Raw genomic sequence first — 72,089 nt, forward strand, 5'->3', positions numbered from 1 at the left:
CTCCCCCGCGCTCTATGTCCCCATCTCTCTCTCCCCCTCTATCTGTCCTGCCTCTCTCTGTCCCCCCTTTCTGTCCGTCTGTCTCTGTCCCCCTTTCTCTGTCCCCGTCTCTCTCTGTCGCCCCTCTCTCTCTCTCCCCTCCCTGTGCTCCCTCTCTCTCTGATCCCTCGTCCCCTCTCTCTCTGTACCCCTCTCTCTGTTCACTCTCTCTCTGTCCCCCTCTCTGTCCCCCACTCTCTTTCCCGTTTCTCTCCCCCTCTGTCTGTCCTGCCTCTCTCTGTCCCCCCTTTCTGTCTGCTCTCTCTGTCCCCCTCTGTCTGTCCCCTCTCTCTCCCCCTCTCACTGTCCCCCTCCCTGTACTCCCTCTCTCTCTAATTCCCCCGTCCCCACTCTCTCTCTGAAGCACTCTCTCTGTTCTTTCTCTCTCTGTCCCCTCTCTCTGTACCCGTCTCTCTTTTCCTCCCCCCTGTCCATCCCTTTCTCCGACCCTCCTTTCTCTGTCCCCCTCTTCCTGTCCCCTGTCTCTCTCTGTCGCCCCTCTCTCTGCACTCCGCCCTCCTCTCTGTCGGCCACTCTGTCCCTCTTTCTGTCCCCATCTCTCTGCCCCCCTCTCTTTCTCCCCTCTCTCTGTTCTCCTCTCTCTGTTCCCCTGTCTCTGTCACCCTTCTCGCTGTGTCCCCCTCTCTCTGTCGCCCAACTCTTTGTCGCCTGTCTCTCTGACCACCCTCTCTCTGTCCCCTCACTCCCTGACCTCTTCTATCTCCCCCCTCTCTGTTCCACTCTCTCTTTCCCCCGCGCTCTTCCCCCCGTTCCCCTCTCTCTGCCCCCTCTCTCTGTGCCCCCCTCTCTGTCCACACCTCTCTGTCCCCCTCTCTGCCCTGCCTCTCTCTCTCCCCCTCTCTCTGCCCCCCTTCCTGTCTCCCTCACTCTGTCTCCCTCTGTCTGTCCCCCTCTCTCTCCCCCTCTCTCTGCCCCCCTCCCTGTACTCCCTCTCTCTCTGATCCTCCGTCCCCTCTCTCTCTCTGTACCCCTCTCTCTGTTCACTCTCTCTGTCCCCTTCTCTGTCCCCACTCTCTTTCCCGTCTCTCTCCCCCTCTATCTGTCCTGCCTCTCTCTGTCCCCCCTTTCTATCCGCGCTCTCTGTCCCCCTCTGTCTGTCCCCCCTCTCTCTCCCCCTCTCACTGTCCCCCTCCCTGTACTCCCTCTGTCTCTAATCCCCCGTCCCCACTCTCTCTCTGTACCCCTCTCTCTGTTCTTTCTCTCTCTGTCCCCTCTCTCTGTCCCCCCCTCTCTGTTTCCCCGTCCACCCCTTTCTCTGTCCTTCCTTTCTCTGTCCACCTCTCTCTGTCCCCTATCTCTCTCTGTCGCCCCTCTTCCTCTTCCCCCCGCCCTCCTCTCTTTCGCCCCCTCTGTCCCTCTTTCTGTCCCCATCTCTCTGTCCCACCCTCTCTCCCCCTCTCTATGTTCACCTCTCTCTCTGTTCTCCTGTCTCTGTCGCCCTTCTCGCTGTGTCCCCCTCTCTCTGTCGCCCGTCTCTCTGAACCCCCCTCTCTCTGTCCCCCCACTCCATGACCTCTTCTATCTCCCCCCTCTCTGTTCCACTCTCTTTCCCCCGCTCTCTCCCCCCCTCTGTTCCCCTCTCTCTGCCCCCTCTCTCTGTGCCCCCTTTCTGTGCACACCTCTCTGTCCCCCTCTCTGCCCTGCCTCTCTCTCCCCCTCTTTCTGCTCACCTCTCCCTATCCCCCTCACTCTGTCTCCCTCTGTCTGTCTCCCTCTCTCTGTCTTCTCTTACTATCCCCCGCTCCCTATCCCCCTATCTCTGTCCTCCACTCTCTGTCCCCAATCTTTCCCCCTCTATCTCTGTCACCCCCTCTCTGTCCCTTGCTTCTCCGTTCCCCCGTTCCCCTCTCTCTCTGCCACCCTCTCTATCCTGCCTCTCTCTGACGCCTCGCTCTCTGATCCCCTCTCTGTCACCCCCCTCTGTCGCCCTCTCTTTATCCCGCCCCTCTGTCCCCCTCTCTGTCCCCTCTCTGTCTGCCCCTCTCTCGGTCCCCTACTCTCTTTCCCCCTCTCTCTGTTCCTCTCTCTCTTCCCCCTCTATCTCCGTTGCCCCTCTCTCTGTTGCCCCTCTCTCTGTTCCCCTCTCTTTGTCCTCCTCTCTCTGTCCCCTACTCTCTGTCCCCTCTCTCTGTCCCCCGCTCTCTGTTCCTCTCTCTCTGTCCCCCACTCTGTCCCCCTCTCTCTGACCCCTCTCTCATTATGTCCTCCCCTATTTCCCTCTCTCTCCCTCCCTCACGTTATCTCTGCGTTGCCTCTCTCTCTCCGTCTCTCTCTCTCACTCTCGCCCTGCTCTTTCACTCTCTCTCCACCTTCTCTCACTCTCGATCCCCCACCTCAGTCTCTCTTTCTCCCCACCTCGCTCTGTTTCTCTCAGACCAAATCTCTGTCCCTCCTGCCCGTCCCTCTCTCTCTGACACATTTTGTCTCTCTGACGTCTCCCTCTTCCTCTAATCCAGATGGGGGTGGGGGATGGTGGGGAAGATTGGTGCTTTGGCTGCATGTGGTTCGAGGGGTGCTTGTGAGATGATAGAGAGATATGGGAGGTGGGAGGAGGGGGGAAATGGAGTAGAGACAGAATTGTGGGAGGGAGGCAGATGGCTGGAGAGAGTGAGTGCTGGGTTGTGGGAGAGGAAAGAGTGGAGGCAGGTGGAGAAATCAGGGTTAGGGATGTGTGTGTGAGACAGAGGGTGGACGAGGGAGAGTGAAAGGGAGAGGTGGTGAGAAAGAGAGAGTGTGCAGTGAGAGAGAGGGAGAGAAATGAGGAGAAAGAGTAGGGGAGAGGAAATGGGGAGGTCAGGTTGGAGTGGGGGGGACAGAGGGAGTTAAACACAGCTCTTGAGCTCAGGGCGCAGTGCCGTCCCCTTCCCTGAGGACCAGGACTTGGGGCTGAGTCTGTCTCTCTCCAGCTCAGCTTCTCCAACACAAAGACACACAACAACTTCGGCCACTCTGCTGCTTGGCACGCTTTAATCAACATTTTTATTGTTTACAAATGGAAGTGATGGATACAATCAGTGGGATGGTGCCTTTTCTCACTGGCCCCTGAGTTGTGAGAAACATTGAAATGTTTCCCTGTAACCCCCTTGTGGGATAAGGATGGACAACCCAGCGCTAGCCTCAGTCTGTTACCATAGCGACAGGCTGCTCCATCGCTGAAACACTGAACTGAAATGAGAAAATCCCGGATGGATTGATTAACGAGGGAATTTGATGGATGGATGGATTTGGGTGAAGGGATATTTCAGCACATTCTTCAGCTGCTGCCTGAACTTAGTATGGGTCACGGCATAAATCGCGTTGTTTGTGCAGCAACTGAGGAGCTGCAGCTTGAAGCCCAATTCCAGCACAAAGCCATCGAGATACACAGAGTCATACCCAATCCAATACATCCGGCTCCATATAGAATACAGCATTAACATTGACCATAACAGGATGAAATTGGCCGAGATCACAAACAGTAAAATGATGGATTTTTTTCGGTTTCGCATTTCAGTGTCAGACTGAGCGTCCCCATTGGTGTGAGCGCGGAGTCTCCTGCGGGCTCTGCTGGTCACTTAAATGTGTCTGATGGTGATAAAATTGAGCAGCAGAATCAGGAGAAATGGGACACACGGGGTTAGAATGTTGTGGAGGAACTCGATTGTGACCCAGATACTGGAGGATAAAGCAGCGTCTGTTACCTCACAAAACCAGGGGAGGTTCCACAGCCGATACCGAGCCTTGAGCATAAAATACCAGGAAATGTTCTTTAAACAGCTCAGCACAGTCACTGCTCCCAGAACCACAGCCGCCGTTTTCTCACTGCAATATTTACTTTTCAGCTTCTGGCAACAAATGGCCACAAACCGATCAAAGGTGAAAGTGACGGTGAACCAGACAGAGCAGTCAGTGGCTGCATAAAGCAGGACGGCGTGGATATTACACACGGGGACGGAGTCCATCAGGAAATAAAACTGTTCCAGATAAACAATGGGAATGTGTCTCAGGATCAGGTCGAGGATAATGACCAGGAGATCCGCCGCTGCCATGGCCCCCAGGTAACATCTCACACATGGAGACAATCCACAATCTTTATAAAGCAGGACGTAGATGGTCACTACGTTAACTGTGAGGAAGGAAAACAAACCCATTATCCATCAGTCTGGAGGCAAAGGGACCCGTTTGATCGGGGACCCAGTGAGATTTTCAAATGTGTCCCTGTATTCAGGGATTTATTAAAATAATTGGAGCTAGAATAACAACTGGGAAGTTCGGAATTACTGACAAAAATGTCAGTTTTGGAATGTTGGGGGCAGAACGTTCCGGGATCTCCTTCAACTGTCCATCACCTTTCCCCTCTACCCACCCCACCAGCATGATGTACTGTGCACAGGGTACATATCTGTCCAACACGGGGAGCTGCACTGACCACATCATTGCATTATCGATAAACCTCAACCAGATAGTCTATTCAGCACAGCGACCTGTGCAGTGATCATCCGTGAATTAATCTGTAAACCAGGAGCAGTTACCCTCCCAGCATGTAGGAAAGTGTACACCACCCCAGTGCATTGATCTCTAAACCAGGAGCAGTTACCCTCCCGGCATGTAGAGCTCTGTACACCACCCCAGTGCATTGATCTGTAAACCAGGAGCAGTTCCCCTCCCGGCATGTAGAACTCTGTTCACCAACCCACTGCATTCCTCAGTAACACTGTGTTAGATCCCTGCGCAGTATGGGGCAACTTGCAGCCCATGCTGGAAGTGACAGGATGTACAACTCCCACGCATTTACAGCTCCATCTCTCCATTGTACCATGACAAGTGGGTGCTGTGGGTGTGAACATCACTGCCAGAAAGAGATGGCGGGGGAATCTGTTAATTATCACCACATGGGAGGGGTTTGGGAAATAGACAGAGAGGGGGAGACTGAGATATAGTGACATGGAAGGATGTGTTCCCAGGTTTCAGAATGCTGAAATGTAGACACTTCGATAGCATCCTGTAACATGAACCTGTCTTCCCAGGAAAGATGGGATAAAAGGATATTTGTGTGATGCCAGATGAGCATTTGTTCGGCATCTTTGTTACTGGAATTGCTTTCAACCAAATCTATGACTCATTGGGCAGATTCTAACAATAATTTATCTTTGTTTGATTTTCCTTGAGTGTGACAGACGGATCGTCCGCAGGAGGCTGAGCTATTTCCTGGTGCTATCGTATCGGACTCATCTCATTAACTACCCAGCCCACCCCATGATGTCTCTCTCATTCAATACCAGCCTGATCCTCCCACCCATCATGGCGGGTGGTACTCACCATCGCCCGGATGCCCCTGGATATTTCGTGATCCCTGTCATTTGTGCCATCTTCAAAAGGCCAATGGACACACGGTTGTGCTTTCTAAGTTCGGAGCGGCCCTGCACAGTTTACCTCGAGCATGGCAGATCATGGGCAATTACACCCCGGTTTGTCGACAGGAGCACGGAGGTGCTGGTGGATGAGCTAGTATAGAATGAGACCATTCTCTTTCCAGAGGAGGCCACACCACCAGACCCACCGAGCATGGTCTGAGCTCTCCACCTACCTCAGTGCAGTATCTGCGGTCTGAAGAAATGCCCAGCAATACAGGACAAGCTTCAATAACCTTCCCCGCTCTTTTAGGATAAGGGTCACCGTATTCTCTCTGCTCTCTCACACTCACTGTATGTCTGTTATAGCGCCGACATCCGAACAAGGCTCAAGCTCCACCACTCTCACTGCTGCATGCACCACCTTCGCCACGCCCCCCCCCTTCCTTCCACTTTACCCCGCTCCCCTACACTAATAATGCTGCATGCATACAACACTGTGGACTGACTCCCTCCAGACACCTCAGCATGACACCGTCTCCCCACCTACACCGACACTAACAGCAGGGCCACCCGCTCCCACACTCCCTCCCTCCCTTTCTCCCATTCCAGGAGAAACAGCCTGGAATAGGACAGAAAGGGCCAAGCCGGGTGGTGGAGTTCCCGATATCCATTCCCTCACCCCCTCCCCCGCCATGTGGGGAGGACCCTGGTAGGAGCCAGAGAGAACCGGGATGCCTTGTGTGGAGATTCTGAAACACCCACCTCCTACCGACCGAGTAAGGAGCAATGTTCAGTGAAGGGCAATTCTCACTTTAAACCCACTGGCAGCTCCGTTTCCCCCCGGCACAACGTAGAAGCTGTGGCCCTGACACCATCTCCCTTTTGGGTCGAGCTGGTACAAATGGAATCCCCACGGTCTCGGTGGGCAGGAGGGTGGGCTCACAACACATCGTCACCACCACCTCCCAGGAAGGGAGCACGGAGGCTCCCTCCTACACCTTCCCCTCTAAACAGCTCAGATACTGAAACTAATTTGTGATAGTTACTGCTATCCCCACTTGTCCTGATATCTTCAACAACCTGTGCTCATATACACCCAGGACTCTCTGCTCCTGCACCCCCTAATTAAACGGTACGGCCTGTTTTATATTGTCTTTCATTGTCTTTCCTACCAAAGTGCCTCACCTCACACTGCTCTGCATTGATCCCCAGCTGCCATACACCTGAACACTACACCAACGTGTGATTGCACTGTTAGAGTTCCACACTGTCCTCCATGGACTTCAGAGTTTTTCCAGGTTTGGTGCCATCTACAAACATTGAGATTGTTATAGCGTCACAGTTCCCATGCAACAACTGAAATTCTGCTACACTCACTAGTGTGAGCAAATGAAATACCGCTTTATTCCCACGGACAGAGTCGAATAATGACATGCTGTCAATGGAGCAACAAAAGTCCTGATACAAACCAGATGGAGTGAATGAAATATTGATAAACCATAGAGAAGAGAATTCCAGATTGGCTCCAAGTTTCTGTATTGACATCAGGGTATTAATGTCATGATGTCGAAAGTGTGTATGCACCTTTAAGAGAGAGGGAAAGCTGTTCTGAACTGAGAGCTTCCAAGCACCTGTGATATGAGAGTATGGCAGACCCAGAGTGTGAAGGACAACTGAAAATATGTCACATTTGGGTGTGAAGTAGATCCCTAAGATGGTTGCTCCTTGGACAACAATTCGAATTTTACCAATCAGTTTAAATTATGCCACAGGATAAAACCAAATCAAGTGTGAATGTATTGGTTTTCGGAAGTGCATATTAAAAATGCAGGCATTTAGAAAATTGCAGACAGAGTAAATGCCATTAACACAGATCCAAGAGATTAGGAAACACTCTCTATCAAAGGTACCGTTTCATATGGAACATATTCGCAGTAAAAAGACAGAAGATGACCCAGGGAGATCGATGGCCACAAGAAGACACACAAACAACAGCTGCTGTGTGATTTTGAAATTAAATGAGTGCAATTTTAATAAGCGTCTTATTGAAACAGTATATCATTATAGAGTTGGAGTGGGGTAATAAACAGTTAAGAGAAAGAGGGTCTCAGAATTCAGAATGCTTGATGTAAAATGTTCACTTTCAGAGTTAAAAAATAAATTGATGTTATTATATAAACAGTGGAATTTGGGAGTTCTCTGTCACTCATATTTATCAGTTTACAAGGCAAATTGAGCATTTCTTTATGTTTAGTTTAAGTGACCAGATGAGATTCACGCCACGCCCTGACAATTCCTGTGTGTGTGTGTATTTGTGTGTCTCTGTGTGGGGCAGGTCTGGCAGTCTCTGTGGTGCTTAAAGTAATGAAATGCCACCCCCTGCTGGCCTCTCCACGCCATTGCAACGGCATTGGCAGAGGGTGAAAACCAACAGAGATTCATTCAGAGAGGGTGAGGGAGAGGGCAGCTGCTCACAGCACCATCCAAACTGATGTCTTATCCATGTACTGATCTAAATGTCTTTCAAACATTGTAACTGTCCCTGCTCTCACCACTTGCTCTGGGAGTTCATTCCACACATAAGCCAGATTCTGACTAAAATAATTACCTCTCATGACTTCTGTAAATCTTTTTCCTCACACCTTAAAATATCCCTCAGTTTTGAATCACCAACTCTAGGGAAAAGGCATCAGCCCTTCAGCTTATACGCACCTCTCTGTAAAGTTACCCCTTAATCTCATACTCTCCATTGAAAATAGTCTCAGTATACCCAGCCTCTCCCTCCATTCCCAACAACATCCAGGTTAATGTCTGCTCAATCCTCTCCAGCTTAATAATATCAAGGTCAGTAATATTAAAGTGAATAATCAAGGTATTTACTATGGGTGGGGAGACCAAAACTAGACGGTACAGGTTTAAGGTGAGAGGGGAACATTTAAAAGTGACCTAAGGGGCAGCTTTTTCACCCAGAGGGTGGTGTGCCTATGGAATGAGCGGGCATGATGACCAGACTGGACACAGTATTCCAGAAGAGGCCTCACCAATGTCCTGTACAACCACAACATGACATCCCAATTCCAATACTCAAAGGTCTGACCAATGAAGACACCTCCTTAACCATACTATCTACCTGAGATACACGTTTTAAAGAATTATAACTGACGGCCTAGGTCTCTGTTCTCTAACACTGCCAAAGGCCCTGCTTTTAATTGTATAGGTCCTGCTCTTGTTTAATTTACCAAACCCAATACCTCGCATTAATCCAAACTAAACTCCATCTGCTACGCCTCAGCCCAGTGATTGATATTACCACCTCTTCACTCTCCTCCTTTAAATTATCCTCCCCGTCTCCAGGAGGCCTGCACACTCCGGCCTTGATTTTCACAAAGACCCTGAGCTTGGTTTGCCTTGTGTGGTTTGGGGGAGGAGGGACAGATTGCACACACAGTCAGTGGGGAGGAGAGGCTGGACAGTAATCAGCGGCCGAGTGTCATTTCATTGTTTTAGGAAGCGGGCAGTCGCGAGTTAGAGGTGGGTAATAGTGATCGGTGTTTTGGGACCAGAAATTATGCTTTTTCGTTGTCTGTGGTGTTCAGTGATAAAAATCTATTCGAGACCCTTCATTGGGCAGACTGTGACTGGAGGCTTTCTTTCGTTAATATTGTAGATTACAGATAATAGCGATTGAAGACGTTCATAGTTAATTTCGATGGCACAGCACGTGCACTCAATATCCGACAGTTGAGACAAATATCTTGCATTTGTTTAACAATACAACGTGTTTTGTGTAGCACAGTGATGGTAACCTGATTATAATAAATCCACACCGAGCTGAAAGCTGGCACTTAAAATATGACCCAAGTCTGGGTATGGTAGTGTAGTAGGTAGTGTCCCTGGCTCTGAACCAGAACTCTGGATTTGATTTTAATTCCTGAACTTGTGTGGTAGTGTTCCTATCTCTGGACTAATAGGACTGGATTCAAGTCCTGCCTGTTGCAGAGGTATGTCACAGCATGTCAGAACAGGCTGATGAACAAACACACAGGAGAAGAATGTTACAGCTTTATGGGTATTGCTCAGTGATGCTAGTGTCCCTACCTCCGGGCACAAAGGTATCGGTGTCAATCCCAACGGAGTGTCTCATGATACATCTGATCAAACTGATTAAACTGGTTGTAGAATTGTGACCTGATGGAGAAAGAAGTGTCAGAATTGAATTTCAGAATTTCGGCCCAGAATGATTGAAAGCAAAGCTATTCGTGTTGATTGGAGTCACATCTTGCAGCAGTAGAGGTTTATAAAATCAGAATGGTCATGGATAGGGTGAGTAGTTAGGGTTTCCCCCAGGTTAGGGGCGTTCAAAACTAGAGGGCATTGATTGAAAGTGAGAGGGGAAAGGTTTTGAAGAGGCCTAAGAGGAACCTTTTCACGCAGAGGATGATTTGCATATGGAATGAGCTGCCAGAGGAAGTGGTGGAGGCTGGTACAACTGCAGCATGTAAAAGACATCTGGGTACTGACAGGCCTGCCGAGCATTACCAGCAATTTATGTGTTTCTTGAAAAAATGCATTCATTTTAACACAGGTATTCTAAATACATTAAACATTTTATTTTTTTTAATGACGCAGGGGCATATAAACATATTTTCAAATTGACCAAGACCATTTTCTGCTAAGGGTATAGCTCTGTGCGAGATGGCAACAATGATGCATCGACATGGAACAGGGAATGTGATGGAGACATTGTTTGGACATTATACAAGGTGACCTCACATGATCCATTTTGGGAGAGGATGACGTTACTGTGTGATTCAACTCAGAGAGGGAGACAATGTAATCTTCCTGAGAAGGAGTGGCCTATTACACACTCTCTCTCTCCCTCATTATTCCTCATCAAAGCAATGTGTGTGAGCTAAAAAAAACAACACCTATACGGTCATCATTACCATTCTCATTGTTAAAGAATTCATGAAGTGTGGAAACACGCCCTTCGGCCCAACAAGTCCATATCAAACTTCCAAACATTAACCTTGCCAGGCCCGTTCCCTGAGATTTACTTCTGACTAATGCACCTAACCTAGAAATCCCTGAATACGACAGGCAACTTAGCATGGCCAATCCACCTAATGTACACAGTTCGAGCTGTGGGAGGGAACTGGAGCACCTATTAGAAGCTCACGCAGTCAAACGGAAAATGTACAAACCCCACACAGATAGTCGCCCGAGGCTGTATTAGAACCCCTGTTCCTAGTGCTGTGAGATAGCAGTGCTAACCACTGAGCCACTGTGCTACCCTTTGGGTGATTACTGACCAGAATTCATTGGAATCTTCTCACTGCCTAATGGAAAGGGAATTCAGCCAAATCCAACTGTCCCAGGATGAAATCCCATTGCTAGCAGCTTGTGTGAGTAAAACATCTTCAGAAGCAGAAGCACATTTTGGACAATCTCTCAATTTTTTCTTTTGTCATAAGTTACACTAATATTTGGACAATGTTCTTTCAACTTCAAATTGCAGAGATTGTGTGTGTGTGTGTGTCTCAGCATTTTAAACAGGGAAATATCGATTATATATTTGCAATACCCAAACAGTTTGCCATTCATCTTTCCATCATAGTTTGAGTAACGTTGCTCTGGATCATAAACGTGCTATTTGAGCATATTAAAGAAACTAGCCTGACTTGTTCCTAAAACTGACCCTGACCCAATCTGAGACCAATATCATCGGCCATATCAGCAACCTGGTTACATTTAACATTTGTTGTGAGCAATGGAGGAGTGGGACTAGGAAAGGAAAGAGTGACCCAAAAAGTCGGGGAACTATTGACGGGTGAGCCTTATGTCCGTGGTGGGTAAGTTGTTGGAGGGGATTCTAAGGGAAAGTATTTTCATACATTTGGAAAGACAAGGACTGATTGGGGTAGACAACGTGTCTTTCTGCATGGGAAATCATGTCTCATTAATTTGGTTGAGTTTTATGAAGAGGTAAAAAAGAAGATTAATGAAGGCAATTTGATAGACATTGTATATATGGACTTCAGCAAAGTGTTCATAACATTCCAATTGGTAGACAGATTAAAGGATCGGTCACATGGGACACAGAAGAAGCTAGTCACGATTGCCTTGAAGGAAGGGGGATATTTTTCAGACTGGAGGCTTGTGACCAGCGGTGTGCTGCAAGAATCAGTGCTCAGTTCGCTGCATTTCATCATTTATGTAATGAACTTAGGTGTGGATATCGGGACCATACTTAATAAGTTTACAGATGACATCAGAAATGTGGTGTAGTAGATTATCTCAGTGTACAACGAGACCACAATTACATGGGACAAAGGGGCAAGGTGTGACAGATGATGTTTATTTAGATAAATATAAGGTTTTGCATTTTAGGAAGAAGTTATACACATAATGGCAAGTCGTGGGGAGTGTAATGGAACAAAGGGACCTCGGGCTTCAGGTACATTGTTACTTGAAAGTGGAGTCGCAGGTAGACAGAGTGGTGCTGAACATATTTGGCACATTTGCCTTCATCAGTGAGAGCATTGAGTATAGGGTTTGTGGTGGCATGTTGCATCTGTACACCGTGTTGGGAAGGCCACTGTAGGAAAACTGCAGACAAGGTGGTTGTCTGCAGAAAAGATTTACACAGATGTCCCAGGGAGAGTTTGATGAGGTTGAGGTGTTTCTCCCTGGAGTGTCAGAGGCTGAAGGGTGACATTATTGATGTTTATAAAATCATCAGGGGAATGGATATTCTGAACAGCCACGTTCTGCTCTTCAGGGTAGGGGAGACCAGATTCAGAGGCATAGGTTGAAGGGGAGAGGGCGAATGATTTAGAAGGGACCTGAAGGTAAATGTTTCACACAGAGAGTGGTGTGTGTACAGAAAGTGCTGTCAGAGGAAGTGCTGAAGGTGGTTACAATCGCACATTTAAAAAGTATCTGAAAGAGGAGGGATATTGGACAAATGCTGGAACATGGGACTGGATCAGATTTGATATCCGATCGGAGTGAACATGTTGGACTAACGGGTCTGTTTCTGTTCTGCATGACTCTCTGATTGTATAAGAAGGATGACGAAAAATTCTAAAATGACCTTTCAAATGGGAATTCTCTTCACTGGAAGTTTATCGTGCCTCTATGTTCACATTGATTGAAATCTGCATTACTAAATTTTTGACAGGGAATTAAGTCACGGATATTAGGATACAGACAGGAAAGTGGGGCTGAGTCCACACCTGATCATCCACAATCGTAGTTCCTGGTGGAGAAGGCTTAAAGTGTCTAATGACCCACTCCTGCTCCTCAGTCCCATGTTTCTGTGTTCCATTCAGCCCCTCATACCTGCTAGACAGGGACAGTTGGAGGCCACTTACTCCTATAATGTGGTGCACAGAAACAGAGGAGACCATTCAGCCTCTCAAGACTGTCACACACGCTTTGAAATGATTTGGGAAATGTAATTGGAAAATCCAGGCACAGGTAGGAAAGAGGCCCCTCATCTCTCTTCATAGAGCTTCCCCTCTCTGCAACTTGTGCTTCATTTGTTGGTCATGCTGTAGACGCAGATTGACTCTGAATACAGCCCATATACTCACCAGAGATGGCTCACAAAATCATCTGTTCTCCCTGACTGCAATATTCAGTAATTGCACATTTATGACAATAACACCCATTAAACTCTCCAATAACAGAATGTGAGAACATCAGAAGCTGGGACAGGTCGTTCACTCCCCAAGCCTGCCTTGACCTTCACTAAGATCAAGACTGATCTGCTCTTAGTCTCAAATCCTCTTTCGTACCCAATTCTTCATCGTCCTCAACTCTCTGTCAGGTCAATATCCACCGACCTCTTCTTCAAATACTTTCAGTCGTCATGCTCCCTAACATTATTGAGAAGAGAAACCCTGACATTCAATACCATTTGTTTGAAGAAAACACATGTTCCTATACCATGGCCTATTGATATGAACAAAAGAGGTTGATAAAGGATTCAGGTAAAAATGACTGGCCCTGATATCAAGGCAGTGGTTGGCTTTTGTTGACATCAAGGAGCTGAACAAAACTGGACTTAATGGGAATCAGACTAAACTGTCCAGTGTTTGGAGTCACACCAGGCACAAAGGAAGATGTTCACCATCTCAGTCCTGGGTCACCTCTGTGGGAGATCCTCAGGGTAGCTTCCTCTTCACAAACAGCTTCAGCTGCTTCATCAAAGTCTTCCCGCCCCCACCCTCCCCACCATAACATCAGAAGAGGGGATGGTCACTGAATATTCCACAATGTTCAGAACATTTGTCGCCCATCAGTTCCTGAACCAGTCTGTGTCCATGTGCAGCAAGACCCAGACACCAGTCAGGTTTGTGCTGTTAAATGGTCTGTAACATTCATGTAACAGCACTGCCTGGCAATGCACATTGCCACAGTAAAATAGAGTTCATTCAGCAGCTCACGCTGCTTTCACAGGAATATGAGGAAGTCATTCAGCCCATTGACACTATTAGAGTAGAACAGGGACAGCCTATTCGGTGCCTCCAGCCTATTACTCAGGAAGAGAAGGAGTCTAGTGTGATGGACCACACCAGAGCCCCTCGAAAATATTTGAAGGCGGTAGCCTTGACACTAACGTTTTCGTAATTTAAAGGAAATGCAAAGTGTCTGTTCCAGATGCAATTTGACTGGTCAAACTACTCGGTGTGAAGCAAACACCATTTATTTAAACACGGAAGATAAAATGAAACCAAACAAACAGGAATTTCGAATAACATAATTCTATTAGACAAGTTAACAGAATAATAGATCATGGAACGATTACTAATAAACTGTTCCAATCCAGGGAAATCCCATAAACACAGCCCTTGACAAAAAGGAACATTCAGACACAGATAGTCACAAATATTTCTCCAACCCAGGAATTAAAAACAGCATCAAGAGAAAATTCAGACAGAGTAGCAGCCAAGAGACATTCACTGAATCTTCCAACTCTGTGTAGACCCCAATAGTTTCTGATGTTACTAAGAAACCAAACCCAGAGATCCTAATCTGTGAGAGCTGGCCACACCCATTCAAGCTGCATTAAAATAAACCCAAGGCCTCCCTCGCTGTTTACCCAGTGGTCTTAACTAGCCAGCTGGTTCAATCTCTCTCTTAAAAGAAACCAGGACAAAATAACCTCTTAAAGTTGCAGCATCATCACACTTGTCAGCACATCGAGCTGTCAAACAGGAACCAGGGGTAACCCAATCCGGCCCTTGGCCCTGTCCAATTGGACAAGGAAGAAGTCATTCAGTCCTTTGAGTCAATTACACAGAAACAGAATGAGGCCATTCAGCCCGTTGAGCCACTTATATAGGAACAGTAGGAGGCCATTCCCACCTCAATGCACTTACACAGGGGCAGAATAGGGTAATTGGTGCTGATCCTGATGAATGGCTTATGCCCAAAACATCGGCTCTCCGGCTGTGTTTTTCCAGCAAACCACTGTTTACTCTGATCTCCAGCATGGGCAGTCCTCACTGTCATCCTAATTGATGCTCTAACATGATGACCAATTGGAGCAGAGGCTGCACAGACAGATTACTCCACGTTGTACCTCGTGGCGCCACCGCTCATGATGCACACGTGGGACTTTAACGTGGTTTACTCGCGCTGAGGAGGGAAGCCTTGTGTGAAGTCTCAAGAAGGCATGTTCCATCTCCGAGGTGACAGCCTGGTGTTCTCTATGTAGGGCGGAAGTTGGTAGGAATGGCTACCTGTTTCAGATGGAAGGTATTGTGGCTGTTGTTGGGAATTGTGAACAACACAACGGGTTCACACGCCGATTAGATTAGATTATTTACAGTGTGGAAACAGGCCCTTCAGCGCAACAACTTCATAGCGACTCGCCTAAGCTCAACCCACACAGACCCATTCACCTATACCTATCATTCACCTAACCTGCACATTTTTGGAGTGTGGGAGGAAAGAGGAGCACCCGGAGGAAACCCACGCAGACACGGGGCGAATGTGCAAACTCCACACAGAGAGTCGCCTGAGGCGGGAATTGAACCCGGTTCTCTGGCGCTGTGAGGCAGCAGTGCTAACCACTGTGCCACCGTGCCGACTTCGCATTCATGTGGGGAGAGTTAATTAAGGCATATAAACTATTAGGAAAGTCACGTTAGACTGATGAATGGACTCTCTAAGTTCAAATAATGCTGATCTTATTCATGTTGATCTTGTCTAGTGCACGTCCTGTTCAGTGTATCCTGTATGCTTTACTCTGTCCAAGCCTATTTCCACTCTATGATCTGTCTGGCCATGCTTACTATGATCTTCCTCCACTGCTCATAAATACAGTGTTTCCCTGTACTAAGGTACAGCTGACAATAAATCAAACCAATCAATCCTGAGTAAAGTATGGAATTTGTCACCCTAACAATGTCTCTTTTGGAATTAAGTGATTGCTGCCACTCCTCATGTTTCAGCATCGCCATTTCTTCGTCTCTCACATCTCTACCGATTAAGCGCTCTGCCAATGTGCCAAAAGCCTTTTGCACTGCCCTGTCTACCTGTGACTCCACTCTTAGAGAACCGTGCACTGAACACCAAGGTCCCTCTGCCCACTACACCCCTTAAGACCCTCCTATTCACCATGAAACTCCTACCTTGATTTGAGTTTCCAAAATGCAAGACCTCACACGTCTATATTAAACTCCATTTGCCATTTCTCAACCTACATCCCCACCTGATAAAGGTCAAGCGGCAATTTCTGATAAACGACCTTCAGCTGGTACTGTGGTTGTACTTTCTATTCAGCAAAACCCGTTCTGTCGGAAAGTGACCAGACATGATTTCGGCTTCATAACACCTGCCCCCTTCAGGAAAAAAAAACATGAAACAGCAGAATGAAAAGATGGCTTCATTTCTTTTCTTCTAATTCTTAATCCTATTATTATGAATTACAAAAGTATTAATCTCAGCTATACCATACATATTAATTCTGCACACATAACTAACATTGCAATAAGTCAAATCTTATCTAAACGTTTTCCTTTAAATCTGCGATAACACATCTGCTACCACATTTTAGGACCCACAGCATGTATATTTTGTAAGTTTAAAGTCGGTAAAATAGGACTCCAATGAAATACTCTCATATTCTGTTCTTTGAATATTCAAAAAACTGCGAGAGTTTTGTCGTTGACCACGATCATCTGTGACAATATGTTTGTCATATAAATATTAAAATATTGTCAGTCCAGTGCGAAACTTAATCATTCTTTTTCAATAATGGAGATGTTGCTTTTTTTTTCTGGTGGATATTGAGTTTTTTCGGCAAGTAGCTAATTAGCAATTCAATTCCATCATCATCTTACTGTATCAATACATCTCCGAGCCCCATATCCCGAGCATCAAATGCAATTTTCAAAGGTTTTCAAAATATTTGGTTCAGCTAAAATTGGTGCTGTGATTAATCCTGCTTTAAAATTCTCAAATGCCTCCTGACATTGTTCTGTCCATCACAATTCTGTGTTCTTCTTTCATAAATCCATCAGTGGTGCCAATACGCTGCTGAAGTCTGGAACAAACGTCCGATAGAATCCACTTCGTTCCAAAAATCGAAGCACCTTTTTCTTCGAGGATGGTTGTGGAAATTCCTCAAAGACCTTCGTCTTTGTGTTCCATGGGGTCAACCTTCCATATCCAATGTAATTTCCCAAGAACGTCACCTCTGCCTTCGAGAATTCTGTTTTCTTTAAGTTTATTACCAAGTTTGCTTCTTGTAATCGTTCAGCATGGTCTGCCAGCTGTAACATGTGAGCTTTCAATCACTTGCTAAAGAACACGACATCATACAGATGTACTACACAATTTGTACATCTGGCCACAACTCTGTTCCTGAGTCTTAAATGTGTCTGGAGCATTATTCATTCACATGACGTACTCTAACATTTTTTGTCATCTCCGGTATCTTTACCAGATAGTTGAACTGACTCAACACTTTTTTTTTAATTTGAAAGGGGCCGACGACTGTTGGCAATACTAATATGTCATCCCCACGGGAAATCGTCAAAGTTTCAGAGTTTTTATCTGCCACCTGCTTCATTCCATGCTGTATCCTCTCCAGGTGCTGTTTAGCTAACTTGCCTACTCCATCTAATCTTTCCCTCACCTCAGATACTTAATCCAAATGTGAGATCTTCGATTTCGGTCCTGTCAGTTTATAGTTAATTAATTTCAAAGGACCTCTCACTTCATATACGAATATTTACTCAAAGGAAGTAAAGTGAGTAGATTTATTTGGGGCATCTCTAATGGCAAACAATATAATGAAACACCTTTATTCCAATCATTCTGTATCTTTCAGCCCACTTGTCCCCCCGCCACATATTTTCCCAAAGTTTCTTCCTTCAACCCCCAGCACTGTGTGTCCCAACTTACTGCAGTGAAAACAACTTTTCCCAGTGCCCTTCTTAAACCATCGGCACTGTTATTTTATGTGTTCCACTCCATTATAGTGAGAGCACCTGAGGCCTTTCACCACCTTTCAACTCCCTTTGGCTTCTTTTTCACCGGTGGTAAACTATTGCCAGTGTGCTTTTCTCTATGTTTTGTAGTGTAGGATCTCCCCTTCTCCCAATTTCTATCCATCAACAGGATGAAAATCCTCCCAGAAGCTAAATTTCATCTCATGCACCAATGCATACTTAACTGCCATTTCTGCTGCACTTCTCACTTCATGAAATTCCTGTTCATTCACATGAATTCTTACCGTCTCTGGAAGTGAGTCTTTAAACTCGTCCAGCAGAATAATCTCCCATCGGGCCTCACAGGTCTTATCTTTTTGTGAGGCTTGCACACATTTATCAAAATGACTGTGGTTATTTCTTTCAATCTCAATATAAGTCTGACCTGGTTCCGTCTCTAGATTTCTGAAGCGCTGTCTATATTCTTTTAGTACCAATTCATAATCACTCAAAATAGCCTATTTGACATCTGCATAATGTCTTGTTCCCTCATGTGACAGCAGTGCACATACCTCTCAAGCTGTGCCAACCATCTTAGTCTGAACTAGCATTACCCACATGTTCACTGTACACGCCATCTGCCGAGCCAACTTTGCAAATGAAATATAAAAGGTTTTGGAATTTTTCTCACCGAAATATTGCAATGTATTAACACAGTTGTATACATCCCAACGTTCTCCCTTCATCTTCATTCTGCTAATTTACCTTGCTTATCTAATTCGAAACTTCTGAATTTCAAATTCTCCCCATCTTCCTTTTTCCTCACTTTCTCTTTCGTTATCTTCTCTCTCTTTCTGTCTCTCTCTTTATTTTCTAACTCCAATTGCTCCACTGGAATTTAAGTTTTTTCTAACTCGACTGCAGTTGCCTGCTTCTCTGATACACCACAGTGCTTGACCAACTCCATTATGGTGACAGCTTTCCTTTTGTCCCTGGTGAAACCCAATTCTAATCTATATGTCAATTCTAAAAGGATGCCCTTCCTTTGTCTTTATAAACTTTGTCGGCAAATTTGTGAATCGTCTTCAAACCTCAGAACCTCTTTAGTAATGTTAAAAGCCATTTCTTTTAATTTAACCAACCACAAGGAAATAAAATTAAATGAATTTTGTCACCTGTTTTAGTTGAATATCTAGGTCACTAACTGCCAAGTGATGGAATCTACTGGGACCTTTTGCACCCCAAATCTCTTCAAATCTGTCCAAACCCTGTACGACAAGCCCTGAAACCGTTATGATGGCGATATCGAACTCCCCTGTTAATTAAACCACACACCCAGAAAAACGTACCTCGCCTCGCACTCTGTTAAAACATGAGTGACAGAGAAGTCCCAAATTCGACTATTAAGAGAAAAATAACCATTTATAAGTATGCAAGTTAGCTCGCTGAGCTTGAAGGTTTGTTTTCAGATGTTTCGTCACCATGACTAGGTATCATCAGTGAGAGTCTCTGGTTACGCACTGGTGGTATGTCTCGTCTTTCTATTTATAGGTTTTGGTTTCTTAAGGTGCGCGATGTCATTTCCAGTTTTTGTTCAAGGGAAGGTATATAGGATCTAAATTGATGTGATTATTGATGTACTTCTGGCTAGAATGTCATTCTTCTAAGAATTTTCGTGCGTGGCTTTGTCCTAGGAAGTGTGTCATAGTCAATGTTGTCATAGTCAATGTTGTGTCCTTTTTTTGTCTGTATGTATGGAAACGAGTGATAGTGGGTCATGTCTTTTGGTGGCTAGTTAGTGTTCATGTATCCTGGTAGCACAACAACAAAACAGTTCAGCAGAATGAGAGTATGAAAATGGAAGTATTTCCACATCAGAAACCAGGTTAGGTTACTGAGTGCAGGGCTGATGGGCGAATGCGTCTCAGTGAGAATTGGAGAACAGACAGCAGAATTGCATTGCAGATATTGCAGCTCGAAACTGCGTATTCATGGAGTGCTGCAGACCACAACATCAGGAGAGGCAGACATGCATTAAACCACAACCTGCAACACTGTGCCACCGTTAGTGGGCGGCACGGTGGCACAGTGGTTAGCACTGCTGCCTCACAGCGCCTGAGACCCGGGTTCAATTCCCGCCTCAGGCGACTGACTGTGTGGAGTTTGCACGTTCTCCCCGTGTCTGCGTGGGTTTCCTCCGGGTGCTCATGTTTCCTCCCACAGTCCAAAAGATGTGCAGGGTCAGGTGAATTGGCCATGCTAAATTGCCCGTAGTTTTAGGTAAGGGGTAAATGTAGGGGTATGGGTGGGTTTCGCTTCGGCGGGTCGGTCCGGACTTGTTGGGCCGAAGGGCCTGTTTCCACACTGTAATGTAATCTAAAAAAAAAAAAAATTTTGCCAGGATTACACCTCAGTATGCCATTACCATCAACACCATCTATGGCTCAGTGACGAGTGTGGGTGAACATTTCAGAGTCAGAATTACATGAACCTTAACCTGATGCTAACTCATTAAATCTACCGGACTTGACCAACAGATCTGAACGAAGCCCTGTAGTTCTGCTACAGTCAGTCATAAATGGTGATGGACGATTAAACAAATGACGGAGGAAAGGGGTCCACAAAAACCCCTATCCTAAATAATGGAGCAGACCTGCACATCAGTGTAAAAGAGAAGGATCTTTTATCTGCACCATCCTCTGCCAGAAGTGTTGAGTCGATGATACACCTCACCCTCAACATGATGCCCACAAAATCACAGATGCCAATCTTCAACCAATTCGATTTGCTGTACATATCATGAAGAAACAGCTGAACACAAAGGCAATGGGCCCTGACCCCATTCCTGCAATAGGACTGACGACTTGTGCTACACAACAAGCCATGTCCCTGGGGAAGATGTTTCATTCCAGATACAACTCTAACATGTCCCTGGCAATGTGGAAAATTACTCAGCTATGTCCCATTCCCTAAGAGTGGATTAATTACAATCTGACCAGTTACTACCCCCTCAGTCCCATCACGACAGTAAAATTGGTGGGAGTTCTTTTTGATGGAGCCGTCAAGCAGCACAGAAATAACCTGTTCAGTGTGGTTTCCGACAGGTTCCCATGTGGAGATGGTGCTGCTGTGGAAATGTCACTGGATTACTAATCCAGACCAGGCTAATGCTCTGGCAGCTGGTGGAAGTTAAAAAACAATTAATAAAATATCGAGATCTAAAATCTGGTGTCAGTAATAATGACCGTGAAGCCAATATTGATTGTAAACAGAATTTCCTTCTCCAATATACTTTTAGGAAGTGACTCTCCCGTGATTTCCTGGGCTGGCCGAAAACTGACTCCAAAGACCCTGACATGTGATAAACATTTTAATGGTCTCTGAAACGGCCAAACAAGAGCACTCATTTGTATCAAACTACTACGAGTTCTGAAAAGATGAAACCAGACTGAACATCCAGCCTCAGCACCAGTGTCGGAAAAGGGAATGGAAACACGGTCCTGTCGACCCTGCAGAGACCCCGTTCCTAACATCTGAGAGCTTGTGACAACATTTCCCATAGACTGCACAGAAACAGCGGGAAAGGAGTAGGTCATACAACACTTTGAGCCTCCCCATTCTAGTTCATGGAAAAAATCCCCTCAATGCACTTACCCCAAATGATATATATATCCGTTAATGTGAGTAAAATAGAAAGTGCAGTAGAATGTTTGGTCCATCGTGTTTGCTACCCAACTCAACATAATGATGGTTGGCCCTTCATTTCCACACCGTACTCCTGCTCTCCAACCATCCCTTTACTGTCTCTAAATCCTTATTTATAATCAGTGTCTTGGTTTCCAGGTGCGAGAGAATTCCCCATATTCACCAGTCAGTGAGTGAAGAATGGCCTGTCTGTACCTAATACTCTGGCTCCTTGTGATAGACGTCCCAGCCAGGTGAATTATCATTCCTCCTTTCAATCTGTCTCACCCTGTCAGAGTTTGGTATGTTTCACTGAGATCTCCACTCATTTTCCTAAATCCCATGGAATACTGGCCCAGTCACCCCAAAATCTGCTCCCACAACAAGCCTGTCATACCAGAGATCAGTATGGTCATCCTTCACTGCTCTCTATCAATGTCAGGTTTGTCCTTTATTAGGTACAGAGATCAAAACTGCCCACAATACTGCACAATGTTTGAGATGATGTCTCACCAAGTCCCGGTACAGCTACAGTAAGACACCCTTTCTCCTGGACTCAAATCCACCTGAACTGAAGGTTAGCACACCATGTATCTTCTTAACAGCTTTCTTTCCTGCAATAATGCTTTCAGTGACTGGTGTACAAGGAGATCCAGATCCTTATCAATGTTATAGCTCCCCACTTGCTGGTTCGATGTACACTGGTCAGCGTGGCAATGTCATTCCTAGTGTTGACTTCTGGTTACAGAACTCACTGCACTGCAGGAAGCTTAGATGTTTATGCAGAAGGAAACAACAAAAAGGAACATACGTCCCTTTGTAGATCAACATATTTCAAACAATCCCTTTCAAATGTTAGACTGCCAATTTATCATTTCCATCAAAGGGCACACCGTCACCTCTATCCACATTGTTCTCCCTCTGTCACCTATTTACCCATTCACTCCACTTGTCTTAGTCTTCTCGGTGCTTTTTTACATCCTCCTCACCCACTCACAATCCCACATCCGCTAGTGCTATCAGCAGGTTAGGATATATTGTATCTGATTCCAGCAACTAAATGTTTAAAGGGCATTGTGAATAGCTGGGCCCCAAGCACTGATCCCTGTGACACCTCAGCAAACCTCCTCTGTTAATTTCTATTTATTTATTTCGTGAATCTGGGTGTCACTGGCTGGGCCAGCATTTATTGCCTGTCTCTAATTGCCCTTGAGAAGGTGGTGGTGAGCTGCCTTGTTGAACGCTGCAGTCCACCTGCTGTTGTTGACCTCCAATGCTATAAGGGAGGGAATCCCAGGATTCTGACCCAGTGACTGTGAAGCAGCGGTGATATATTTCCAAGTCAGGATGGTGAATGGCTTGGAGGGAACCTAAAGATGATGGTATTTCCATACATCTGCAGCCCTTGTCCTTCTAGATAGACGTGGTCGTGAGTTGGGAAGGTGGTCTCTGAGGATCTTTGGTGAATCATTTCATTGCAGCATGTGGATAGTAAAACACTGCTGCTGCTGAGCGTTGATGGTGGAGCATTGTGGATGAAGCGACAGTCAGACTGGTTGCTTTGTCTGGATGGTATAAAGCTTCTTGAGTGTTGTTCGAACTGCACTCATCCAGACAAATTGGGAGTCTCCTATTACACTTCTGACGTACGCATTGTAGATGATGGACAGACGTTTGGAAGTCAGGATGTGAGTTACTCGTCGCAGTATTCCTAGCTTCGTACCTGTTCTTATAGTTACTGTGTTCATGTGGCGAGACCAGTGAGTGTCTGAGCAATGATTACCCACCAGGAATCTGATACTGGGGGGTTCACTGATAGTAACACCATTGAATGCCAATGGGTAGGTTAGATTGTATTTTATTGGTGATGGTCATGGTCTAGCATTCGTGTGGGCTGAATATTACTTGCCTCTTGTCAGCCTAGATACTGTCCAGATCTTGTCGCGTTTGTACATGGACTGCTTCAGTATCTGAGGAGCCACAAATGTTGTACAATCATTGGCGAACATTCCCACTTCTGACCTTAAAATGGAGGGAAGGTCATTGATGAAGCAGCCCTGAAGAAGTTTTCGGCCACTGCTCGAGGGACTCCTACAGACTTGAAGCTGAGTTGACTGACCTTCATCAACCATGACCACCTTCCTACGTGTCAGGTATGAATCTTACCAGAGGGAAGGTTGCCTCTGATAACCATTGATTCCAGTGTTGCGAAAGACCCTGATACCACACTTGGTCGAAAGCAGTCTTGATTGAAATGGCTATCGCTCTCACCCCACCTCTGGAATTCATCTCTTTTGTCCATGTTTGAACCACGGTAATGAGGTCAGGTGCTGAGTGGCCCTGGTGGAGCCCAAACTAGGCGCCATTGACCAGGGTATTCCTGAGCAAGTGCTGCTTAAAAGCACTGAGATCTTCCACCACTTTACTGATGATCGAGAGTAGACTGATGCGGTGGTGATTGGCCGGATTGCATTTGATCTGCTTTTTATATATGGGAGATACTTGGGGTAATTTTCCACATAATCAGGGAAAGCCATTGTCGTTACTGTGTTGAAACAGTTTGGCTAGGTGAGTGGCAAGTTATAGAGCACATGTTTTCAGTACTATTGCCAGAATGTTGTAAGATTATGGACCCTTTGGAGTATCCAGTATCTCCAACCATTTCTGGGTATCGCTTGGACTCAGTCGAATTGGTTGATGACTGGTAACTGAATTGCTGAAGACCACTGGGGGAGGCTGAAATGGATCATGCACCTAGCACTTCTGACTGAAGGTTGTTGCGAATGGACCAGTCTTATCTTTTACACTGAAGTGCTGGGCTCTTGCGTCATGGAGGAAGGGGTTATTTGTGGAATCTCTTCCTCCAGTGAGTTGTTTAATTGTCTCCAACGTTTCTCTACTGGATGTGGAAGGACTGCAGAGCTTAGATCTGATGCTTTGCTTGTGGGATGACTTAGCTCTGTCTATCACTTATTGCTTATGCTGTTTGGTGCACAGGTTGTCCTGTTTGGTGGCATCACCAGGCTGACACCTCATTGTCAGGTATGCCTGGTGCTGCTCCTGCCATCCTGCTCACTCCACTGAACCAATGTTGATCCTCGTGATTGATGGTAATTTTTGTGAGGGGGATATACCAGGCCATGAGTTTGTGTGGTGTACAATTCTGCTCCTTAACCACAGCACCTTATGGACACCCAGACCTGAGCTGCCAGATCTGTTCGAAGTCTGTCCTATTAAGCACCGTGATAGTACACCCACAATGGTGGAGGCTATTCTCAATATGCAGGTGTGAGTTTGTCTCCACAATGACTATGAGGTGGCCACTCTTACCGATACTATCACGGACCGCTACTTCTGCAACTCAAAGATTAGTTAGTCTGTGGTCAGTATGTATTATCCTCTTGTTGGTTCCTTCACCACTTGCCAGTCTAGCAGTTATATCCTTTTGGACCCGGCCAGCTCGATCAGTAATGCTGTAGCTGAGATGTCTTGCAGGTGGACATTGAAATCCGCTACCCAGAGTATATCTTGCGTCAGTGCTACCCTCAGTGTTTCCTCCAAGTGTTGATCAACATAGAGGAGTACTGATTCATCAGTTGAAAGAGGCTGGTACATGGTAATCAGCAGGACGTTCCCTTTCCCATGTGTAAACTAATGCCATGAGACTTCATGGGATACGGAGTCACTGTTGAGGACTCCAAGAACAATTCCCTTTCAACTGTATCCCAATATGCCGCCGCTTCTGCTGTATCCGTCCTGCTGATGAGACAGGAGATATCCGGGGAGTCTGGGACATAGTCTGAAATAGATCATTCACTCAGTACTTCTGACTGAAGATTGTTGCGAATAAATCAGCCTTATCTTATACACTAAGATGCTGGGCTTTTCCATCATGGAGGAAGTGGTTATTTGTGGAATCTCTTCCTCCAGTGAATTGTTTAATTGTCTCCAACGTTTCTTGACTAGATGTGGAAGGACTTATACCTTACAGAATCATACCTTACAGACAATGTCAGGCTGTTGCTTGATGAGGCTGCTTATTTCTATTCACTGTTTCCTGCCAGCTGTCCCATTCTAGAAACATGCCCATACATTAGGCCCAATCCACTAAGATTTGATTTTGCAAACTGGGCTTGGAGCTTTACCAAACTTCCGTTGCTTCTCTTTCATTTGTCTCCCAGTCTGTTTCTCAAACATAATTCCCATTTCAAAAATTATGTTAGTGTTGTCTATGACCATTACTTTCAGCCCCAATACTTTCTCCTCCACCATTTACTTACTATATTCTATGTTGCACGTACTCTACCATTTTCCCACACCAGACTTGTTTTTCCATGTATTGTTTGAGATTTCTGTGAAGACAGAACGGAAGTAGTGGCTTCATAGTTCTGCCATTTCCCTGTTCCCCATTCTCCATTCTCTTGTATCAAACTGTAAGGAAACTGCACTTGTTTTCTCATATTTCTCACATTGACATGATTTAACAAGTTGTTACAGTTCACTCTTATAACCCTTGTGAATATACTCTTCAGAAACTCATCAATTCTTGCCTTGATAATTGGCCTTCCACACCATACACTCACATGAGCATCGACTCTGTGCCTACAGAAGTACAGCACGATCTATCTTAGTCCCACTTTCCTACAGCAGGCCCATAGCCTGGAATGTTATGACATTTCCAAGTTCTAGTCCAAGTATTTTTTAATGATTGTGAGGTTACCTGTTATCATTTCCCTCTCAGGAAGTAATCCCAGAACACAACACGCTCTAGGTGAAAAAATGTTTAAATCCTCTCTGAACCTCAAACGTGTCGCTTTAGAAGTGTGCTCGCTTGTTCTTGACCCTCTGACTAAAAGGAACATCTGCTGTCTATCCACCCTGTCCGTGTCGCTCATAATCTTATCCTTCAGAATCACATCCACCCCCCCCCCCCCCCCCCCCCCCCCCCGCCCAGCCCTCTCTGCTCCATAGGAAACAACCCGAGTTTAGCCAGCCTCTCTCCATAGCTGATATGCACCATCCTAGGGGACATCCTGGTGAATCTCCTCTGCAACATCTCCGGTACAATCACATCCTTCCTGCAATGTGGCTCCAAGAAATACATACAGTGCCCCATCATGGACTGAACAAGATCCTGTATAGCACTTACAATCTACGCCCGATTAGGAAACACAACATCCAAGTTCCAATTCCTAACTAGCCCATTACCCTGTCCAGACACATTCAGGGATGTGTGGAGAAGCACACTCTGAGCTTCCCAGTGTGCTGCCATTCATTGAGTCCCCTCCTGCCTGGTTCCTTCTCCCAACGTGCATCACCTCATATTTATCAGGTTTACATTCTATCTGCCATTGATCTGCCCATCTGACCTTTCCATCTGCATCTTCCTGTAACTTAAGGCGTTCCTTCTTACTGCTAACCCCCAGCCAATCATTATATCAAAAATACACTTACTTATCATACCTCTCCCACTCGCCACCTAGTCCCCTCTACATTCGCATTTATATTTTCTATGAATAACATAAACAATAAGGGACACAGCACTGATCCCTGTGGTACATCATGGGACACTGATCTCCAGTCACACAAACAGCCTTCTCCCACCACCCTCTGTCACCTGCTACTAAGACAATTTTCATTGTAACTTGTCACGTTATCTTTCATGTTGTGAGATTTTACTTTATTTTTCAGTTTCCCAGCTGGAAATTTGTCAAAGGCCTTCCTACAAAACTAAACAATCGACCTCCTCAAACTAATTCAATCAAATCCATTGGATGTGACTTCCTTCTGATAAAGTCATGAAGATTATCCCTGATCAAACCTGTGACTCTGATTGGAGTTCGATATTCTCATCCCTATTTTATCCAGTAGTTTCCTTAACAGTGATCTAATACTCGCTCGTCTATAGTTCCCTGGACTATCTCCCACCCTTACTGTGAAGTGGAATCGTATTAGCAGTTCTCCAGTTTTCTAGTACCTTCCCTATGGTCAGATTCTCATTAAAATATTCAGTCAGGGTCTTTCCTCCCTTGACTCCAACAGCCACCAGTGGTACAACTCATTCAGACATGGAGATTGGTCCACATTTACACAGAACAAAGCTTCAAATTCTTTCTCGTATTTTACACCAATCTGTTCAAGAGTTTTCCAGTCCACCTTTTTGAATTCTGTACCTGCATCCTCCTTCTCCCAAGTAAAATAGATGTGAAGGTCTCATGTAACAATCCATCAATGTTCTCCAGCTTGACACACTGATTGCCCCTTTGGTTTCTAATGGACACTAACTGTTTGCTGATTATTCTGTTCTACTTCTCCGTGTTGAATATCGTGGGATTCTCCTTGATCTCGTCTACTTGTACTTCTCCATGTCCCTCTGTTATTCAGTCCCCGCTATGTTTCACTGCAATCACCTCTCATGTTTTGAAACTCGAGACCACAGGCTGAGTTTCCACATCAGGCAATTTTGCCATCTTAGGGATTAATCAGCATAATACCTTTTGCAGTTCCTCTGTAGTCAGTACATTCTTTTTTAGATTGGGACTCCGAATGATACACAATACTTTAAGTTTAGTCTCACCAGCATTCGATGCAACTGGTGCACGACATCCTCTATATTCGAAATTAATTCACATGAATGTAAATCTAATTTTTACTTTCCCATTTGCATACGTTGTTCCCAATACCTCTCACTTTAACTTTCTTGTGAGCTTACCGTGTGAGTTCATAAAAAAACTCATGAATATCTAACTATACGTTATACATTGGTTCTTCATTGCCGATGACCACAAGAATCATCTTCATACCGTTCCAAACAAAAAAATTTGCCACTTCTAGTTTTCCGTTTTTCGATACATTATCATACTCCCCAGTTATGTTATTACCTTCTAAATATCTAGTAGCATGTTCTTTGTAATCGAGTCCAACCCGGCTGCGGATGACAAGATAACTGGTCTGTAGTTCACCACTCTCCAAATTCATCCTTTCTTAAACTATTGGATAATATTTATAACCTTTGCCTTATCCAGATTGGCTAAATGCCTTTCGGGAATGTGTTGGAAAATAAAGTGAAAATCCACAATGCAATCAACAAGTCTATTGCTGTTTCCTCTGAAATTCTTGTATGAAGTACATCTAGTCTGTTAGATTTATAAATACTCAATCCAGCTTTCTTTTCAAAGATAACCCCAACACTGATAAGAATGATGTTAGACTTTACTTACACCAGTCCCATGGTCACTTGGTATTTCTGGAAGAATTTCTGGACATTCTTCCATGAAGATAGACACAACGAAACTGTTTCTTTTCCCATGCGATTTCTCTGTTCTCTGCAATACATTATCCTGAACGCACACCAACTGTTCCACATTTGACCTTGTTTTTATTTTTTTTCATACATTGGTAGACGCTTTTTAGCAGTCTTTATGTTTTTCTTTCATTTGCACGCTTTTTCTCTTTCTGAATTTCTTCTCAGTTTCTTGGTCATCCTTTGCTGGGTCCTACATTACTCAGAATCCACTGGCTTACTGCAACACTTGGCATTTTTCTAAGCTGCCTCCTTTCATCTAATAGATAGAAGAAGGTGGGGTTGAAAGTGATAGTCGAGGGGAGGGTGGACCAGATTGATAGGAAGGACTGTGGACATATAGGAACATTCAAAAAGGCGGTGCTGACTTGGAAGGTTGGAGTGGGATAAGGTGGAATTAGTGGAAATGGGGAAATAGGGAAATCCACTATGATCCCCTGTGGTTGGAGGGTCCCAAGGCAGAAGAGGAGGCTTTCTTCCTCCAGGCTTCTGGTGGCTCCGGTTTGGCGATGGAGCAAACCCAGGACCCTCATGTCCTTGGCAGAGTGCGAAGGGGAGTTAAAGTGCTCAGTCACAAGGCGATGGAATTGTTCAATGTGGCTGTCCCAGAGATGTTCTCTGAAATGATCCACAAGTTGACCTCCTGCCTCACCAATGTAGAGAAGACCACATTGGGTTCAATGGATGTAGTAGATGAGGCGTTTTGTCTCCCTTTATCACCTATCACTTTCAACCCCACCTTCATCTACCTATCGCATTCCCAGCTACCTCCCCCCTGCCGCACCCCCTTCCCATTTATCTCCCAGACCCCGTGGCCCATAAGCTTCATTCCTGATGAAGGGTTTATGCCCGAAACATCGATTTATCTGCTCTCAGTATGCTGCCTGACTGTGCTTTTCCAGCACCACAGTCGTTGACTCTGATCTCCGGCATCTGTAGTCCCCACTTCCTCCTCACACCTTCATGGCTTGTATGTCTCAGATTTATATCGGTTACTTCAAATAAAACAAAAACTATCGTGTGCTCAAACAGCGTGAAAGAAAACCAATACATTGTGGTCACTGTTCCCAAAAGGTCATTTTCAGCAAACGTTTGAATTAGCTCTTCTGATCACTCAACACCAATTCCTAAATAACCTGGTCTCGAGCTCAGTGCTCGTCATAATGTTCATGTAAACCATCTCACACACGGTCATGAAATCCATTTTCCCCAGCATTAGCATTCAATTGGTTTAACACAGCTTAGATATAATTTAAACAGTACATTATTACTGCAGTACCCACAAATGTGAATATCTCATTTCCTGTTTTATAACATGTCCAGCATTTGTACTGCAGCTTTCACTTTGATATATAACTCCCATCAACGTTTGCTGTTTTTGCGCTCCACCTTACTAGATTTTATGGAATCTGAGCGACGTAGGCTCTGGGGAGATTAATGGTAGATTCTGGATTAGCGGTGCTGGAAGAGCACAGCAGTTCAGGCAGCATCTGGTCTCCAGCGTCTGCAGTCATTGTTCTTACCAGATTAATGGTCGAGATAATTTCGCCACATCATTTATGATCTTCTGAAACTTTAATTTTTCCAGATCTCCCGTTATGCTGGTGGAGGAGAGAAGGACAATGATCGTTCAGCGATGCTCTGTATTCCCCCAGAGAGCTGAGACAGCTCTAACCTGGGTGGGAACCTTACTGCAGGCTGGTAAAGTGTTGCTGCTGCTGTACAGGGTCTTAGTGAGATCACATCTGGAGTAGTGTGTAAAGATTTAATCTCTTCAATGAAGAAAGGATGTTGTTATATTGGAAGCAGCTCAGAGATGGTTCCCTCAGCTGATTCCTACAATGAAGGTGCGAGCTTATAACGAAAGGTTTATCAGGTGCACCCAGTAGCCATTGGAGTTTACATAAATTAAGGATGATCTTATTTCAACATAGATGACAGAAGGAGTCAACAAGTGAAGCGAATTACACAGATAGTGGAGGAATTCATTCCGTTCTCCAGCCTGTTACACAGGAACAACCGGAGGATATTCAGGCCTTCGAACCTGTCACATCAAAGCAGGACGAGGCTATTCAGACCCTGGAGCCTGATATACATTTACAGAAGGAGGCCAATCAGCCACTCGAGCCGATAACTGTAGGCCATGCTGCACCAGTATCCTGTTAAAGAGGAACAGGATCAGTCCATTCAGGCTCCTCATGTCTGTAACATACGAACTAAAAGCGGTCACACAGTGACTGGAGATTGTTACACTGAGATAACAGGAGGCCATTCAGACCCACCGAGCCTATTGCAAGGGAAATTGGATAAGGATAAAGACTATCTGAGACTTCTTTCATGAGAAAGGAAGAGGTAATTTAGACACGTGTCTGTTATATGGGAACAAGAGAAGACCAATCAATCCCTCGGTCCCATCTCTGGGATACATGAAGAGACCGTTCAGTGTTTCCACCTGGAATGGCGAAGTATGAGAAGACCCATTAACCCCTCAAAATGTTACACAGCAACGGGAAGATTCCGTAATCTCCCAACCCTCTAAAGCATCAACAGGAGGAGGTCATTCGGGCCTTGGAGATGGCAACATGGGAACACCAGAAAGACGTCAGCCCATCGAGTTTGTACACCAGCAGGATGATGAGTCCATTCAGTGACACATGGCTATTACACAGCAATTGGAGCAGATCTCTTAAAGTCTTGTGCCCATTAAACAGGAATTCAAAGAAAATATAAAGGTTTTCGAAAGGAAAGAACTTATACTAATGTTATACATTAGGGACTAAAGTGTAACAATAAACTATTGTAATTTAAGGCAAATTGTTTGAGTCCATGTGCAGGATAGGGGACTCTGCGACCCCCCATCAGGCACTCTGCTTCCCTTCCCAAGAACAAAGACACGGAGGAGTTCGTCCAAAACTATTTATTCAATTCTGCAGAACCGGGTGTTACCTCAATGGCTTCCCACGAGGCACACACACAGATTGTAATCCCCGCACGTTATATACATGTAGGAGTGGGCTGGGCCTTCTACTGTCTCAGCCAATGAGTGTTAACGTTCCCCACTGTCCTCCTGATGGATGAGATTATTTGGTTATTCACCCAGCCAATCAGTGTTCGAGTTCCCCGCTTCTCCCTTATATGGATGATGACGTACAGCCGTGGTTGTGGGCGGTCCCTCAGCCACGAGGAAAGCTGTTTCCATTGTTCCATTCATGAAAATCTGGAGAGTGTCTGCTCGTGCTTACTACAAGGTAGAGAAGACTAAAATGGTGGCTTTGTACTTACTATGTGCTTACTACAGCAGTTAATGAATTAAAAATTACACCACCCCCTACAAATCCCCCGTGTCTTTTCTTACGGTTTGTAATTTTTAAACTGGGAGTTTCTTCTCCAGGGCGTCCAGTAGCTCCCGAGCTTGTTTATCAAGCTGCCCGTCTCTAATGCTACCCCCCCCCCCCCCCCCCCAAGAGGGATTCAGACTGTTCTATCTCGAGGTTCATCCTTTCGACCTGCCCATAAGGAACATCACTCTTAGTAAGGGCGGTTTCGATCAGTCGCTGAGTTAACCCCCTGGCACAGGGAATGATGCAACACCCGAGGGCAGTGAGTACCCCTGCCACCATTATACATGAGACGAGAAAGGAAACGACCACCCCCTTCCATTTACCGAACCAAGCTTCCAACCAACCCGTGAGGCCAGAATCGATGCCCGAGTTTTCGGCGAGTTCATCCGCCAATGTGGTGAGCCCATCCAGGGCGCGGGTGATGGACCCATCAGGGGCTGTGTTGTTGGGGATGAAAGTGCAGCACTGAGTGCCTATCATGACACAAACACTCCCCTTCTCTGCTAACATCATGTCCAGGGCCAACCTATTTTCCCACGCCATTCTGCTAGTGGCGTCTAGTTGTTCTGCTATTCCCTTCACTGCATCCCGAGTATAATTAATGAACCTCTGCTGATTGTAGTAAATATAATTAATCCAATCCACGTTCTTATTGATGGTAACCCACCAGAACAGTGACGACTCAAAACCCGCCGCTATCTGGTTCCTAGCCTTGTATTCATCAGGAACACCCCTGGGGACCCCTATGACATCTAAATATATGTTATCATCAAAAGAGGTCTCCAAAGCCCTCTTAGTTCTTCTACTGGAACGGGGTTGCTCTTGTTTTTCGAATGCCAGGGTGAATGGGATGGCCAATTGAACGATTGCACAAGTGCCCGCCCATTTTTGGGGCAGGGTCGGTCGCAGAATCCTCCCACCACAGTACCATCAGTGGTCTGCCCTAGGCACATGAATGTGGGAGTAATTCCTGCCCCCGGTAGTTTCGTTGACCCGCCGAATTGATCCGCTGCACTTGTCAAATGTCCCCACATCATTGTCCCATTGCGGTCCCGTCCGAGAGACGCAGGCTTGGTGCGTACCCGTTACCCCTGTGAATGACGGAGGGCGGGGCGCCCCTTTAGACCTGACGGGAGGAAACTTCAAACTTAAGGGTCGACAAGTGGGGTCGTTCCAGGCCTTTCGGTCCTGGTACAGCCTTACCATGCAGTCCAAGGCTTGTGGATGTTTCTCCCATCCCAGCGGGAATGGGACCACCTGAGGGTTAGGACGGGCACCCGTGCACGCGTAGCAATCACTCTTTTTCATGCTCCTTACCGTATATTTGACCCATTCCATCCAGGCATTCGCCTCCCCGTATCCCGTTTCTATTTCAAAGGTCCTTTCCAAGTCCATCACTTCAATTATCCTAACCTTTTCCTGCTCATCGGGGGTGGATGAGGCCCCAGACCCACCTTCAATGACCGTGATGGTTGTGCAGCACAGCTGCAACCCCTTCTGTCCTGCCTGGCCCCCAACCCTAATACCCAGGATCGTTCCATTAAGGCTCGTCCCGTTGTTCCCCAAGGTCTTTATGGTCAGATAGAGTGGATTGCACTGATTCTGCTCACAATTCCGCCCAGGGGTGATGGGATCACGGACAATTGACACCATAGCCTGGACCCCGGGGGCCAGAGGCCTATTGATGCCTTCTTTGCCATGCAACTGTAATACTAACGTCTGACCCTGGAATCCCCTTTCTCTCTCTAGGTTACGCTTAGTCTGATTCAGTTCACTTTTAGTCGCACAGGGCACCAACCCACATAGGTCTAAACTAAGTGTCTGTGTTGGCTTGTTGGCGGGAACGGAGATGGAGAGCCACTGACGGTCCTCTGCCTGTTTTTTTCCCAGAGGCCGAATTGGGTAACATGCACACTATGACCCAGCAGAAGGATAATGGCAAAGCAAGTTAACAATACGATTGACTGCATTTTGTTGCAACACTCGTGTCCGGCCGGAGGACACAGTCCTTTAAACTCGCCAAAGTCCAATTCGTCTGTTCTCAGGGTCTCTGTTCCTTAGATGCCTCTGTCAGAGAGGTTTGTTCGTCCTCCGTCGGTTGTGGCACCGGTCCCTTGATCCGAGTATAATGTGTCCAGCCCTTTTCGGCCGTGCGGACAGCCGTTTCGGTCGTCAAAAGTACTAGGAAGGGACCGTCCCAAGTTGGTTCGAGGGTGCGTTGCTTCCAGTTTTTAATTAGGACCCACTGACCCGGCTTGATGGTGTGCACCGCGAACTCGAGGGGCGGCGTCTGTGCCAAAAGTCCCTGTTGGCGTAAACGAGATAGAGCAGACCCAGAGCCACCACATATTTTTGCACAAACATGTCCCGAGACTCGAATAAGGGAGGTTCTCCCTTCGGCCCATGGAACGGGAGGCCAAACAGCATTTCGGAAGGGGAGACGCCCAAATCCCGTCTTGGCTGGGTGCGAATTTGCAACAGGGCGAAGGGTAGGCATTTGGTAACTGTCTTCAGGCCCTGCCTCCCTTCCCAAGAGATGGGGTATTGGCGCACTCTGACGTCGGGGCTCTGAGGCTTTCATTTTACCTCCACAGGTCGAATTGCGAGCCCCCCCCGGTTCCCTTTGGCGACCCAAACCCTAGGGTCTATCTCTGTCAATCGGGACTCACTAAGGTATGACATGGTAACGGCTAATTCATCCTCTTCTCCCACTTCTATTCGTAGTCCGAAACGGACTATTAAATCCCGTCCCAACAACCCATAGGGAAGGTGCGGGAGGTGAAGGAGTTCCACTGGAGCTCCTCCTCCTCCAGCCGCAAGGGTTGTGGTTCAAATATTCTTGCACTGAAAACCCCACCCTTTACTCCTGAAATGTTTAATGTTTTAGCCTGGAAGCCAACCCCCCTCGGATGGAGGGGGATTGAGGACCTGCTGGCGCCTGTGTCAACTAAGAAAGTAACATCTTGTCTAAATGGGCCCACCCGTAAATTTACCAAGGGTTCTTGGTAGGCCCGTGTTCCGATCCTCCCCTGACTTCCCTAATCCATTTGTTCGCGCTCCATTTCATACATCCCTTCTCGCTCCCTTTTAAAATCGGGACAATCCCTCTTGAAGTGTCCCAGTTTCCCGCAATGGTAACATCCGGCCGCCTGAGGCCGTTCGATTCCATAAGATCCTCCTCTCCCACTTCTGCCCCGTCTCGCACCTCTCCCTCTCCAACGTTCCCTCGACCTTCCTCTTTCCATCCCATAACCTTCTTCCCCCATTCCGGTGGATTTACAAGCTTCCCGTACGGCTGCCACCATCATTTTTGTCTTCTGTTTCTCCCTTATTACATCCCTCTGAACGTACACCTTCTGCGCTTCCAGTAATAATTCTGCAACATCTTTTTCAGCCCAATCCTCCACTTTCTGTAATTTCTTCTGAATGTCAGGCCATGACTTAGTCACAAAGTGCACCTTAAGCATGCCCTTGCCTATTTCCCCATCGGGGTCTAAACCTGAATACTTTCGTATGGACTCCCGCAAACGGTCTAAAAACTCACTCGGGGATTCATCCTTTTTCTGTCCAACTTCGAATGCTTTCGCTAAATTCCGCTGTTTGGACATGCAGGTTTTGATTCCCCTGATTATAAGGTTTCTGAGGTCTGTCATATTAGCCCGTCCCCCCTCGTCATTATGATCCCACCGAGGGTCCTCTAAGGAGTACTTCTGCTCTCCACGCTGAGGGCCGTCCTGATGCTCCCTATCCCAAATGGCCATTGCACTATTCTGGATCATGACAATTTCATCGTAATTAAATAGTATTCTCATCATGGCCTGCAATTCGGCCCATGTGTATATACTGGGCCCCAGAAATTGATCTAATTGTGTTCCCACACTGACAGGGTCGTCCAGTAGACGGGGTAGTTCATTACGGAGTTGTCGGATATCCCCAGAATTTAAAGGTTGTACTACGAATCCGGTCCGTTCGTTCCCAAACGGCACCTCTCGTAAAGGGTTCATCTGTTCAACATTGTTAACCCTCTCAGCACCCAATCTCTCTTCTTGATCTCTCCGCATCTCAATTCGGGCTGATCTCCTAATGCCTGGGGTGGGCTCTTCTTCCCTTCCTATGTCCCCCCCAGCAGGCACTCCCTCACTGAGCATGACCTGCCGGGAACCGGGATTATCCGATGCAGGAGGGAGGTCCGCGCTGGACGCCTGGCCGTGCGCGGGTTGTACATACGGGGGCGGGGCAGAAGGGGGCAAACCGTTGGTGAGGACGTCCCAAGACTTCTGGGGCTTTCTCGGGTCTGTTTGGGGAATCAGAGGATAGAGACTCGTGGGGTCCCCGCAGTCACTCGCCAACCAGGCGGCGGCGTATTTGCTCTCTTCTGGGTCAAACGGTTGTTTTCTGTTAACATATATATTTAGGAGTTGACACACCCAGTCTTCATCAGACCCATACTCGGGCCAAACTACCGAGGGGGCGCGGATAGGTTCTTTGGTCCATATAAAACAACAATATTTTATCATAGTCTCTTTCTTTAAGTCCTTTGTCCTACTGCTTTCCGTCCATAAACTCAATTTCCGACATAGTGGACTATCGGGGGGTATTTCTTTTCCATTTACAGTCCTCCCTGACTTGTCCTTAGTGGACATAAAGGTCTGATTTCCCATGGTCTATCTTCGGTCCTGGTCTTAAACGCCTAAAGCATTTTCACAGATAACCGTCAAAACCACAATTTCCCATGGTCTATCTTCGGTCCTGGTCTTAAACGCCGAAAGCATTTTCACAGATAACCGTCAAAACCACAATTTCCCATGGTCTATCTTCGGTCCTGGTCTTAAATGCTTAAAGCGTTTTCACAGATGACCGTCAAAACCACAATTTCCCATGGTCTATCTTCGGTTCTGGTCTTAAACGCTTAAAGCGTTTTCACAGATGACCATCAAAACCACGCGGCCAACAAGGAAGAACAAAAAGAAACTCTCACCTTGATTCGTGCACGAAGTTGTCTGGCCTTTTTAACTGTGTGTACCCCCGCGTATAGTCACTAACCGGTCGTCCCAGCACTCGTCCGTGTGTTCCTTTTCTCGGGATCCAAAATTATTTTAATGAGCCGGGTCACTCTCTTGGCCGACGGCTGACGGACCAAGCCGATCCAGTGAGCAGTATAAATATATACCAGACGCGTCTTTTTGTATCAGACTTGATCCACGAGCCGAAGAGAGCCCCGGCAATAATTATTGCATCCTGGACGAGCCCCCAATTGTGCAGGATAGGGGACTCTGCGACCCCCCATCAGGCACTCTGCTTCCCTTCCCAAGAACAAAGACACGGAGGAGTTCGTCCAAAACTATTTATTCAATTCTGCAGAACCGGGTGTTACCTCAATGGCTTCCCACGAGGCACACACACAGATTGTAATCCCCGCACGTTATATACATGTAGAAGTGGGCTGGGCCTTCTACTGTCTCAGCCAATGAGTGTTAAAGTTCCCCACTGTCCTCCTGATGGATGAGATTATTTGGTTATTCACCCAGCCAATCAGTGTTCGAGTTCCCCGCTTCTCCCTTATATGGATGATGACGTACAGCCGTGGTTGTGGGCGGTCCCTCAGCCACGAGGAAAGCTGTTTCCATTGTTCCATTCATGAAAATCTGGGGGAGTGTCTGCTCGTGCTTACTACAAGGTAGAGAAGACTAAAATGGTGGTTTGTACTTACTATGTGCTTACTACAGCAGTTAATGATTTAAAAATTACACCACCCCCTACATCCATTGTTCAGGCCTTTTTCAAACTTAAAATACAATCCGTCAGAGTCAACATGGTTTTACAAAGGCTAAATCGTGTTTGAATTGTTTGCTTGAGTTATTTGAAGATGTCACAAACGATTCATGGGAATCTTGGAGCTGGAACATATTTGGTCTTCCTGAAGGCATCGAATTTGTCACTTCTCCAAAAAGTAAGTGGTAAGATCAGACAACATGGGTTTAGAAGTAATTTATTAGCTTGGATGGAGGATTGGTTAACCAACAAAATGGAGTCAGATGGAATACATGTGCCATTTTCTTTTGGCAAATGCAATTTGTGGGGTGCCATTGATTTCAGTACTCATGTCTCAACTATTTGCGATCGATGGTATTACTGTACTCGGTTGACGGGATTGAAAATACATTTTCAGATCACACTAATATCGGTGGGAAATTACTTCGGAATGATGATGCAAAAGATCTTAAAACTATATGGATAGGTTGGGTGAATGGACTAACATTTGGCAAGGAAAATTAAAATGAATAAATATGGGGATATTCAAGTTGGCCAGTATAATAGAAAGACAAATTGTTATCTAAATGGAGGGAAAGTTGAAAGTGCTTACGTGCAGAGGGATCTGGGTTTCTGCTTGCATATCACAGAAAACCTGCATGCGGGTACTGCAAGCAATGAGAAATGCAAGCATAATTTCAGTGTTTATTTAGAAAAGGATAGAGTAGAAAGGTAGGGAGTGTTGGTGCAGCTATGCAAGGCAGTAGTGAGGCTGCAACTGGAGTACAGTTTGGGTGTCCTGCAGAATGAGGTATTTACATTGTCGGCAATTCAAAAGAGCTTCATTAGATTGATTCCATATTTGAAATGCTTGTCTTATGAAGAGAAATTGAGCAGTTTAGGCCTATACTCTCGAGTTTTTAAGAATGAAAGGAGATCTCATTGAGGTCTGTAAAATGCTAAAAGTAATTTAAAGTGTAGACGTGGAGTGGAATTTTTTTCATATGGCGCAATCTACAACAAGAGACTGGAGTTTGAGGATGGAGCGATGGCAGGAAAGTGGAACAGAGGCCGCGTTGACATCAGCCTCATCGAGGGGTTGGATTCCTCACAGAAGTTCCTTGTTCTTTTTCAACCCTTCGACTGTGTTGCAAAGGAATGGGGGAGGACTGGGTATCATACAGGAAGCAGGCACTCAGGATAAATCAGTTAGAGAGAACGTAACAGTAGGGTCACACAGTGACCAGCGCTGGGTTCTCAACTATTTACAATCTATATTAATGATCAGGAGGATGGAACAGACATACAGATGCTGCGTTTGGTGATGTCGCTGTCATAAGCAAGAGACTAAATTATCAAGAGAGGGTGGAGAGTCTGCAAATATATTCAGAGAGGTAAAGGCAATAGATAATAGTTTGGCAGGTGAAATTTAACATGATAAAACCTCTCATTTCATTTACAGGAATAATGGAAAGCAATATGTTACTGAATGGAGAGGGATTACAAGGCTTAATGATATTGTGTACTGGAGGGTTCACTCAGATCCGTTCAGACATGATCGTCAGCTCCCAGATACTCCAAGTGACCCTATTGCTCTCCGAACACATGGAATACTTTGATGTGGTTGATTGGTGGTGGGGATGGTGTTTTGAAACGTGCATCAAGGGGACGGTCTTTATCCAAGATATATTCATTTCTTTCTACGTGAAGACCCGATGACGATGGGATTGGTTACCTGCTTCTGAACAAAGAGGCCGTGACTGCTGCCAGGACAGTGGGTATTCACCAACATGATGTACTTTGCATGGGTACAGTGTAACATTAATAGAGAGAGAGCTCCTGCAGTTCCTCTACCTCTCCCCATTGACATGGGTACTCTGCAGATGCCATGTATACCATCGGAAATCCCACTATTCTGGATACACCCGGCAGCTCCCTGCTGTGGGAGGAAGAATGTATTGACCTCATCCACCATACACATCCTCCATCACCAATGGTGACATTGATGTTGAGATACTGGGAAATGATGGCTATGTCACCTAGTCCTGCCTGGAAAGTTCTGGATCATAGAAGCTGAATGAAACTGTGACCCAAACAGCCACTGACAGCACCATCCTCCCCCTGGTGTGAAGCTGTGGGTCGTGTTAAAGGAGGTGACACTGCTCTGTGACCAGCTCCTTGTTCAGTCAGGGTCCCCTCATACTCTGCTCCTGGGTTAAGTGGAGCTTAGGAAGCTGTTCCTGGAAGACCCGATGTGGATACAGCAGATCCCTTTCCCCACACACACACACTGCGTAGTTTCAGAACTTCCCCTCTCTGCAGCCTCTGCTCCATTTGGTGTTCATGTTACAGACCCAGATACTGTAACTACAGTCTCCATGCTCCATCCCGAGTTGGGTCACCACATCCTCAGGTCTCCCTGAATGTCTGAGGCAGCTCACAGCACATCCTCCAGAAAACCATCCCCAGCCCCTCAACTAAATTTTCAATTACAGGAGTCAGTCAGATACCCCTCGGCTACAAATGTTGTGGACCAGACCAGATCCCCGAAAAATGTTTTAAGAATGCCGTTTATACTCAAACCTTTCCTTATTTTGAATATAGATGGGAATTGTGCATTCCAGATATTTTGTGACTGGTCTAACCACTCGACATTAAGCAAAATATAATCTATTAAAACTCGTTCGTTAAAATACAATAAAAAAACAACATTTTGGTGTATCTTATATGTTGGAACACTTACAAAAACATTAGATACCGTACCTTCTTGATTTACACCGCTTGGCACAAAGATATATTCAAATACATAGGAGTCTACAACTGTAGTGTCTCCCACCCGCCCTCCTCCTCTAACCTACTTAATAAGGTAAGGTTCATTCTAAACTTCCTCTATTGAATATAAGTTTGTTAATAATTTTATAGCAACTTGAATGAAGCTTTCTACTTTAGTACTGAGTGGGTGTTCAGATAAGTCGTGTGTGAGTGCTAGGGCAGTTGCTTGCTCCTCCTGCAGAATGTGGCACATAGGAGACATGGCACACGTCTCCGCTGGCTACAACTGCCGGAAGTGCACCCAAGTCAGCTCCTTGAAAACGGTATTTGGGAATTGGAATTGGAGCTGAATGAACTACGGATCATTCGGGAGGCTGAGGGGGTAATTGAGAGGAATTACCGGGAGTTGGTCACTCCTAAGACTCAGGACAAGGATAGATGGGTTACAGTTAGGGGGAGGAAAGGGGATAGACAGACAGTGCAGAGATCCCCGATGGACATTCCCCTCATCAATAAGTATATCGTTTTGGATACTGCTGGGGGGGGGGGGGAATGAACTACCAGAGGAAAGCCATAGCAGTCAGTTCTCTGGCACTGAGCCTGACACTGTGGTAAAGAAGGGAAGGGGGCAGAATAGAAAATTACTCGTCGTAGGGGACTCGATAGTTAGGGGAACCGACAGGAGATTTTGTGGTCACGATAGGGATTCCCGGAAGATATGTTGGCTCCCTGGTGCCAAGGTCCAGGACGTCTCCGATTGCGTGTATGAACTTCTAAAAGGGGAGGGCGAACAGCCAGAAATCTTGTTACATATGGGCATTAATGATATAGCCAGGAAAATGATCAAGGATATAAAAAGTGATTTCAGGGAGTTAGGATGGAAGCTGCAAATCAGGACGAACAGAGTAGTGTTCTCTAGTTTACTACCGGTGCCACGAGATAACGAGGCGAGGAACAGGGAGCGGGCACAGCTTAACACGTGGCTGCGCAGCTGGTGTAGGTGGGAGCGCTTCAGATATGTAGATAATTGGGATGCCTTCTGGGGAAGGTGGGACGTGTACAAGAAGGACTGGTTGCATGTGAACTGGAAAAGGACCAATGTCCTGGGTGGAAAGTTTGCTCGAGTCGTTCGAGAGGGTTTAAACTAGTATGGCAGGCGGGTGGGAACCTGAGCTGCATACCGGAGGTGAGAGTTGATCCAGATGAGGCAATATCAAGAGGTAGACCAGCTAGTGGGAAGGACATTCCTGGGAAGGAACCAAGGGATCAGTTAAAGTGCGTTTGCTTTAATGCGAGGACTATCAGGAATAAAAGTGATGAACTTAGAGCATGGGTTGGTACCTGGAGCTATGATGTTGTGGCCATAACAGAGACATGGGTTTCTCAGGGGCAGGAATGGTTGCTGGATGTTCCAGGGTTTAAGGTATTTAAAAAGAAAATGGAGGGGGTGTAGCACTACTAATCAGAGAAGCTATCACAGCTACAGAAGCTTCCATTGTCAAGGAAGATCTGCCTACCGAGACAGTATGGGTGGAAATTAGGAACAGCAAGGGAGAAGTCACCTCATTAGGGGTTTACTACAGGCCCCCTAATAGCAGCAGAGAGATGGAAGAAAGCATATGTCAGTGGATTTTGGAAAAGTGTGGACGTAGTAGGGTTGTTGAAATGGGTGACTTTAACTTTCCCAATATTGATTGGAACCTCCTTCGAGCAGATGGTTTGGAAGGAGATGTTTTTGTAAGGTGTGTTGAGGAGTACGTTGACAGGCCGACGAGGGGAGAGACGATTCTTGATTTGGTGCTTGGAAACGAGCCGGGGCAGGTATCAGATCTTGTGATGGGAGAGCATTTTGGTGATAGTGACCACAACTGCCTCACATTTTACATAGCTATGTAGAAGGGGAGGATAAGGCTAAATGGGAGGATATTTAATTGCGGAAGAGAAACTATGATGCGATGAGACATGAGTAAGGAAGCATGGAATGGGAGCAATTGTTCCATGGTAAAGGCACAATAGACATGTGAAGACTGTTTAAGGAACAGTTGTTGTAAGTGATGAATAAATATGTCCCTCTGAGACAGACAAGAAATGTAAGATAAAGGAAACTTGGATGATGAGAGCGGTGGAGCTTCTCGTCAAAAGGAAGAAGGTAGCTTACATAAGGTGGAGGCAGCTAGGGTCAAGCTCAGCTCTAGAGGATTACAGGCAGACGAGGAAGGAACTCAAAAATAGTCTGAGGAGAGCCAGGTGGGGCATGAGAAAGGCTTGGCAGAAGGGATTAGTGAGAACACAAAGGCATTTTATACTTATGTGAGGAATAAGAGAATGGTCAAAGAAAGAGTCGGGCCGATCAGGAATAGCAGAGGTAATTTGTGTGTGGAGTCCGAGGAGGTAGGGGAAGCGGTAAATGAGTTTTTTGCTTCTGTCTTTACGAAAGAAAGGAACTTTGTTGTGAATGAAACCTTTGAAGAGCAGGTGTGCATGCTGGAATGGATAGATTGACAAGTTGCCAGGCCCGGACCAGATTTGTCCTCGGCTGCTTTGGGAAACGAGAAATGTAATTGCTTCGCCAATTGCGAAGATCTTTGCATCCTCGCTCTCCACTGGAGTCGTACCTGAGGACTGGAGAGAGGCCAATGTAATTCCTCTCTTCAAGAAAGGAAATGGGGAAATCCCCGGCAATTACAGACCAGTAAGTCTCACGTCTGTCATCTGCAAGGTGTTAGAAAGGATTCTGAGGGATAGGAATTTTGAACATCTGGAAGAGCATGGCTTGATTAAATGCAGTCAACACGGTTTTGTGAGGGGCAGGTCATGCCTCACAAACCTTATCGAGTTCTTTGAGGATATGACTAGAAAAGTTGATGAGGGTCGAGCTGTGGATGTGGCGTATATGGACTACATCAAGGCGTTTGATAAGTTTCCCCATGGTAGGCTCATTCAGAAAATCAACTAGCCACGAAACCCCACGACCAGCTATCCCTAGTAGCCACACACGCAGACGACAAGCAACATGAATTCGACTGGGACAACACTACCATTATAGGGCAAGCCAAACAAAGAACAGCCAGGGAATTCCTAGAAGGATGGCACTCATCCACAAACTCCATCAACAAACACATCGACCTGGACCCAATATATCGGCCACTACAGCGGACAGCTGAAACTGACAACAGGAAGCGGCAGGGACAGGCCACTATAAATGCCGGAGGAAACACCACAGAAGCGCTTCACAGGAGGCTCACAAGCACGAGACAGGGGACGAAACGTTTGCAACAAAACTTTCCAGCTCAGCGAACAGAACCACAACATAGCATATGGTGTTTTGGCTTTCATTAACAGGGGGATTGAGTTTAAGAGTCGTGAGATCTTGTTGCAGCTCTATAAAACTTTGTTTAGACCGCACTTGGAATACTGCGTCCAGTTCTGGTCGCCCTATTATAGGATAGACGTGGATGCTTTGGAGAGGGTTCAGAGGAGGTTTTTCAGGATGCTGCCTGGACTGGATGGCTTATCCTATGAAGAGAGGTTGACTGAGCTCGGACGTTTTTCATTGGAGAAAAGGAGGAGGAGAGGGGACCTAATTGAGGTGTACAAGATAATGAGAGGCATAGATAGAGTCGATTGTCAGAGACTATTTCCGAGGGCTGAAATGACTAACACGAGGGGTCATAGTTTTAAGCTGGTTGGAGTAATGTATCGAGGGGCTGTCAGGGGTGGGTTCTTTACACAGAGAGTTATGAGAGCATGGAATGCGTTGCCAGCAGCAGTTGTGGAAGCAGGGTCATTGGGCACATTTAAGAGACTACTGAACATGCATATGATCACAGAAATTTGAGGGTACATACATGAGGATCAGTGGTCGGCACAACATTGTGGGCTGAAGGGCTTGTTCTGTGCTGTACTGTTCTATGAAATGTGTTCTATATCCTTACAGCAGTTTTCCAATCCAGGAGGAAACAACATCAACAGCGATCTCAGAGAAAAGCAGCTGGGGATCATGTATTGAAACTTCCACCCCTTCTGAGATCCCCAGCAGCTTCTGAATGCTGCAGCTAAAAACAAAACGAGGAAACCTGGTCTGGGAGAGCTGGCCACTGCCCTTCCATTGTTATCACCGCTTTAATGAAACCTAAAGGCTTTCTCAGTTATTTACTTAAACAGTTTTTAGTCAGCAGTTCTGCACCTCTGCCTTTAAAACTACATTTAAAAAAAACCCAAGAGAAAATAACCTTTTTACAGTGATAGTATCCTCAAGACTCCATCTTTAATAGAATAATCCATCAATATACAAAGACGGATTCATTTTAGACCTCCTAATCTTCCTCTATTAGCAGACTGAAATGCATATATATTACATTGACTGTGAGCATACAAATGTTCACAATTAGTTTCGATTTCAGACATTTTACTACTGCCACAGAATGCCTTTGTCTTTCTTCATCCACGTCTCCAAAACGTGACAAAACTTAAGTTTTCTCGCCCTGTCACCTGTATAATTTCAAATTGAATGGCGAAAATAATAAGCTCAATCGAAACAGACTGGTATTTTTCTCCTTAAACTTCTGCAAAAACTTTACGCGGTCACGATCAGTGATAAAGATTTGTCTCATGTATGTTATTCACAATTTAAATGCTGAAATGTTGTAATGTCAACACTAAACTCAAGACCTCCTTCCCCATTGTGGAATAAATCTGTTGATGTTTTCTCTGGACACTCCAACCACACATTACATAACGGAGCACTCCTGATCTCTCCAATAGTCCTTATGAAAGACATTGCTCCTCATGTCTCAGCATAAATGAATTACAAGCTTCTGTACCTCTTAATGCTCTAATCTCTTTACCTGATACTCCTGGCCTTTGCCAATAAACCTTACTCTCACAGATAAATGTTTTAAGAAATGTCGCACATTCTTCTCAATCTCTCACAGAAACCAAACCTTGATTTCTGAACTCAATTATCATCATCAGCCATTTTAGCTTCTAATCTTGCCGTTTTAACTCTCTGCTCTTCCAAACGAGTTCTCACGACTGCAGGAAGTGAATTGTTGAACTTCTCCAAAATAAGAATCTCTCTAAGAGTGATATAGGTGTGCTCTGTTTTTAATACCCTTACCCACATTTCAAGCTTACTTTGTTTGATCCTTTCAAACTGAATGTGCGTTTAACCAGGGACCGTTTTTTTAGATTCCTGAAACGCTGTCTGTCAGCTTCTGGCACAAGCTCATATGCACTTCAGACGGCTTTATTCACCACCCCATACTGGCTAGATACCTCCTCCAATAGGGATTCAAATACCTATCAGCTTTGTTTGAATCAACTAAATCCACATTGTCACTGATTTAGCCACTTTCTCAAATGAAAATTATAAGGCTTCCCTATCCTTCACATCAAATTTAGAGAATGCCTGGATGCATTTAAAAAGAAACCCATTAGACCATTGGTTACAATAGAGTTGCTCAACCTCACTAACCTCCTCATCCCGCCGACCACCTACCTTCATCTCCGCCTTCTATGTCAACTTTCCTCTCCAATTGCTAACTGTTTAAGTTGAAACTCTGTTTTTCTTCTATCCTTTTCTCTTTTTCTTCTTCATTTCAGGGATATGTGGGATAGGTGCCTTAGTCGGGGTAAATGTAGGGGAGAGGAATGGGTCTGGGTAGGTTACTCCTCGGAGGGTCGGTGCGGACCTGTTGGGTCAAATGGTCTGTTTGCAAATTCTAAACTGAATTTGGTATTATCGATTTAGAACCGGACACTAGTCCCCAGTTTGCTATAGACGAACCAGATGACCTCAAATTGTTTTAAGAAGGTAGCTTGGATGCCAACCTTTTCTTATTTTAAAGGTAGATGTGAGTTGGGTGTTTCAGATGTGATGTTACAAGTCAAACCACTCACCATTAAGCAAGACACAATGTATTTAAACACTGTAATGAAAATCCATACAAATTGAAGAGGAATCTAGAATACTTTAACGATTGGAAACCTTAACAGAATAATGGAAACAGTACCTTCTACAAATGAACTGTTCGAATATACTAACATCACCGAAACAAACCCCTTGGCAAAATCGAAATTTCAGACATACATTCTTGCATACAGTTCTCCAATCCAGGAGGAAGCAGCATCAAGACAGGTTTCAGAGACAGTAGCAGCTGCAGATAACTATTTATTAAAAACCCTGAAAGCGTCGTAAGTTATTTACTTGAGCCGTTTTCAACAGGCAGTTTCGCCTTTAAGATCTCTCCTTTAAAAAAAGGAGAAAATAATATTTTTTTAAAAATGACAGCATTGTCACACAATTTAGATGTCTGGTCCTTTACTTAAGGGGCTTCCTCGTGTTCTTGATCGCAAGGTCACCTGAGAGGGACAAATACAGGTACAGACCAAGTTACAAGGATGTGTCTCATAACTTCTGAAACACCCCTGTCCATGGACCATCACATGGGACATACAGAGAAGTGAACAATAGCCTGATACACACCCTTTCATTACTTCTGAGCTGCACAATGCCAGCCTCCATAGACCAAAGAGCCAAAACCCAAGACCAGGGAACGATACAGAGGGACAGAGAGATTCACTAAAAGACAGAAACAGACAGTAAATTAACTGAAAAGATGCTGTGGAATTATGGGGAAAAAGACAGGGCAGTGTGACTAACTGGAGAAGTGAGATCTTCGAGAGTAAAATGACAAGAATGAGAACATTGAAGAAAGGCATTGTCAGATCAGCTGAAATTGTTCGTTATATCATATTCTGAATCTGCTTCACAGAACACCACATAACATGAACTGGGACAAGATGACAGCCCATCATGGAGAGCTGTGCAGACCATGCTAGTGTTTTGCTCAGTGAACTGCACTATCTGCCCAGCATGGAGAATATTGCAAACATTACTATCATATGCTAACTATACTCGCATCAGATTACTGTCTCAATGGGAAGGTTTTCTCTCTCTGCGTGTGTGTGTGCTCATCAGAAACTGAGAGAGAGTGCGTGTGTGTCCGCGCGATTGGAGTGCTGGAATACGAAACTCATTGTTTGAGAAGGAACACACATGGAGGAAACTGTTTTATCTCCGAACAACTGGCAGGCTTTTGGATAATCAACAGAGGGAACGTGAGAAGTTTCATGGACTGATGAGAAAAAGTGTTTGAGAATGCTAAAGTAAAGGCATTGCAATACACAGTAGCAAAATATATCCGCGTGCGCATGAATGACATTTGGATGGGAGTTTGGTGTGAGTGCGAATCAGATTTGCTTCAGCAGGTTTGAAGCCGGGATTTTCAGCAGCAGATTATTGTCTTCGTTACGAATGTACTTCATAGCTCAAGGTTCAAACAGCAGATGGAATAAACCAGTGAGATACATTCTTGAGTGGTGAATATTTCAAGTTAGAAATGGTCAGGGCATGGTGTCAGGAATCAGCTCATTGTCAAAGGGATCACCCACAGTTGGGACTTGTCTGCTTCAGTCGCAGATACTGGCCAGGGATGCGATGGAAACAGTGGAAGGAAGTGGCGTTTGTAACCAGAACAATCGACAGTGACCTCCATGTTCTGAATAGCAAAGGCAATGATGCAATGCATTGTGGGTCTCCGCTGAAATGGAGTCGGTCAACATAGAGACCCATGAGTAACAATGCCAGAGCAGAGAGGGAAACAGTAATTGAACACGTTCATTGATGTAGTTAGTAGTGGTCTGTAGAGTGTAAATATGGATTGAGAGTTTCAACAGGAAAATAATAGTGGCAAGAAGTGTAGACTATATGTAATAAGAGTAATACAGTCATAACTGTTTTATAGAAAAAAAACATCTAGACAGTGACACTTACCAGGGACACCAATGAGAGCCAGGAAGGGATAATAAAAATATTTAATAATGAGAAGAACAAAATAGATCCGAAATGATAATGACGACTCATCATAATATGTCGAAAGAAACCAAATATAATAGGGTAAACCCCTCTCCATTGTAGGAATTTTCCAGTCTATTGTTCTCAGATTCTGATCCATTGTTGGAACATTCCAGTCTAATGTTCTCAGATTCTGATCTCTCCTCCCCTTTTCTCTGGATCTGCTGATCCCTGTCAGTGCTTTCTGTGATGCTTCCGCTCATGTTATGGCATAACACATTGAACGGCGCCCATTTATCATTGAAAAATGGAAACCCTCCACTGGGATAATTATAATCCATGGAGACTGGCATTAATCACAGTCCCTGAACAAACAGGCTCAGTTAACCAGTTCGAAACATCGCTTTACATATCACTATAAAAGGGGAACATTTAGTGGGTTTGGATTGAATGGATGAGGGTTGCTGAGTGATGGACCATAAATCTTTCAATCTTTTCAAATCTTATTTTCCTTGTAAATTAATAGAACACTGCAGGGGTCTGTATATATTCCATTTTGTTTATTAAAGAGGCAGTTATAAAATAACAGATCGGTTGCATAAAAAAGTCAGGTGGGCAAGTTTCTGGATACCTTATCAAAACGTAAGGTACATATTGACCAATGTGAGGCTACTCCTGGTTTTAAGTGCCCTGTTATCAAATCCTTTCAGAACCTTGAGACATAGCATTGAGACTGCTGCTCAGGAACAGGGTGAAGAAATTCTGTCCCTATGGGCCTCTTACAGAGGGATAGCAGAACGCTATTAACACCACATTAGACTGTTGCTACTTGAAAAGATGGAATGTTGTCACATTTTGCCAACAGAATCATTCAAAACAAATATATGTGTCGCTGCAGCTGTACGAGGCGTTACTGAGAGGGCACCTGGAGTACATTGTGTTGTTTGTGTTTCTGTAACTGAGAAGGGATGGACCTCCATCAGTTTACAGGCTGATCATAAACCACAGGTTGCTGTGTTAATTAATGTCTCCAGTCTGTTACAGTGGCACAGGAGGATGTCATTCAGCCCGTCGAGCTCATTACAGAGAAACAGAAAAGGTCATTCAGCCTCTTGAGTCTATTACAGAGTGACAGGAGGAGGCTATTCAGCCTCTTGAGCCTGTTACGGAGTGGTAGGAAGTGTTTATTTAACATTCTAAGTCTGTTACGCATAAATATTAGTTTTAAATCACTTATGGGATAGGAAAGATCTGATGTAAACATTAAAGTTCTAACCTTGAATAAGGCCAGTTTTTTTAAAGTGTCAGGCGAGTCCTGTGAAATGCTGATTGGGATGCCCTGTTCACAGGTAACGGGATGGTTGGAAAATGCAAGGCAATCAAAACTTGGATTCAGAGAATCCAGAGACACCGAGTTCCTATTAGTGAGATGGGCAAGGCCGGTGAGTTCAGGGATTGCTGGATGGCTCGATATGTTGATGGACTGATCAAGGAAAGGAAGGAGGCATATGTCAGGTAAACAGAGCTGATATCAAGTGAATCTTCAGAGGAGTATAAAGGCAGTAAGGGTATAGTCAATGGGGAAATCGGGCCAGAAAAATGGGGAAATGAGATGGCTTTAGAAATAGGGATAACGAGGCTTTGAAGAAATTCTACAAATCCTTTAATGGCAAAAGAAAATAACTCGGGAGAGAATAGGGCACCTTAAAGATCAGTCAGGCTACCTTTGTGTGGAAACACAGGAGATGGGAGGGACACTAAACAAGTATTTCTCCTCAGTATTTAATGTGGAGGAGGTTACAAGAACGAGAGAATGAGAAATACATAGTGATATCTTGAAAAGTGTCTATATTACAAGGAAGTGCTTGCCATTTTAAAACGCATAAAGGTGAACAAATCCCTGGGACCTGATCAGTTGTATCCCAGAATTTTGTGGGAAGCTAGGAAAGAGATTGCTCAGCCTTTTGCTAATATATTTGTATCATTAACTTCCACAGGTGATGTGACAAAAGACTGGAGGGCTGCTAACATTGTGTCATTATTTAAGAAATTAAGGAAAACCCAGGTAACTATACATCAGTGAGCCTGACGACAATGGCGACTGAATTGTTGGAGGGGATTTTGAGGGAAAAGATGTGTATGCATTTGGAAAGACAAGGACTGAAGAGGTCTTTGTACCTTGGAGATCACGTCTCACTGAATCGGTGGACGTTTTTGAGGAAGTGATGAAAGTGGTTGAATAATGCATGGCACTGGATGTTGCCTTTATGGAATGCAGCAAGAAACCCAAAATGTTCCACATGGTAGATTGGTTAGCAAGGTTAGACTGCTTGGAATCCTGGGAGAGCTCGCCGGTTAGATCCAAAATTTTCTTGAATATTGGAGACAGGCTGTGACAGTGGATATTTGTTCATTGAACTTGGAGGCCTGTGACCAGCCGCGTGCTGCAAAGATCAAGAGTGGGTCCACTGCCTTTTGTCACTTATGCAATCATTTGCATTTCAATATATGAAGTATTGTCAGGAAGTTTGTAGATAATTCCAAATTTGGTGGTGCAGTCGATAGTGAAGAATGATAATTCAGAATATAATGGGACCTTGAGTAGGTGAGCCGAGGAGTGGCAGATGGAGTTTATTTTAGATAAATGTGAAGTGTTTCATTTTGGTAAGACAAATCAAGGCAAGACATGTCGGTAGGGTCCTGTTGAAAGTTGCCAAGCAAGGCGAACTCCATAAAAATTATACAATCCCTACAGTGAGGAAACAGGCTATTCAGCCCATCGAATCAACACCGACCCTCTAAACAGTATCCCACTGGACAAACCCCTACCATATCCTTCTGAGCCTGCATTTCCCATGGCTAATCCACCTCCCTTTCTCATTCTTGGGTGTTATGGGCAATTCAGCATTGCCAATCTGCCCTTATCTGTATATTCTAGTACTGTGTGAGGAAAACATAGCACTCAGAGGAAACTCACACTGACACGGGAAGAATGTGCAAACACCACACAGGCAGTCATTCAAGGATAGAATTAAACCCAGATCGCTGTGCTCTGAAGCAGCAATGCTTGTCACTGAGGTACTGTGTCACCTTGTGGTGCAGGTTCGCAGTGCCGTCACAGGCAGACAGCGCAGTGAAGAAGGCATTTGATGATCTTCCCTTTATTGTTCTGTGCTTTGGGCCGAAGTGTTTGCATGTTATGTTACATCTGCACAGGACATTGGTTTGGCCACTTTTGTAATACTGCCTTTAATTCTGATCTCACTGCTGTTGGAAAGGGAGACTTGAAAGGGTACAGAAGAGATTTAAAAGAATGTTGCAGGTGTTGGAGAGTTAGAGTTACAGGGAGAGTTTGAATAGGCTGGGGCAATTTTCAAATGTTGAGGCTGAGGGGTGACCTTAAAGAGATTTATAAAATCATGAGTGGCAAAGATAAGGTAAACAGTGAACGTCTTTTCCCAGGATAGGCGAGTCCAAAATTAGAAGACAAAGGTTTAAGGTGAGTGGGGAAAGATTTAAAAAGGGACATGAGGGACAACATTTTCACATAGAGACTGCTGTGTGTATGGATCGAGCAGCCAAAAGAGGTGTTGGAGGCAGGTACAGTTACACCATTTAAAAGGCATTTGGATGGATACATGCATGGGAACTGTTTAGAGGGAGATGGGCCAAGTGCTGGCAAGGGGAACGAGATTAATTTAGGATATTGGTGGGGATGGACGACCGGACTGAAGGGTCTTTTTCTGTGTTGTCCATGTCTGAGACTCTATAGCCTCTTGACTCTATAATACAGGAACAGGAGGAGGCTATTCAGCTTCTGAATTCTGCCAGTCAGTTTGTTTGCTCAATTACTGATAGTCAAATACAAAAATACATCATACAGATTTTGCTGGTGTTTTACAGAACAGGAGAAAGGCTTTTAGTTTAGAGAAGCTGTAAGGAATGTGAAGAGGCCATTCAATCCCTCAATTCCATTTCACAGGAGCAGCAGGTGAGCACAGAGCAATTGGAGCCTATTACTCTGGAGGAGGAGGAGGGCATCTATTTTCACAAACCGGGGATCAGGAGGCAGTCACTCAAGGGAGCTGCTGAAGACTGGGACACAGGAACAGGAGGCATTCAATCAACTGGCCGAGACTGGGACACAGGAACAGGAGGCAGTCATACAACTGCTCAAGTCTGGAGCACAAGGAAATGTTGAGGTTAGTGTGGCCCTAGGATCCTGTTACGCAGGAACAGGAGGTGGTGACTCACTCCCCACCAGTATGGTACACTGGGAGAGAAGGGGAATCTGCTTGTTACAAACAGAAATATATGAATAAGTTGCATTAGTGTCCATTCAATCCTGCCCCACCATTCACTAAGACCACAGCTGATCTGATTGTGATTCCCTCATTCCATATTACGGAGACGCCCCTCTCTGCAGCCTCTGCTCCATTTGTTGGTCATGTTGCACACCCATATGCTGTAATAACAGTCACCATGACTCATCCAGAGAGATGGGTCTAACCGAATGAGTCAGGATTTGAAGGGCCCAATCGCAAGAATGAAAACACAAAATAAAGTTATTGCCACATGTTTAGTTCTCTCACATTCGCAATCCAACTCACATAACCAGCCCATCCATTTTACTTTCAGGATGGAGCACTGTGTAGATCCAACTAGCATACAGCTGCATGCAATCCGGTAATGTCTAGAGTGGAACTCTGTGCAGCCCACACCAATACTTGATGCAAAATCCTGGGCTAAATGTCCAGCGTGGAGAGCTCTGCAGACCGCACTGGTTCATTCATTCAAAGGCTGTTGCATTGCTCGGTAACACTGTGTTAGATCACTGCCCAGTGTGGGGAAACTTGCAGCCAAATTCTGGAAGTGAGACGATGTGCAGCTCCCATCCAGTTACAGTTCCATGTCTCCACTGTGCCTTAACATGGGTTGCTGCCGATGTGAAAATCACTGCGAGCATGAGATGTAAATGGAAACAATTTAAATACCAATTGTTCTGTTTCAGGCGATTATCACTCCAGTATTTAAAGAGGAAATAACTGAGTTAATATCCGATGAGGTTTTGTGGATGGTGCAAACAAGTAAGAGGAGGATGGTGATATTATAATGGTTGCACTATAAGCCTTAAAATCATCAATGCGAATTGGAGGAACAAACATGCAGGGAGACGGGGGGCGGTGGTGGGGGCCTTGCAGGAGTAATCGGGTTGTCTTAATAGGTGCTTTTAATTTTCCTAACATAGACTGGGCTCTCCAGAGGATCAAGGACTTAGATGGGATGAAATTTGCCAAGTGTGTTCAGGAAAGTTTCCACAAGCAGCATGTCGAGGGTCCTACTCAGGAAGAGACAAACTTGACCTATGGTTTGCAAATGGGGCAGGATAGATGAAGGAGGTAAAGTGGAGAAACATTTTGGGAAAAGTGACTAAAGTTGTATTAATTTTAAAATTGGAACAAAATTGGTCGACAGATTCAAGTTCTAAATTGGGGCAAGGCGACTTTTATTGGCATTAGACAGGGACTTGCAGGTAAAAGGATCTCGGGCAAGTGGGAGGCATTTAAAAGTGAGATAACGCGTTTTCAAGGTTTATATGTTCATGTGAAGGTGAAGGCAAAGTGAGGCTGGGAGAGAGAAACCTGAATGACAAGAGATAGTGAGGCTTTGACCAGAAAAAAAGGAGGTAGCTCAGGTTCAGGAAGCTGGAATAAAGGGAATCACTGGACGTACACAAGGGATACAGGAGTTTACTGAAGAAGGAAATCAGGAAGGCGAAAAGGGGGTATGAGATAGCCTTGGCTGAGAAGATTATGTTGAATCCAAAGATGTTGTTTCAGTATAGTAAAAAAAAAAAGAACAAGTAGAGAGAGAATAGGATGCCTTAAAATCCAAAATGGGCATGCGTATGTAAAACTGCAAGACATGGGCGAGGTCTCAATTTACCTTTTGTTCTATGAAGAAAGCCATGAAGACCTGTGACCTTTGGGGGTGGTGGGGGGGGGAGTTGGTGGGGAGGTGTTGGTTGTCATATCTTGTACAGTCCATATCACGGTAGAATGCATAAAGTCAGACAAATCTCTTGGTTTTGACCAGATATATCCAGGAATGAAGTGAAGAAATCTCAGGGGCCAAAGTACCGGAAGACTGGGCAGTAGAAAATGTTGTGCCCTTATTCAAGAAGGTCTGCAAAGAAAAGCCTGGGAAACATAACCTGAGAAGTTTCTGAGAGATAGTTGTGATATCTTGGTACAGTCCATATCACAGTAGAGGTGCTGATGGACATATTAGAATGCATAAAGTCAGGTAAATCCCTTGGTCCTGAGAGATATATCCAAGAGGATTGCAAGAGGCGAGAGAAGACAGTTCAGGGGCCAAGGACCCGGAAGACTGGGCGGGAACATATGTGCCCTAATTCAAGAAGGACTGCAAAGAAATGCCTGGGAAATATAGACCAGTAAGCTTCACATCTATTTCGGAACCACTTGAGAAGGTTCGGAGATATAATATATGCATGCATTTGGAAAAGAGAGTTTGACTTGGAGCAGTCAGCATAGCTTTGTGCGTGGCAGATCATGCCATACAAATTTTGGTAAAGTTTTTGGAGGACGTGACCAAGAACGTTGACGCGGGCAGGGTGGTGGACATAGTCTAAATGGATTTAGTAAGGCCTTTAATAAGGTTACACATGGTAGGCTGCTCTAAAAGGTTAGATCGCATGTAATACCAGGTGAACTGGCAAATTGGCGACAATTAGCTTTATGTTAGCAAGCAAATGACTATGCTGGAGGCATGCTTGTCGGACTGGAGGCTTACATTCTTTGAGGAGAAAGTGAGGTCTGCAGATGCTGGAGATCAGAGCTGAAAATGAAGAAGGGCTTATGCCTGAAACGTCGATTCTCCTGTTCCCTGGATGCTGCCTGACCTGCTGCGCTTTTCCAGCAACACATTTTCAGGACTGGAGGCTTGAGACTAATGGAATGCTTCAGGGGACGGTGCTGGGACCATTCCTGTTTGTTATCCCTATCGATGATTGGACGAGAGTACACAACGCAAGCTTAGAAACTTTTCAGATGACATGAAAATAGGTGACATCGTTTACAGTGAGGAACATTATCAAAAGTTGCAGCAGTACCTTAACCAGCTGGGGAAGTGGGCTGAGAAATAGCAAATGGATTTTAATATCGATGAGTGTGACGTCTCGCATTTTGGAAAGTCAAATTTAGGTGGGAGTTTAATGATGAATGAGAGGGCCTTAAGGAGTGTAATGGAAAAAAAAAAGGACGTTGGAGATCAGGCGCACGGTTTTCTGAAATTTGAGTCAGAGATACACAGGACAGTGAAGAAGGCTGTTGACACACTGACCTTCATCAGGGCATTGAGTATAGAAGTTGGGCCGTTATATTGCAGGTGTACAGGATGTTGGTAAGACTGCAGTTGGAGTATTGTGCTCAGTTTTGTTCACCTTGCTCTAGAAAGGATATTAGTGAACTGGAAAGATTGGAGAAGAAATTTACAAAGATGTTTCCTGGGCTAAAAGATCGAAGTAATAGGGAGTGGTTGGATAGGTTAGAACCTATTTCTTTACAGCGTTGGAAAGGGGGAGGGGGGTGTCTTAAAGAAGTGTAGATCTTATCAAATCATGAGAGGCGTGCATGGGGTGAATATTTCAAATTCTTTCCTAGGGTTGGTGAATCGAGGACTACAGAGCATCCGTTAATGTTTGGAAAGCAGAAAAATAAAGAAAAGAACCTGGGAGTCAACGTTTTTTACACAGACTGTGGAACGCATATGGACTGATCTGCCAGTGGACAATAACAACATTGAAAAAGCATTTGGATCAATACATTGAAAGGAAAGAATTAGAGGGATACAGAACAAGGACAGAGAAATGGGGTGAGTGTGGATGGACATTTTGGTTGGCATGGACCAGCTGCGCCGAATGGCCTGTTACCGTGCAGTATGGTTGTGAATGAGTGTGTTTTGGAGTTGAGACAGAGAGGATGAAGCCATTTCGATAGTACCATGCAACACGGGTCAGTATTATGGAGAACTATGAGTGAATGGGATATTGTTGTGAGTTCAGACGATGGACAGTTTTGGATGAGCATTTGTTCTGCAGCTTTGTAACTCGGAGTGAGGACAGCCTCATTGGGCTGAATCTAACAAATATTAATCTCAGTGTTATTTTCATTGAGTGTGACGGGAAATGTCTGCACGAGGCTGAGTTAGTTTCCTGGTACTACCTTATCAAATTCACTTCATTGACTCTCCATCCCACCCTATGGTGTCCTTCTCATGCAATGCTGGCCCGATTCTCCCACCCATCATGGCTGGAGGTACTCACAGTCGTCCAGATGCACCTTGATGGTGCCATCTTTAAAAAGCCAATGGGCACACGGTTGAACTTTCTCAGTTTGGAGCTGCCCTGCACAGATTAACCCGAGGATTGCAGATAAGGGTCAGTCACACCACGGTGTATTAGCAGGGGCACGGATGTCCTGGTTGATGGGCAAGTAGAGGAGGGGACCATTCTCTTCCCAGAGGGATCACACCACCAGACCCACCGAGCCTGGACTGAGCTCACTATCCACCTCAGTGCGGTCTGAAGAAATGTCCATCAACAGAGAACAATCATGACTCACCTTCCTCGCTCTGTCAGGAAAGGATCACCGTATTCTCTCTGCTCCCTCACACTCACTGTATATTTGTTATAGCACCGACCACCGAACAAGGCTCCTGCTCCACCACTCTGCTGCATGCAGCACCTTTCCTCTCTCTCTCTCTCTCTCTCTCCAAGTGAACTCCAAGCTTTCAATATTTACATAGCAAGGGCAGTGATACATACCTGATTCATAGCTGAAACTGAGTAGGTCAATCCACAAGGCACAACGTCAGAACGAAAGAGGGAGAGGAAGAATGAACAAGTTCTCTGTTGTTCGTAGTGGTTTGGAGAGTGAATGTTTCCAGATTAGAGTAAATGAAAAGAACAGTATACCGTCGCACGTGGTTAATGCAAATAGTAAATGGAATGTGAAACCTACCAGGGACACCAACAGTAGCCAGGATAGGATAATAAAAATATTGAATGAGGCGAAGTACATATTGGATCCGCGTTGGTAATGACAACCCATCATAATATGTAGACAGAATCCAAACATAATCGGATAAACCCCTGTTCATTGTTGGAACATTCCAATCTATTGTTCTCAGATTCTGATCCATTGTTGGAACATTCCAGTCTAATGTTCTCAGATTCTGATCCATTGTTGGAACATTCCAGTCTAATGTTCTCAGATTCTGATCTCTCCGTCCCCTCTCTCCGCTGCTGCTGATCCCTGTTAGTGCTGTCGGTGATGTTCCCGCCAATGCTATGGGATAACACATTGAACAGAGCCCATTTATCATTAGAATATGGACCTTCTCCACTGGGATAATTAGAATCCACCCAGACTGACATTAATCACAGTCAGCAAACAAACAGATTCTGTTAACCAGTTCTGTACATGATTTTACATATCTCAACAAAGGGGGACATTTACTTAGTTTGAATGGAATGATGGGGGTTGGTGAAGGATAAATTATAAATCTTACATTTTTTTTATCTTTCTTCCCTGTATGTGGAAGTATAGCTGGAACACTGCTGGGTTGTATAGGTTTCACCGTATTTCTATAGGGTCAGGGATAAAATAACAGACCGCCTGCATAAAATGTCGGATGGGAAAGTGTTTAGATACCTTTCTTCAATGCTGCTCCTAGTTTGAAATGCCCTGCTATCGAGTCCTTTCATAATTTTGAGACAGTATTTAGAGCATTGAAACTGCTGCTCAGGAACAGGGAGAAACAGGAGGCAGTCACAGAGACTGGCACACAGGAACAGGAGACAGTCATTCAATTGCTCGAAATTGGGACAACAGGACAGGAGGGAGTCATTCAAATGTTCGACACTGGGCGACAAAAAAGGAGGGACTTATTCTACTACTCGAGACTGGGACACAGGGATAGGAGACCGTCACTCAAAGGCTCGAGACTGGTACACAGGAACAGGAGGCAGTCACTCACTGCTCGAGACTGGGACACAGGAACAGGAGGCAGCCATTCAACTGCTCTAGACTGGGAGACGGGAAAACGAGACATTCATTCAACTGCTTGAAACTGGGACACAGGAACAGCAGGCAGTCCATTCAACTATTCAAGACTGGAACACCGGGACAGGAGGGAGTCACTCAACTGCTCGAGACAGGAACACAGGAACAGGAGGCAGTCACTCAACTGCTCCAGACTGGGACACGGGGATATCTGGGGGCAAGTGAGCCCGCAGATTTCTATTCCCCAGGAACAGGAGAATGTGGATCACTCCCCATCACTGTGAGACGGTGGGAGAGAAGAGGAATTGGTTTGGTATTAACAGAAATATCTGAATAAGTTGCATGAGCGAGTCATTCACTTCGGTCCAACATTTTCCATAACCTTGGCTGATCTGATTTTGATTCCCTCATTCTATTTTACGGAGATTCCCCTCTCTGCAGTCTTTGCTCTATTTGTTGGTCATGTTGTAGACCCAGATGCTGTAACCACAGTCACCGTGACTCATCCAGAGTGGGTCACCAAATCATCTGGTCTTTCTGAATTTCCACAGCAGCTTTAAACACAGCCTCCAGGAAACCATCCCCAGCATTTCCACTAACGTACTAAAACAAGAATTAAGTCAAATGTCAGTCAAATTCAAGTGATAAGTCTGGTCTTAATCAGTAACAATGGAGGGGATTCCTCATGTTACTGAGCACATGATCAGCAGTGAGTGATTAACACAGGCGATCAATGAATCGGCACAGAGCAAGTTACAAAGCAGTGTCTCAAAACTGAAACCCCACTTTCCAACATGGAGCACAGAGCAGGACACTGGAAAGTCAAAGAAAACGCAAGCTATGCTTTCAAAATATTATTTCCAGGCTTTTAAATTTGGAAGCTGATGCTCTCGGGTAAGCAACATTCAAGGTCAGAGAAAGATATAGGTTAGTTATTCAAATTAAAATTGGACAATTAAAGCTGGATGTCAGGATTTAAATACCAACAGTTTAAATACCAACAAATGGGAAGGATTTCGGAAATAGACAGTAAACAGAGACCCAAAGTCAGTATTATGGAAGAATGTTTTTGCAAGTTTCAGAATGCTGAAGTGAAGACATATCGATGGTATCTAGTAACATAGGCTGGTATTTCCGGGAATGATTAATTAAGGTGATATTGGTGTTAGGTCAGACAGAATTATCGATTCTCAGAGATGTACAGCACGAAACAGATCCTTCAGTTCAACTCGTCCAAGCTGATGAGATATCCCAAAATAAGCTAGTCCCATTTGCCAGCATTTGGCCCACATCGATGTAAACCCTTCCTCTTCATGTACCCATCCAAATGCCTTTTAAATGTTATAATCATGGCAGCCTCCACCACCACTTCTGACAGCTCATTCCACACAGGCACCATTCTCTGTGGAAATAGTTGTTCCTTAGGTCATTTTTAAATCGTTCGCCTCTCACCTGAAATCCATGCCATCTAGTTTTGGGGAACATATCTTGACTATTAACCCTCGACATGCCCCTCTCGCTCCAGGGAAAAAAAAAACCCAACCTACTCACACTTTTCCTATAGCTACAATCCTGGCAACATCCTTGTAAATATGTTCTGACTCCCTTCAAGTTTCACAATATCTTTCCAATAGGAGAGAAACGACAATTAAATGCAGTCCTCCAAAAGTGGCTAAAATAATGTGCTGGGCAGCAGCAACTTGACCTCCCAATTCATACAGTCAAACCACTGACAAATAAAAGCAAACAAACCAAATACCTTTTTCAATACCTTATATACCTGCGACTCTCCTTTCAAGGAATAATGAACCTGCATTCCAAGGTGTCTTCGCTCATCAACACCCCCAGGACCATGCAATTAAGTGTACTCGTCCTGCCCTGATTTGCAGCATCTCACATTTATCTCGATTAAAAACCATCTGCTAATTTTTAACCCCGTCAGCCCATTTGGTCGAGATCCCATTGTACTCTGAGGTAAACCTTCTTTGCTGACCATTCCACCATCAATTTTGCTGTCATCTGCAAACGTACCAACAATCTCTGCTATGTTCACATCCAAATGATTTCTATAAATAATGAAAAGCAGTGGACCCAGCAGCGATCCATGTAGCACACCACTGAATACAGCCCTTCTGTTGTGAAAAGTAATCCACCACCACCACCCTCTGTCTCGTACCTTGGAACTAATTCTGTATCCACATGGCTAGTTCTCCCTGCATTAATGTGAACGAACCTTGTTAATTGGTCTACCATGTGGAAAGTTGTCAACATGAAGTCCATGTCAACAATGTTCACCTGTCTGCCTCAATGAATCCTCTTAGTCACTTCTTCAAAAAAACTTAGTCAATTTAGTGAGAAACAATTTTCCACGCCTGGAGCCATATTGCCTATCCCTTATCAATCCTTGCCTTTCAAAATACCTGCAAACTTGTGCCTAAGAATCCTCCCTAACTACATGCCCATGACTGACGTCAGGCTCCCCAACATTTCCTTACCATCCTTCTTAAATGTTGTGAGTAATTGAACAAAGTTAGCAAGCCTCCTATCTTCCAGCACCTGTCCTGTGACAATTGACGATACAAATATCTCAGCAAGGGGCCATGTAATCATTTCCATCATCATGCCGATGATAAATCCATTTCGGATGTTGGAAAAACCCATCTGGTTCACTGATATCCTTGAAGGAAGCAAACAACCATCCTTACCTGGTCTGTGTTACATGTGACTCCAGACCGACAACAATGTGATTGATTCTTAACTACCCGCTAGGCAATTAGTGATCGGGGATAAATGCAGACCCAACCAGTGGTATCCTAATCCTGTGAATGAATACAGAAAAATCCCTTCATTCCTGCTGTCTCTACCTGACATATGCTTTCCTCTTATCCGTGACCAAACTCTCAATTTCTTCAATCCTCCAGCATCCTTTACACCTGCCAGCCTTACCCTTCACCCGAACAGTGACATACTACCTCTGTGCTCTTGACATCTCATTTTTGAAGGCTTTCCTCTTCTCAAATAGTCCCTTATCTGCGAATATCTGTCAAAATCCACTTTGGAAGTCCTTGACTAATATCACCCAAAATTAGCCCTTCCAATTTAGAATATTAACTTTTAGATCGTAATTCCTTTTCCATTTCTATTTCAAAACTAAGAGAATTCTGATTACTTGTCCCAAAGTGCTTTCCCCACCGATAACTCGGTCTCCTGCCCTACCTTATTTCCCAAGAGTATGTCACATTTAGCTCCTTCTCTGTGATGGGGAGCTTTGGACAAGCAGCTGAAGCTTTGTATCTGTTAGTGTGGTCAGCCGAGTCTTCGATTCGTTGGGCTGAATCTAACAGTATTTTTTCTCAGTGCCATTTTCATTGAGTGTGACATTGGGATTGTCTGCACCAAGCAGAATTAGTTTCCTGGTGATGTCTTATCGAATTCACCTCATTAACTACAAACCTACCCCGTGACGACCCTCTCATTCAATGCCAATCCGATTCTCCTACTCATCATTGCTGGAGGTACTCACTATCGCCCAGATGTCCCTGGACATTCCGTGATCTCTGGCATCGGTGCCATCTTATAAAGGCCAATGGGCACACGGCTGAGCTTTCTCAGGTTGGAGCTGCCCTGCACAGTTTGCCTGGCGCATGGCAGATAAGGGGCAATTGCACCACGTTGTGTCGACACGGAAGTCCTGGTGGAGGGGCTCGTACAGAGGGTAACCCTTCTCTTTCCAGAGTGGGCCTCACCACCAGACACATCGAGCATGGTCTGAGCTCACCACCCAGCTCAGTGCTGTATCTGTGGTCTGAAGAAATGTCCATCAATCCAGGACAAGCATCAATAACCTTCCCCACTCTGTAGGGATAGGGGTCACCGTATTTTCTCTGCTCCCTCACACTCACATCTGTTATAACACCGACCCCAGAACAAGGCTCATGCACCACCACTCTTACTACTGCATACAGCACCTTCACACTCTTTACAATTCTTCCAGGTCGGTATCTGCGAACATTGAAATTGTCCTGCAGTCACAATCCACACAAAAATGCTGACTCACCCACTGGTGTGAGCAAGTGCAATACTAACACAATCCCTAAAGACAGAATGAAATGCTGATGCACACCAGACAGAGCGAGGGAAATATTGACAATGTTGTCATGGAGCAAGGGAAATACTGACAGACACTCCATGTCTGTATTAGTTCCCTGTATGAGTGAATGTCTCTGTATCTCTGGATTAGTGTGCGTCTGTGTGTATCAGCGTGGGGTAAGTCTGACAGTCTCTGTGGTGTTGAAAGTGTTATAATATCCCCCTGACACGAGCACTGAGGAAGGGTCCTTTCATTTCTGTCCATTCTGTTGCAGTCAGTCTCTGCTTATCTCTTCACACCATTGTACAGGTGGAAATGGAGGGTGAACATCATCAGGGATTCAGTTTACGAGGGACAGAGGGAGGGAAGTAAGTCAAAGCACCATCTAAACTGAGAACACAATCAACATACATAGACACACACACACACACACACACACACACACACACACACACACACACACACACACACACACACACACACACACACACACACACACACACACACACACACACATCTGCAGGAGATCTTCAGGGTAGCTTTCTCAGCCTAGGAAGCTCCAGTTTATCATCATCGAATCCATACAGTGTGGAAGAAGGCTATCCAGCCCATTGAGTCCAAATGAACAGAAGTGAGGATATTAAATGAAGTTTACATAATGTTCAGAACAACTAGTCAATGTCCATGTGCAACAAGAACTAGACACCATTCAAGATCGTACTGTATAAGTCTGGGTAGCATTCACGCAACAGCACTGCAAGACACTGCGCATTTCGACAATAAAAGGTGCTGCTCAATCAGCACCTCAATCTGGGTTCACAAGAAGATGAGGAAGTCATTCAATCCCTCAAACTTTTGGACAAGACGTATGATAGCGCATTTAGTACATCCTGCCAATTACACGAGAAGAGAAGGAATCTGCCCACTCCACACATTACTTACATGGAATCCGAAAGAGACTATTTCACACATGGAGTCACTTACAGAGGAAGACGAAGAGGTCATTCAGCTTCTCAAGCCACTAACACAGGGACAGGAAAGTCTGAGAGATGCTGTAACATCACAAACAAATGGAGCAGGAACTGAACAGATCAACTGCTCCAAATTGATCTACGTGGCTTAATTATTCATAGTACATAAATAAGTGTCCGTCTATAACCATCAAATTTCAACTTCGTTACTCTTTCACAACACTACAGATTAAACACACAGTTACTGCTCTCTCTCCTCGTGGTACAATCATTCCAGGGTTTAGTCTGGTGAAACTCCTTTGCACTGTCTCGATGACAAAGAGATCATTAATTATAAAGCAGTCCAAATCTGTACACAATGCACCAAATACTCCCTCCAACAAAACACCACCATTGGGAAAGATATAGTAACTCTGATACTTCAATCAATTTGTTTGAAAAGCCGCATATCATTTAATTCCGGCCACGTAAGAATTCTGTTAGTGACTTATGACCAAGGTCATCCAGGTCCTTTTCAACAAAAGCACTCGCCAACGTCTCACCATTTTATATATATATATATATATATATATATATATATATATTGTTCCCATCTGATTCAGTTTGTATGCCTCGTGAATAGTTATTGCCAAACACTGATCCTTCTGATACTCCACAAGCCTTCAGTCCAGAGATAAACATTACTAATCTCATATCTCCATTACCCAATTTTTAATCCATATGGTATATATTCCAAACCACCTACCCATGGTCTCTAACATTCCCCATTCACCTGGATTCAACCATGTCGAACATCTGCTGAAAATCCAAATACTTAACTCCCATTGGTTCTCAATTGTCGAAGTCACAGCGGACAATCTTCACAAACTCCAGCAGGTTTATCAAAGATCATTTCCCTTTCCTGATCCGCGGCCGAATCTACCATATCAGATCATTGCTCTCCAAGTGTTTAGTTGACACATTCTAATAAAAGGTTACAATGATTTACTCAGAGCTGACATCAAGCTATTTAGTTGACTTTTTTTCCCTCTCCGTCCTGTTTTGAATGTTTAGATTTACAATAGCTGCTTTCAAGTCTGCTGGATACTTTCCAGAATCTAAGCAGCTTTGAAGAATAGTCAGTAATTGTTTCACCTCCTCTGTTACCACCTCTAAAACATTTGGGATGTAGCTCATCCGATGCAGCAACTTATGAAACTTTAATTAAATTAGATTTTCAAAAGCATACACTTTATTAATTTTAATTTCCTGCAGTTGCTCATTTTTACCAGTCCCCCTGTATCCTAGTATTTCTGGAAGTTAGTTTCTGTACGTTCCCCTGTGGAGATGGAACCAATGTATTCCTCTCAGCAGGCAGATGGCTTCTGTCAATTCGTAAATAGATCGGAGGACTGCACTTTAGAGATGGTCGATATATAAACCAGTCCTGCCTGGAAAATTCCAGAATTGAAACAGTTCACTTCATGGTGAGTGTCAGCACAGTCCTGTCCCTGGTGTGAAGGTACAGGTTATACTGAAGGAGGGGACACAGCTCAGTGACCACCTCAACTTTGAAACAAGCTGGTTTCACACTATACAAATAATGGGTCCAGCTTAGAAAAATGTTCCTGGAAATCCTTGAAAGTGCAATGTGCTGCTGCACTCAGCTTACAAGAGCTTGCCTTCTGTCTAGCCTCAGCTCCATTTGTTTACGATGGACCAAGACTCTCTGTAAATGCAGTGTCCAGAGTGGGGTCACCAGACCCTCGTGTCTCCCTGAATGAACCCAGCAGCTGACAACACAACCCTGAGAACACCATCCATATTAACTCCACTGACTTTCTAATGACAGCAGCAAATCAGTTCCCCACATTCAGTGTTGAAAATGGCTCCCTCTCCTGAGTTTCTCTTCCCGGCTGAGAAATCCGTTGCATCACTGCACAGTCCCGCAGTAACAGTTCCTGTGTCTAAAGAAGCAGTTGACAATGTAATATTACGTTTCTCTGTATCTCGGCAACTAAAAGGCCAGCACCAGTATTGCCGATGGAGTTGATCACCACATTCAGAGAAAAGAGTCAGAGGGAACATAACTCACTTCAAGCAGGGACATCCCGAAATGAGTGTGTTATTCAGGAATATTGGAAAAAGGGAAATGTTAGAATAACTTCCCATTCTATTTTCCTTCTAGTCTTTCATCAGCAGTCATTTTGCTTGCTTTTCCTTTCTCTCTCTCTCTCTCTTGCTGGACATTTCTCCATCGATTCAACACAAACCTCCCACTCACCGTTCCAACCAATCCTGATATAAATAATATTATTTCTCAGTTGCATTCAGTTTTGATAGGGTCACTGAACTCGAAACGTTATCTGTGTTACTCCCGACAGACTGCCATACCTGCTGAAATTCTCCAAAATTCTTTCAGACGGTGGCGAATTGTATTTCAGATCTCCTGCATCCGCAGTTCCTTGGTTTATTTCACCTTGAATATTGTTATTTCCCGGGATTTCAAAATCAATGACAAGGGCAGCATTTGTTGTCCATCGCTAATGGCCCTTGACCACGCGGCCATTTGTCAAGACAATATGGAGCCAACTATATTGTTGTGGTTCTGAAGTTAGTCTTAGTCCAGACTGGGCAAAAATGCTAAGTTTCTCTAACAAAGTCTACAAGCGAAATAACAAAAGAAATCCTGTTGGTTCATCATTGCTTTGAGTGAAATTAGGTTCCAATCCAATTTTTGTCATTCGAATTATATTTAGTCATCAGCTATGGTAGAATTTCAAACAATGCTTTGAGAGTCGTAACCTGTGCCTCTGAATTATACGGGTCAGTGACAATATTATTCTGATACCGAGTCCCTGTTGTGAAGTAACTGTAGATACAAGAACAAGCTTGTGGTCAAAATATTTCTAACTGGAAAAGAGGCCAGAAGAGAACTGGAGCCATATAATCTGTCGTTAACGAAGAGGTAGATGATGGCAATTCAGCAACAGCACTGCAGCAGAGCTGCAGACTGGATGTGGACAGAATTGATTACAGAGAGAATGCAGAAAATAAAACAGTCCAGGATAGAAAGGAGACTCAAAGTTCCAAACAGCCTTCTTCCTTGTTACATGTTTGTGGATACGTAGTTTGGAAATGCATGAAAGGAAATGGAGTTTGAGACTGCAAGTTTATGTATTTGTTAAATAGATTTAACCGGATTAGAAATAACCTTCAGCATCGTTTATAGAATTGATAGAGATAGGGTTACCAGGAACACCGATAATAGAGAGGATGGGATAGTATCCAGCTTGAATAATAATCATTACAACTTGTATTCGCAACTCTAACCATGTCCAATCCTGAGAAAGATAGTAAAGACCCGAGGATAAACTCCTGTTCATTGTTGTAACATTCCAGTCTAATGTTCTCAGATTCTAATGCATTGTTGGAACATTCTCGTCTAATGTTCTCAAAATTCTGATCCCTCCCTCTCTCTGTAGCTGCTGATCCAAATCTTGTTGAGGATGACTCTGCCCCGAATACTATGGCATAACAAGTTGAAAGAAGCCCATAATTATGGAAAAGGGAAACCCTCCAGTGACCCAGTTAGGTCCAGGAAGCTTGATATTAAACGCAGTCATTGAACAAACAGCTCTAGTTAACCCCTTTCATGACAACGCTCATATGTCACAGTAGTACTTGGTGCAGGTGGGATGTTGATATCGCTGACTATTGGGTTAGTGACACATCTCCAATTGTAAAGATAGGGGTGAGGGAGAGAGATGAAGCTTTCTTTTCACAAGCTCGATTGACTATCACTTCACAGGACCAGGCCGCAGCTGCAAGGACATCAAGGAATGGACTGTATCTACACAGTCTATGGTGCTGTAGGAGCCTGGCAAAAATGCCTAGACCCACCTAAATCGTTAAATGACTGTCAGATAAATGTCAAAGTGAAACATAAATAAATAAAACAAAAGGATGCAGCAGGTCCAGTCATCAGGCACAGAGGGTCTCGGGAGCCCAGCAATTCCTACCCTGGCAAAACACAATAGAATCATCGAGCTTGTGAAAAGAAAGCTTCATCTCTCTCCCTCACCCCTATCTTTACAATTGGAGATGTGTCACTAACCCAATAGTCAGCAATATCAACATCCCACCTGCACCAAGTACTACTGTGACATATGAGCGTTGTCATGAAAGGGGTTAACTAGAGATGTTTGTTCAATGACTGCGTTTAATATCAAGCTTCCTGGACCCAGCAGGATTCTTAGCTTTACCTTTCTCCAGTTATTGCTGGGGTCACAGCAGAGCTGGAAGGCGATAAATCTCTCCCGGATTCTACACTGTCTCTCTGAGATTTCTATCAGAAGTGTATTTTGCTGTGTTTGTTTTTTCCTCCTGGATTGGAGAACGGCATGTCAGAAAATCTGTTTCCTGAACTTGTTTTTTGACAAGTGTGTGCTTTTTGGATGTTACCGTATTGGAGCAGTTTACTGTTTGTAGTTAAATAACCTATTATTCTGTTAAGTTTTTCACCAGAATTAATATATTCCAAGACCCATTTCCTTTTGTTGTATTTTGTCAGCAGTGTTTGAATAAATTGTGTTTTGCTTAATGCTGAATATTTTCGCCAAGCGAATCGTATCTGAAACACAGCACCTCATATATACCGTCAACATATAACAAAAAACACGTTCGGTCAGAGGGAATGTATGCATTTTGACGGGTTGCTTTGGTCCATAACAAGAGTGACAGAGATTCAGGTTTTATTGGGTAATTACTTAATGGACAACATGTTGCAGAAATATAGGGTTAAACAGCGGAATGGGCCGAGCTGTCGGAATGATAGTTATGTAAGGAGTTATGTCGGATACTCACCCCGCCTCACAGATCAAGCCCGGACACATATAAGGCAAGATGAGATATCTGTTCATCAGGAAGCACTGCGAAGACCAGGCTAGTGTACCGCTCAGCAACCCGTCCTGGATCGAACACTCTTCAGGGCTCACCAGTCCATTCCATTTCTGTCCAACAGTGCACTGATCTGTAAACCTAGGTAAATAATCTGTTCAGCACAGGGCGCTGTGCAGAACACACAAGTGCATTGATGTGAAAACACGGACTCGGTATCTGTTCAGCATGGGGAGCTGTGCAGTGAATAGCAGTGAAGTTATCAGTTAATCTGGAGCAGTTGCCTTCCCAGCATGTACAGCTGTGTACAACAACCACCGCATTGCTGAGTAACACTGTGTTAGATCACTGCCAAGCGTGGGGAGACCTGCGGGCAGCTCATGCTGGAAGTGACAGGCTGTGCAGCTCCCGTCCATTTACACTGTGCCTTGACAAGGAGGTGCTGTGGGTGTGAAAATCACTGCCAGTGAGAGGCCATGAATCAGTTGAAATACCGCCAAATGGGAGGAGCTTGGTTAAAAAAGACGGGGAGATTGAAAGACATTTTCAGAGAAGGATGTGATCGTAGGTTTAAAAATTGTGAAATAAAAACATCTTGCAAAAAAGACCACTGTTTCCAGAAATGATTGGTTAACAGGATATTGATAAGATGTTGGAGAGTTAAGATGATGGACAGTTTTGGATGAGCATTTGTTCTGCAGCTTTTTAACTGGGAGCAGGATCAGGAGAGTCTTGGACTCATTGGGCTGAATTGAACAATAATTTGGGTCAGTGCTATTTTCATTGAGTATGACAGAGGGATTGTCTGCACGAGACCGAGCTAGTTTCCTGGTGTTATCTTATCACCTCATTAACTACCCACCCCACATTCAATACCAGCCCGATTATCCCACTCATCATGGCTGCAGGTACTCGCCATTGCCCGGATGCCCCTGGATATTCCGTGATTCCATGGTGCAATCTTTAAAGGGCCAAAGGACACACAGTTAACCTTTCTCTGCTTGGTGCTGCCCAGCACAGTTTACCCTGAGCATGGCAGATAAGTGGAAATTACACCACGGTTTGTAGACAGGGTCACGAAGGCCCTGATGGATGGGGTAATACAGAGGAGGGCCATTCTCTTCCCAGAGGGGGCCACACCACCAGACCCGCCGAGGATGGTCTGAGCTCACGACCCAGCTCAGTGCAGTATCTGCAGTCTGAAAAATGTTCAGCAATACAGGACAAGCATCAATAACTTTCCCTGTCAGGATAATGGTCACTGTATTCTTTCTGCTCCCTCACACTCACTGTATATCTGTGACAGTGCCTTCTCCAGGATGAGGCTCCATCACTCCCTGTACTACATGCAGCAAATTCTCCCTCTCACACCTATGCAATACTCCCACATTGTTATAAAATGGCCCGCTGAGTGCTGTTCCTAGAATTATCTGAATGAATTCGTTTGTACAATGTTCCAAATATTTCCCAAGTTCAGGAAAATTTTCGACCTCCAGTGTGTAACACATCAGGGGAACGAGCAAAGTTTTATTTTTTATACAATCAGAATGAAAGTGCGTCATGAGGCCATGAAGCCTCTCAAATATACTCCAAAATTCAGACAAAGGGAGTACCTAAACTCTTGAAGACTCAGGCTCTTCTTGAAGATAGGCACCACATTGGAGGGTCTCCAGTTTCGCTGGAACACTCCTGTAATCCGGAGAGTTATGGAAAAATTCACACAGTGTCAACAGTCACTCTGTAACCACTTTTATTAGAACCAGTTTATTAGAACTTGTTTATCGATGGTCATATCTGTTTGAGAAAAACCTTTTTCGTTTTGTTAGAGACATTGCAAGAAATTTCACCTGACTACAATTTTGGTTATATTATTGAAACTCTTTGTGATTCCCCTGTGAGGAACGATGTAAAATACTGTTTTAAATTCCCTGCCTGCTCCCTGAAACAAATTCCCCAGTCACATCCTCCAGGTGCTCCACATATACTTTCCTGCCTTTCTTTCAAGGGTGTCACACACACATCATGAACGTTCTTTAAATCGAAATGGAAAAGCTCTTGTGGTTAGATTTTTTTTTGATATTTCTTTCCAGTTTTGGAATATTATTCTTTGTATCTTGCTTTATTCAATCTGCTTCTGGTTCCAAACATACGCATTCCAAAGCTGGTCGACGCTAGTTTTCCAGAATCTGAGTTTATTAGTTTGTGATTGATTAGTATCCTTCACAGCGTTTGTACATCATGGTTGGTTTATCGTCACATCTTCAAATCATCTTCTTTCTGAACAGAGTCAATCATTGCTGAGCATTATGAAATATGTGCTTACATTGCTACACCACATATCTACTGACCTTCACCTGAGTCAATTTTCACATTACGTTTTATACCAGATATAAGGCATAAATCAGCAATTGAAATACCTGTCTCTTTTCAATCATTCAGGGGGAACCTGCGTATGTGACTGAACACATCATCAGCTGAGGGTGACTCCATCCTCCCAGTTTCTCTGGCTCTGTGATCTCTGTTTGATGATGCCAAATTCCAGTAGAAAGATTCCTGCGTGATCACCTTTTCTCTCAACTGAGGAATCCGCTAACTCGGGTGGACTGAGCTTCAGCTGTGACTGTCCTATCTCCCTCACTTCTGCCCTCACTCCATCCGTTCCTTCCCAGAACAATTATAGATCTCCCATTGTCCTCACTCCTACTGCACTAGAATCCACATTCACCGAATCATCCTGCGCCAATACTAACACCTCCAGCATGACACCACCATTAAACACATCTTCCCATCCCGTCCACTGTCAGCATTTCATAGGGACAATCCTCTCTGTGACACCCTCCATCACCCCTAACACTTCCCCACTCTCCCATAACACCTTTACATGTGATTGCAGAAGCTGCAGCACTTGCTCATTCACCTCTTCCCTCCTCACTGACCAAGGCCCTTCTAGGTGGAGCAGCATCTCTCTTGTACGTTTTCAATCCAGTCTCCTGTCTTTGCTGCTGAAAATGCAGTCTCCTTTACATTAGCGGACAAAACAAAAACTGCTTTGAGGAACATCTCCACTCTGTCTGTAAGAATGACCCTGACCTTCTGATTCCTCCCCATTTCGATAATCTACTTTGCTTACAAGATAATGAGAATTCTTTGAGGAGGTAACAAGTAGGTTAGATCAGGAAAGCCAATGGGAGTTATCGATGTGGACTTCCAGAAGGCCTGTGATAAGGTTTTGCACAGGAGACTGCAGAGTAAATTAAGGGCCCATGGTGTTAGCGGTCAGGTATTAACATTAAAGGCTGGCTATTTCGGAGTCGGCAGAGTGAGGATAAAATGGTCCTTCTCAGGTTGGCAGCCGGTGACTAGTATTGTTCCGCAAGGGTCAGTGCTGGGACCACAACATTTCACTTTATTGGTTAATGATCTGGATGGCAGAACTGAGGGCATTCTGGCTACGTTTGCAGATGATGCAAAAATAGGTGGAGGGGCAGGTAGTACTGAGGAAGCAGGGAGA

At 44.8% G+C, this 72,089-nt stretch overlaps 1 pseudogene; it reads right to left on the reverse strand.

The window, feature by feature from the left end:
* Positions 1-3,254: 3,254 nt before the first annotated feature.
* LOC148135797 (putative G protein-coupled receptor 139) lies at positions 3,255-57,818 on the reverse strand (annotated as a pseudogene).
* Between the last annotated feature and the right edge of the window lie 14,271 nt (positions 57,819-72,089).

Source organism: Chiloscyllium plagiosum, unplaced genomic scaffold, assembly GCF_037043375.1.
Source record: "Chiloscyllium plagiosum isolate Xiang-an unplaced genomic scaffold, Cpla_swu_hap1 HiC_scaffold_48, whole genome shotgun sequence".
In the NCBI taxonomy this organism is placed as follows: domain Eukaryota; kingdom Metazoa; phylum Chordata; class Chondrichthyes; order Orectolobiformes; family Hemiscylliidae; genus Chiloscyllium; species Chiloscyllium plagiosum.